At 47.5% G+C, this 72,089-nt stretch overlaps 1 protein-coding gene across 2 annotated transcripts; it reads left to right on the top strand.

Annotated features, from left to right (window-relative positions):
* Positions 1-12,417: 12,417 nt before the first annotated feature.
* On the top strand, positions 12,418-52,490 carry RNF208 (ring finger protein 208). 2 transcript variants are annotated; one of them, XM_086921236.1, is made up of 2 exons: positions 12,418-12,560; positions 45,428-52,490. In XM_086921236.1, exon 2 carries the CDS (start codon positions 46,354-46,356, stop codon positions 47,155-47,157), a length of 804 nt encoding a protein of 267 aa, XP_086777362.1. In that variant the 5' UTR covers positions 12,418-12,560; positions 45,428-46,353; the 3' UTR covers positions 47,158-52,490. The 2 variants fall into 2 exon arrangements, with proteins under 2 accessions (XP_086777362.1, XP_086777363.1); XM_086921237.1 differs by lacking the exon at positions 12,418-12,560 and adding an exon at positions 14,588-14,657.
* The last annotated feature ends 19,599 nt before the right edge of the window (positions 52,491-72,089 follow it).

The following is a 72,089-nucleotide window of genomic DNA, read 5'->3' as shown; positions in this document are numbered from 1 at the left end:
TCCTGCAGCAAATCTGCTAGGAGATGAATACCCTCCATTTTGAAATGGTTGTAGGTTAAGTATTGGTTGAAATCTCTGAGGTTGAGAACCAACCTGTTGCCGCCCCCTTTCTTTTGGACAAGGAAGACATTGCTGAGGAAAGACCGAGGACCCCTCTGAACCCGGGCGTTCGCCCCTTTCTTCAGCAATTCTTCCACCTCTTCATTTATAAAATTGTGATCTTGTAGGGAAAAATGGAGAGGTGGAGGGGGAGACCCCTGCGCTGGACGGGAGTAAAATTCCAGCTGAAATCCCTGAACGGTTTGCAGCACCAACGCATCCTGCGTCAAAGCTCGCCACTGCGCCAAGCAATGCTGTGTTCGTCCCCCCAACGGAAGAATGGAAAGATCTGTAACACTCACCGGAGTTCTGACTTGACTTGAAGGAAGCCCTGTTGTTCCCCGACTGGAAACGGCCCTTGGAGAATCTCCGCTTGGATGGAAGAAAGTTCCACCGCGGGTGGAGTCCCACTCTCCACGACCGCGACCAAAGTCTCCACGCTGGGAGCCTTGCTGAAATCCTCGGCCTGACGAGCGGCCCCCGCCTCGTCCGGCCCTGGTGAAAACCCCTTGGCTAAGGGCCCGCTTTATTCCGCTCTGGGCCTTGTCAATGGCAGTAAAGGTGCCGACGTACTTAGTAACGTCTTTTACAAATTTGTCGCCAAAAAGGAAACCCCCCGCCAGGGGTCCCGGTTCCGCTTCCGCAAGCTCCGCGAGGTTGCTGTCCATCCGAAGAAGCTGGGATTTTCGCCTCTCAGAAGAGATGGCGCAGTTAGTGTTGCCCACGAGGCAAATGGCGCGCTGGGCCCAGCACGCCAGAATGTCCGGGTCAACCGCTTTCGTACCTTCCTTGGCCTTCAGCGCCATTTCCAATATTTTTGCGAGGGGCCCCACGACGTCCAACATCTTGTCCTGGCAGCCCCGCCAAGCCCTATCCAACCCCCTCTTCGGGTCCTTGGAGAACTTTCGTAAGAACGTGAGCATGCTCGCGCCTATCTCCGGAGTGTCTGCTACGCCATCCGGAATCTCAGGCCGGGGACACTCCGACCTCAAACGATTACAAACCTCCCTGCTGAAAGACTTACGGAGGTTCTCATGCAGATATTCGGCGACCGCCGGGGGTGGAATCCAGTCCGAGGATTTTGTCTTCCGTCTGTTTCGGGTCGACTCTGGCCTTCTTAAAGGGAGGAGGATGCTCCTCCGAAGTGTCGGTGTCGGTACGTGTCCGTATTCATGGTAGCCGTGTCCGTATCTACAGGTATCGGGCGTTTAGATTTGGCCTTTCCGCCCACGTTGGGCTGGTCCGATGGCCCTTTCGCTGGCAGGGAAGCCAAAGACTGAGCATGCGGCCACTGCTGCCCGGCCGAGCCCGTCGCGGAAGAAGTGGCTGCTTGTTTCGGTTTCTGTTTCTTCTTCCCTCCATAGCCATGGCGTTTGGCAAAACCCTCGAGCTGTTTGCGAATAGGGCGCAGAGCCTCTGCAAGTGCCTGATGCACCGTCTGCGGGACTTGCGTCTCCATAGCCTTCGCCACCGAAGTCTGGACCGAGGCATCCAAGGCTTCCACGATATTATCTTCTAAAACAGCCTCCTGCTGTCCTTCTACGATCTCCTCCTCATCATGATGTTCCTCATCAGGGTAACGAACCCAACCCTCCATCATGAAGGAACGCAGACGATCCACCGGTACAAGGGGGTAATGGGGGGGGTCAGCCCAGGCACACTGATACACAAATTGCTGGCAACGTTTCCTAAACCCCCTCAGCAAAGCTGTAATCAAAAGGTCAAAGACCTGGGCCCTTCGATTTCGTGAGCCTGTGCACACTCTGGGCCACGTATCGACTTTCCAACCAACAAGCTCAAGAGCGCTGGCGATCACACACGGGGTCCTGCCGGTGTGTGGAACGCGTAGGCAATGCGTTCTCAGAAAGTCGAGGAATCAGACCGAGGCGCGCCGCCCAAACGCTACCAAAACCGCCGAATTAGCCCAATTTGGTAAGCGTTTAGGTAGCGCGCGTCTGCCGAGAGCCACCCGGAGGAAGTGTCAGGGCGTACGAGGGAAGCCTCTGCGCGCCTTGCGGCTGCCGGTAACAGGCTCCTATGCGGTGCGCGGCGGCCCCCTTGTCAGTCAGTCAGTCAGTCAAGTGATTTATATAGCGCGCTACATACCCAGAGGGTCTCAAGGCGCTTGAGGAAGGGTGGGGAATTACTTGTCGAATATCCAGGTTTTAAGTTGCTTTCTAAATGTAAGGTGGTTCTGAGTGAGGCGAAGGTGAGTGGGAAGTGAGTTCCAGGTTTTAGCTGCCAGGTAGGAAAAGGATCTGCCTCCCATGGTAGTTTTGTTGATACGAGGTACAGTTGCCAGGACTTGGTTGGAGGATCGTAGGTGGCGGGAGGGGGTGTAGAAGGAAAATCGTGAGTTGAGGCATTCGGGTCCAAGTTCATAGAGTGCTTTGTGTGCGTGGGTTAGGAGGCTGAAAGTAATCCTCTTGTTAACGGGGAGCCGTGGAGGTTTTTCAAGTGTCCAGAGATGTGGTCTTTACGCGGGATGTCTAGTATGAGTCTGGCTGAGGCGTTCTGGATGCGTTGGAGTTATTTCTGGAGTTTTGCGGTGGTACCGGCGTATAGGGTGTTACCGTAGTCCAGGCGGCTCGTGACCAGTGCGTGGGTGACCGTTTTTCTAGTTTCGGTGAGCATGCGAAGAATATTGAAGCAAGAAGATGTAAATGTAAATGTATAGGCATTTATATAGTGCACTACTTACCCGGAGGGTCCCAAGGCGCTTCGACCGCTGCGAAACCCTTCCTGGCTTCCCTGAGAGATGGTCCCTTAATGGGTCGGCGTAGACTTGTTTGTTCATAGAGAGTGAGGAGTCCAGGATGACACCTAAGTTTCGTGCGTGGTCCGTCGGGATGGGTGCTTTTCCAAAGGCCTCTGGCCACCAAGAGTCATCCCAGGTGGAGGGGGAGGTACCTAGGATAAGGACTTCAGTTTTGTCAGAGTTCAGTTTTAGACGGCTGTACTTCATCCACTCGGCTACTTCTTTCATTCCTTCATGTAGGTTGGTTTTGGCGGTGTTAGGGTCTTTGGTGAGTGATAGTATCAGTTGAGTGTCATCAGCGTAGGAGATGATGTTGAGGTTGTGTTGGCGTGCGATAGCCGCGAGGGGGCTCATGTATACGTTGAAGAGGGTGGGCTGAGTGAAGATCCTTGTGGCACGCCGCAGATGACTTCGGTGGCTTCTGATTTGAATGGAGGAAGGCGAACTCTCTGAGTTGTTCCGGCCAGGAACGAGGTGATCCATTCCAGTGCTTTTCCTTGGATTCCGATGTTACTGAGGCGTTGTATTAAGGTGCTATGACAAACTGTGTCAAAGGCTGCGGAGAGGTCGAGGAGGATGAGGGCGACTGTGTCTCCGTTGTCTAGCAGAGTTCGAATGTCGTCTGTTGCTGCGATGAGTGCGGTCTCAGTGCTGTGTTTGGCTCGGAAGCCGGACTGAGAGGAGTCGAGGGATTTGTTGGTTTCGAGGAAGGCGGCAAGCTGGTTGTTGACAGCTTTCTCGATGACTTTGGCCGGGAATGGAAGGAGCGAGATGGGGCGGTAGTTTTTGAGTTTGGTGGGGTCAGCTGTGGGTTTCTTCAGAAGGGCGCTGAGTTCGGCATGTTTCCAACTTTCCGGGAAGGTGGCGGCGTTGAGGGAGCAGTTGATGACGTCTCGGAGGTGCGGTGCTATAATAGAGTCTGCTTTGTTAAAGATGTGGTGAGGGCATGGGTCTGTGGGAGATCCTGAGTGGATAGAGTTCATCAGGCGGATTGTGTCCTCAGTGGAGATTGGGTTCCAGTCATTGAGGATGTTCAAGGGGGGTGGGGGTCCTGCAGAGGGTTGGGTGGGTTGGTCTTCGGGTTGGTTGTCGAAACTGTTGTGGATGTCTGCAATCTTGTTGTGGAAGAATGAGGCTAGGGAGTCGCAGAGGACTTGAGAGGGGGTGATGTCGTTGGAGTTGGCTGAGGGGTTGGTAAATTCCTTTACGATGTTGAATAATTCCTTGCTGTTGTGGGCGTTGCTATCTAGTCGGTCCTTGAAAGCGGCTTTCTTGGCATTCGGGATCAGTTGGTGGTGTATACGGGTGGCGTTTTTGAAGGCGTCCTTGGTGCTGGTGTTTGGGTCTTTTTTCCAGGCCTTCTCAAGGGAGCGACAGAGTTTCTTGGATTTCTTAAGATCATCGTTGAACCAGGAGGCCTTCTTGCTGCTTAGTTTGATTTGACGTTTTTTCAGTGGTGCTAGGATGTCGGCGCTGTTGGATAGCCATCGGGTGAGGTTAATGGCTGCTTGGTCGGGGTTTGAGGAGTGGCCGGGGGGGTTTTGAAGAAGCGATGAGGATATCTGGTGGATGGTGATTTTGTTCCAGTTTCTTCGCAGAGTGGGTTGAGGATGGTTGTTGGATGTGGTCTTGTTGTAGGTAAAGTGAACGCAGCTGTGGTCCGTCCAGAGGAGAGCTGTGGTGTGGCTGAAGGAGACATGTTTGCTGGAGGTGAAGATAGGGTCGAGTGTGTGACCTGCGATGTGGGTGGGGGTAGTGACAAGTTGTTTAAGTCCGAGGTTGGCGAGATTGTCCAGAAGGGTGGTGGCGTTGCGGTCGTTGTTCTTTTCAAGGTGAAAGTTGAGGTCTCCCAAAAGAATGTAATCCTTGGAGGGGAGGGCGTGTGGGGTGATGAAGTCCGTGATGTCCTCACTGAATTGTGCACGGGGTCCTGGTGGCCTGTAGAGGAGGGTGCCTCTGAGTGTGGTCTTGGGGTCGATGTGGATCTGGAAGTGAAGGTGTTCAGTGTTGGCGAGATTGACGTCTGAGCTGGTTGAGATGCGGATGGATTTCTTATGGACGATAGCGATGCCTCCTCCTGTTTGGTCGGTGCGGTCCTTACGGATGATCTTATAGCCTTCCGGGATGGCAATGGTGATGTCTGGGGCTGATGTGGCGTTCATCCATGTTTCTGTTAGGAAGGCGACGTCTGGAGAGATGGTGTCTAGTAGATTCCAGAGGTCGATGGCGTGCCTGTGGACTGAGCGGGTGTTGAGTAGGATACATTGTAGGTGGCTGGTGTCAGATATTTGTTTTGTGTTCGTGGATGAGAAGTCGTTCTTGGTGCCGGCGAACTTGCAGGAGTAGCAAGAGAAGGGTCCATGGATGTGTCCGGGAGCGGCTTGGACGCAGTTGGGGAGTCGGCCGGGGTTTAGGGCTAAGAGGGTGGAGGCGTCGTATGAGATGCGGGTGGGGTGGGGGGTACAGGGGCCAGGGGGTCTAGCGCTGGGCGCGGTCCAGGCGCGGACGGGCGTAGACGGGCTTACCTTTGGCGCACCTTCGGCGCAACTGGGGCGCGACCGCTGCGCGTGAACGCTGCACGAGAATGCATCTGACATAAGCGGAACGTATAGGGGGAGGGGCGAGGGAGGAGCAGCTCGGAGGCGGGAGCGGGGCGGAGATCAGGGCAGGGAGGCAAAAACAACAACAACAGGAAGACACAAAATGGCAGTCACCCCAAAATCGAAAAACAGGTTGGGGCACACTATGAGCATAAAAACGCTATCACAGACACAGTGGAACCGGCACAAGGCACAACCAGGCACAAAAATACAAAGCACAGGCAGCACAGATAATCAGAGCGTAGCAGCGCGTTAAGGCAGACTCGCGCCGCGATAATATGCTAATGAGCTCATCAAAACGGCAGAACAGCGTTAAACAGTGGAGCTGTTAATTAAGGCGATGTGGCACAACCAGCAATGCAGAATAGTCAATGCAGGCAACAAATTGGCACAACAAGCAATGCAGCAATAGTCACTGCAGGCAACAGACTGGCACTAGCGCCGCGATATTATGTAAATGAGCTTGTGAAATCGGCAAAGCGGCGCTAAGCAGTAGAGCTGCCAATTAAGGCGATCTAGCGCAATAAGCAATGCAGCAATAGTCAATGCAGGCAACAAACTGGCAGGCTTGTGGGCGCTACGATACCAAGTGCAATCTCGCAGGGCAGGCAGTAGCGTGGGGGAGCGACCGTATCCGATGGAATCAGGACGGTCACGGAGGTCGATTGGTAGGGTGCAGCCAGACCAACAGTGGGAGGGAGGAGCAGCTGGGAGGCGGGAGCGGGGCGGAGATCAGGGCAGGGAGGCAAAAACAACAACAACAGGAAGACACAAAATGGCAGTCAGCCCAAAAACGAAAAACGGGTTGGGGCACACTATGAGAATAAAAACGCTATCACAGACACAGTGTAACCGGAACAAGGCACAACCAGGCACAAAAATACAAAGCACAGGCAGCACAGATAATCAGAGCGTAGCAGCGCATTAAGGCAGACTCGCGCCGCGATAATATGCTAATGAGCTCGTCAAAACGGCAGAACAGCGGTAAACAGTGGAGCTGTTAATTAAGGCGATGTGGCACAACCAGCAATGCAGAATAGTCAATGCAGGCAACAAATTGGCACAACAAGCAATGCAGCAATAGTCACTGCAGGCAACAGACTGGCACTAGCGCCGCGATATTATGTAAATGAGCTCGTGAAATCGGCAAAGCAGCGCTAAGCAGTAGAGCTGCCAATTAAGGCGATCTAGCGCAATAAGCAATGCAGCAATAGTCAATGCAGGCAACAAACTGGCAGGCTTGTGGGCGCTACGATACCAAGTGCAATCTCGCAGGGCAGGGAGTAGCGTGGGGGAGCGACCGTATCCAATGGAATCAGGATGGTCACGGAGGTCGATTGGTAGGGTGCAGCCAGACCAACAGTGGGAGGGAGGAGCAGCTGGGAGGCGGGAGCGGGGCGGAGATCAGGGCAGGGAGGCAAAAACAACAACAACAGGAAGACACAAAATGGCAGTCAGCCCAAAATCAAAAAACGGTTTGGGGCACACTATGAGCATAAAAACGCTATCACAGACACCATGGTACCGGCACAAGGCACAACCAGGCACAAAAATACAAAGCACAGGCAGCACAGATAATCAGAGCGTAGCAGCGCGTTAAGGCAGACTCGCGCCGCGATAATATGCTAATGAGCTCGTCAAAACGGCAGAACAGCGTTAAACAGTGGAGCTGTTAATTAAGGCGATGTGGCACAACCAGCAATGCAGAATAGTCAATGCAGGCAACAAATTGGCACAACAAGCAATGCAGCAATAGTCACTGCAGGCAACAGACTGGCACTAGCGCCGCGATATTATGTAAATGAGCTCGTGAAATCGGCAAAGCGGCGCTAAGCAGTAGAGCTGCCAATTAAGGCGATCTAGCGCAATAAGCAATGCAGCAATAGTCAATGCAGGCAACAAACTGGCAGGCTTGTGGGCGCTACGATACCAAGTGCAATCTCGCAGGGCAGGGAGTAGCGTGGGGGAGCGACCGTATCCGATGGAATCAGGACGGTCACGGAGGTCGATTGGTAGGGTGCAGCCAGACCAACAGTGGGAGGGAGGAGCAGCTTGGAGGCGGGAGCGGGGCGGAGATCAGGGCAGGGAGGCAAAAACAACAACAACAGGAAGACACAAAATGGCAGTCAGCCCAAAAACGAAAAACGGGTTGGGGCACACTATGAGCATAAAAACGCTATCACAGACACAGTGGAACCGGAACAAGGCACAACCAGGCACAAAAATACAAAGCACAGGCAGCACAGATAATCAGAGCGTAGCAGCGCATTAAGGCAGACTCGCGCCGCGATAATATGCTAATGAGCTCGTCAAAACGGCAGAACAGCGTTAAACAGTGGAGCTGTTAATTAAGGCGATGTGGCACAACCAGCAATGCAGAATAGTCAATGCAGGCAACAAATTGGCACAACAAGCAATGCAGCAATAGTCACTGCAGGCAACAGACTGGCACTAGCGCCGCGATATTATGTAAATGAGCTCGTGAAATCGGCAAAGCAGCGCTAAGCAGTAGAGCTGCCAATTAAGGCGATCTAGCGCAATAAGCAATGCAGCAATAGTCAATGCAGGCAACAAACTGGCAGGCTTGTGGGCGCTACGATACCAAGTGCAATCTCGCAGGGCAGGGAGTAGCGTGGGGGAGCGACCGTATCCGATGGAATCAGGACGGTCACGGAGGTCGATTGGTAGGGTGCAGCCAGATCAACAGTGGGAGGGAGGAGCAGCTGGGAGGCGGGAGCGGGGCGGAGATCAGGGCAGGGAGGCAAAAACAACAACAACAGGAAGACACAAAATGGCAGTCAGCCCAAAATCAAAAAACGGGTTGGGGCACACTATGAGCATAAAAACGCTATCACAGACACAGTGGAACCGGCACAAGGCACAACCAGGCACAAAAATACAAAGCACAGGCAGCACAGATAATCAGAGCGTAGCAGCGCGTTAAGGCAGACTCGCGCCGCGATAATATGCTAATGAGCTCGTCAAAACGGCAGAACAGCGTTAAACAGTGGAGCTGTTAATTAAGGCGATGTGGCACAACCAGCAATGCAGAATAGTCAATGCAGGCAACAAATTGGCACAACAAGCAATGCAGCAATAGTCACTGCAGGCAACAGACTGGCGCTAGCACCGCGATATTATGTAAATGAGCTTGTGAAATCGGCAAAGCGGCGCTAAGCAGTAGAGCTGCTAATTAAGGCGATCTAGCGCAATAAGCAATGCAGCAGTAGTCAATGCAGGCAACAAACTGGCAGGCTTGTGGGCGCTACGATACCAAGTGCAATCTCGCAGGGCAGGGAGTAGCGTGGGGGAGCGACCGTATCCGATGGAATCAGGACGGTCAAAGACCGTTGTCCTGGACGCTCGTTAAGCGCGCGGTCCAGTGGACGGACGTCCAAAGTCTATGGCTCTGAAGTGGTTCGTGAACGGACAGAGAAAGTGCAACAATAATTCAAACACAAAGTAATAAAACAATTCAAATTCGGAGCTAATCGCTCAATCATACAAACTCATATCAAAATCAATTCACATTAACCCCAAAGGAACAACCCAAACACAAGCAGAGTGAGGGGACCAAGGGGAGGTGCACTTAACTCTGACTTGAGCAGCAAAGAAAGAGGATGTGTATCGCACGCAAAGGGTTCTTATGGACTATGGGGGCGTGCCTATAACCATGGTGTTCATGGGAAATGTAGTAATTTATTGTTTGTTGCGAAAATAATATATTTTCATTGGCTGCTGTGTTGATGCAGTAAAGTTTGAGAAGCATAATCAGAAGCCTCCGGTCCTGTAATAGAATCAGCTTTGATATCACTTCCAAGGCTAGACCTGAACCTAGATGTCGACAAACTCTCCTCCCAATGCCTCACAGTCCTTGCAGTCGAAATCAATAACGTCGCTCCTCTCCAAAGCAAAAAGAAAAGGCCCACTCCCTCAGCACCTTGGTTCAACAAATCCCTCTATGAAGAAAGGAAGCACCTTAGATTCCTGGAGAAACAATGGAGGCATGCACCCTCCATTGATGACTTGGCCAGGCTTCGTTCAGCAAAATCCAAGTACAACAAGCACATCTTCCTTGGGAAAGCGTCGCCCTTCAAAACCCTCCTTGACTCAGCCAAAAATAGACCCAAAAAGCTATTCGATCTCATCAAGGATCCCAACTGCTCTCCCCCAACATCCAAACTGGAGGATTCTACAAAGAAAGCAGCGGATTTCGCTATATTCTTTGACGAAAAAGTGAAGTCACTGGTGGTCCAGGTTGCTCATCCTACCCCTCCAGAGGAGCGCAAATCCTTAGCCATTTGGCCGAACTATGACCCCATCTCTGAAGATGCCCTACTCAACTGCATCTGTGAAACAAAGCCCTCCAACCATTTCCTGGACCCCATCCCTAGTGCCATTGCCTTTGACTTCTATACCTATTCTCTTTCCTATTGGACCACTCTGGTCAACCTCTTCCTCTGTCAAGGCTCCCTTCCTGTCTCCTTCAAAACTGGGCAAGTCACCCCTCTGCTTAAAAAACCCACTGCAGATGCAAATAACTTCAACAACTACCGCCCCATCACTAACCTACCCGTTCTTGCGAAGATCACAGAAAGATGTTTAGCGAAACAACTCTCTCGTCATATCAAGGACAATGATCTTCTTGATAATTTTCAGTCTGGCTTCATCCAAAACTGCAGCATTGAAACAGCCCTGCTGCAAGTGATTGATGACACGCTGCGGATACTCGACTCGGGGGGGTCTTGTCTTCTAATTCTCCTTGACCTTTTTGCAGCCTTTGACACTGTCAATCACAACACCCTCCTCAACACTCTCCAACAGAGAATGGGAATGGAAGGCACTGTGCTTAAAGAGTTTGCTTCCTTCCTCTCCGATAGATCCCAAATTATCAAAATAGCGAACAGTCTTTCATCTCCTTTGGCAGTAGGTCAAGGTGTTCCTCAAGGCGCTATACTTGCACCCACATTGTTCAATCTCTATTTAGAACCACTGCGAAATTTCCTTAGTAAATCCGGAATCCACTATCAACTCTATGCAGATGACACTAAAATCTACCTCAAGGTTGCCTCCACGCACGATCTCTCCATCCTAAGCTCTACGCTTGACTCCATTCAAAACTGGTTGTCAACTCATCAACTGATTCTGAATCCCTCCAAAATTGAATTCCTCCTCCTCTCCTCCCCTGGCTTAATCATGGATGGATCAGATGAATCTACTTAACAGTAAACCCATCATTGTCGACAGCGCAAAATCCCTTGGTGTCATACTCGACAAAAAAACTCAATCTAATCTCCCACATCAATTCCATTGCAAAGCCTGCTCAATACCAACTGCGCCCTCTTTGGGGAATTTGCCGCTTCTTCCCGGAGCAAGACTTTAAAACACTGGTCAAATCGCTGGTCCTCTCCAGACTTGACTACTGCAACTCTCTTCTTACTGGCCTCCCCAAATCCCATCTGTCCCCCCTTAAATCTGTTCTCAATTCAGCAGCTCGTTTCATTTTTGGAGCTAAAAGAAGCGACCACATCACACCCATGTTATCCACCTTCTGCTGGCTTCCCATCGAGGCAAGATCTATCTACAAGACTGCCTGTATCACCCACAAAGCCTTGCATTCCTCCTTTCCTCGCTACCTGGCGAATAAACTGAAACTCTCTGGAGGCTCTTGACCATCACGTAATGTGGAAAATGTACTGCTTGAACCTCCCACTTTCAAGAAGGAAAGATCGATGGCCCAATCCTTTTCAGGCAATGCGGTAAGAATCTGGAACTCACTTCCGCCTCAGCTCCGGACCACCACCTCCTCCCAGGCCTTCAAAACTGACCTCAAGGATCTCCTCCTTCAAAGACACTTCCAAATTTAATTTACGCCCTCTCTTTTACCTGAAGGAAGACCTTCCATTACAGAAAATGTTATTCTCCATGACTATGGAAGTGCCTTCCCAGTGTGTTCTTGTGGTCTGGGTGTCTGACAAGTATTGCAGCATTATCCTTCTACCTGTGTTTGATACTCTTTTGTAACATGCACACGTCACTTTTCTCTTGTAACATACTGTTTGCTACCTCTTACATTTTGTTTGCTTTAGATACTTGCACAAGTGCCACCATTGCCTACGTAACGATTGTTCTTGTGTTTGAGTGTCCTCCATTTATTGCATTATTATACCGCTACTTGTACTTTGTATACCTTTGTAACCTGCACACGTCACTTTTTCCTCATATAATGTACCGTTTGCTACCTCTTGTATATTGTTGCTCACATTTGTCACTTTTGCCTCATGTAACTTAATGTTTGCTTTTGTAATTTGTTCACTTGTAAGTTTCTCCTTATGTACCATTACTGTTCCTTTTGTGAAGGGCTCTGACACCTTCGGGTAAAGTCCGCGCTATATAAAAACGCTTAAATAAATAAAGGCAGTTTGGTGCATAAAATATCACACCCCTCGAAACGGTGGAGCTTGGTTTGGGCAAAGGGTCTCGGCGCTCGTTTAACACTCGCGAGGTTGTGCTGAGTATTTCATCATGGCTTCTGCGTATGTAAGAGCCCCTTCAGAAAAGCAAGGATGGGGAAGGATGCTGCTTCGCTGTGAGCTCCGGTCCAGAGCAACATCGGGAACACCCAGGAGCAGGTCCGGAGGAGGAAGGCGACCCCAACACCAGCTCCCGTCCGGTTTTCCCCTGAGGCAGAGGCCGGAGAAGAAACTTGTCTGGAGAGGAGCTGCGGCCGGTGTGGGCTTGGGGTACAATGAATGGGGTGGTACAAGCGAGGGAGGCTGTGCCTGGTGGAGGGGCTGAGGCCGGATGAGAGGAGAGCCCGTGGCACAGGAGGGGCAGTGCCCAGGGAGGGGCTCCAGAGAGGGCTCGGCTCCCACCATAGGCTGGGAAGCCTCGTTGAGGATGACACGTCACCGGGGGCGGGGCTTCCGTGCGCCAGCTGAGGAGGTGACAGCTCTCGGCAGACTGCAGAGGAGGCTGGGAGAAGGACACGCCGAGGGGCCGAAGCAGAGACTGCAGAGGAGGAGGAGGAGGCGAGGAGCCCCTGGCACAGACTGCAGATGAAGGCCCCAGGCTGGAGGTGACCGCAGACTGCACAGAGGGAGGTGAGTCCCACCAGAGACCGCTCTCCGGAGCTCTCGGCGCGGGCAGGAGGTGGACGGTCAGAGCTGGCACCAGAGCAGCAGTGGGGGAGCCAGGGAGCTGCAGTGGAGGTGATGGGATTGGGTGTGCATAGCAGACCCCACCACTCATGGAGAGGACCGTGTGCGCCCCAGAAAAGGCGCTTTATTGTGTGAAAACCCCTCCTTTCACAGCGCGATATACCAGAGAATTGGCATTGTGAAATGAGGTGCGGGACTGCTGAAGGCCGGAGCATCCTCGGTGCGGCCCTGAATCCGACAGGGTGGTATGCTCCAGAGGGAGGACGAGGCTTGTCTGTGGCCTTCCCACCGTGCTGGCAGGTGCGGGGGCAGCCAGGGGGGCTGACGCCATTTACCACTGCGGGAGTGTGGCATCCCTGGGTATTGTCTCGGGCCACATCTGCAGGAGCAACGGACCGAAAGCGGGGGGCCAAAGATGGGGGTGGGAAAGCCGCTGAACATCTGCAGTGAAGAGATGGGGGGGGGGGGGGGGGCGTTCTGGCATCCACTACCACTGCATGGCCTGAGGTTTGAATTATGGGCTTCTACCGTTCGCCATTTCAGGAGGCATGGATTCTGCCAGGGGGTGCATCTTCATTCACCTCTGCGGCAGCGAGGTATCTCCTTTGCGACTCCCACTTTCTATCTGCTGGAAAGTCTGGTGTGTAAAATGGTTTACCTCTAGCCATCCCTCCCTCCAGGGACAATGAGGTATGCAGTGGTCTGCTTCCATCCATCCTTACAGCAACAGTGAGGTATTTGAGAGAACCTGTCTGCGTCCATCCTTACAAAACCTTGCAGTAGGGAGGTCGACCAGCCGCCATCCCTGCAAGTACTACCTCTATCCAGTTTTACAGGAGCAGTGAGGTCTGCAGGTGGGCCTGCCTCCATCCAGTTTTACAGGAGCAGTGAGGTCTGCAGGTGGGCCTGCCTCCATTCTGCTCGTGCAGGAGCAGTGAGGTATGCAGGTGGGCCTGCCTCCATCCTCTTTTACAGGAGCAATGAGGTGTGCAGGTGGGCCTGCCTCCATCCAGTCAGTACAGGTGCACTGAGGTATGCAGGTGGGCCTGCCTCTAACCAGTTTTACAGGAGCACTGAGGTATGCAGGTGAACCTGTCTCCATTCTGCTCGTGCAGGAGCAGTGAGCTATGACGGTGGACCTGCCTCCATCCAGTCAGTACAGGAGCAGTGAGGTATGTAGGTGGGCCTGCCTCCATCCTCTTTTACAGGAGCAGTGAGGTAAGCAGGTGGACCTGCCTCCATCCAGTCAGTACAGGAGCAGTGAGGTATGCAGGTGGGCCTGCCTCTAACCAGTTTCACAGGAGCATTGAGGTCTGCAGGCGGCCCTGCCTCCATCCAACCCGTACAGGAGCACTGAGGTGTGCAGGCATCCTGCTCTCACTGAGAACTGAGGTATGCAGGTGGGCCCGCTTACATCCCGTCGTACAGAAGCACTGAGGTATGAAGGTGGGTCTGCCTCCATCAAGTTGTACAGGAGCATTGAGGTATGCAGGTGGGTCTGCCTCCATTCAGCCCGTGCAGTAGCATCCAGTTATGCTGGCGGTCCTGCCTCCTTTCTCCCATTATGCAAGGGAGACCTGCCCCCATCGACTCCCTCCTCCCCCAATGATCAGTTATATATGCAGCACTCTGCTTCCATCCATCCTTGCAGCAACAGTGAGGTGTCCTAAACCCGTCTCCATCCAGCTCTGAAGCAGCAGTGATATCTTCCCGTGGCTGTGATGCAGTGTAGCACCCGCGCGCATCCCTGATCCCTGCCTCTACACAGTGGGAGAGCCCCCGAGGCATCTAGCCCTTGATACTGGCCAAGCCTCAGGGAATCAGAAGAATGCCAGGGAAGCCGAGCCAGTCCCCTTCCGATCGCCAGCCATAGGGAAGGGACGGTGCCTGCTGCATCCGATTGCCTTTCACATAACCTCTGCCCGCCCTGGCCTCTCAATCCGGCTGGCGCCGTGCCCGAGCAGGCTTCCAGGAGGCGCAGCAGTGTGCAGCAACAGCATGCACGCGCAGGGTCTGGGCGCAGGAACCCGGGCACTGCAGGTAAACAACGCATGCATCCTCTTCATCTCTTGTTATTGTTTTACGGCTGAAGGGGGTGGGGCTAGGAATGCAGAGTACACGGTGGTTGGCAGGGAGAAGGGGCACGAGTTCCTTTGTATTAAATACAATTCGATTCGTCTCTATCGGGCTATTGTCTTTGATTCCACCATTTTGTTTAATTGCTCAGATGCTGTTGGCATTAAAGCATATCTCGTAATCCCTGCATTCGACCTCAGCCTTGACATATCCCCACGGTCCGCTCACCCGTCCTCTGTATTCAGAGACCTCCACTAAAACAGGAAATGACGGGCCAAGCTTAAAAGTCACACAGAAGGGCAGTGTGTGACGACGTGTTCAGGAATGTACACCTGACGTGAGCAGCCGTATTATATATTGCAACATAAAATGCACGGATGTGGTTAAATGAATCCGAGCAGCGGCGGTGACGGCGGGCTTACTGCATAGAAAATGGGTTTCTGTGTCTCAATATGTTCACCTGGGGCTAAAATGTGTCCTTCTGGGGACGTAGACGTCCACGCAGACGTCGTTCGGAGGCGTGTATACGTGTCTCCTCGATGGCACGAGAGCGTCCTCGTGCGCGGTCTCCTGCTGTTCGTCCTCTGTGCGCTTCCCACGGCCCTGCAGGTGCAGCGCTGTCTCCGCTCTTTGTCTGGACGGCGGTGGCGGTGCGCGAGGCCGCCGGACTAATCTCCTGGGGTAAATCCGGGCTGGGGCTGGAGGGGCACTGGGGCAGGAGGTAGACCCTGTGCTTTTTCCCTGAGCGAACCCCGTTCTTTGAGAGTGGCCCCTTGGCTGTCATGTCTGTCAGAGGGTTAACGTAGAACATTGCCCCCTCCTTCAGAATGAGACGAGGGGCCCTCAAGTCTATCGTATCTCACAGTTATTCATTAACCATGACCTGAATTAAAACCCCTAGAAGGGTTTGGGCCTGTTTGGTGCCCCCCCCCCCCCATCTCTTTACACTGCAAGAGCCTTCATTAAGTCCCCTGGAACTCGGCCACCTCTATTTTTAATTTAAAGGGGTCATCCTCTGGTGTAGAGACGAAACCTTGGCCCATATTAATAACCTTTTTCTGGGTGGAAGGGAGGGTCTTATTGCCTGTGTTGATTATGTTGTTGCTAATGTCCTGTTTGTCCGTGGTTGGGGTTCATTGGGTTCTTTTTGTCCTTTGTGGGGGTTCTGGTTCTCTCCAGGACACTCTGCAATCTCTGTTCCTCCATTTTCCTCTCCCTCTGCCTCTTTCTAAAAAAAGATATGGTATTGGTTGTCAAGGCATACATTTATGTGGTGTATACAATGGGAACCCGTAAGGGGGCCAACCCCATTGCTGTGTATAAAATATGCCTGAGTTATAGACATCTCGGGGTAGAGTTTTGACATACGAACACCACCCAAACAGGGGTGTTTTCAAATGAGATAAAAACCTGCTGCTTGCTTTGCATTTTCCTGCCAGACGGCTGTACTGGGGGAGAGTTAGGAATGGGGAGGGAGAATCTCCTTAAAGAAGTGAAAACGCGCAGTTTAAATAGAAAACTAGTATCCTGACTTAGTGAGACTCAATTCTTAGATACTCACAAAGAACCAAATGTAGTCATTTTTTGTACTCCTATAACATAATGCTTTTTTAACAAAAAAAGAGCAGTCTTGTTATGTGGAACCTGTGCTAAGAAGCACAAAAATATGCTAAGTACTAGAGTGCATTTACGGCTTCCTCACTATGTTGAGTGTGCATCCCACTAGAATTACCAATCTTTCTCTGTACTATGGAATATATCTAATTTATATATTCCTTACAGTGTGACAATTGGAGTCGCCTACCCCTGAACAGATCATGGGACACAGGACTCTTAATTAGGTGAAGTAGCAGGTTTAGCTCTGTATAGTAGCATGGTGTGATCCTCACATGTGCTATTTCACCCGTCCAAGCATGCAGAGTGTGTGAGTGCAGTGCCATATGTGTCACAGTTGTGTGTTAGGATTTTGAAGATGTTTAGAGTTGACCACTGGAGACTAATGTGGTCGCCTGTTTTATAAAAATGTGTTTGCATATTCTATTGTTACTATTGTTTTTTCACTCTATGTCCGTTAAATCACCTTTATGCTCACAAGGGGAGATAGGTCCTTTCCTTTACATGATCATGTAGACTATTTCAGGGATCCTAAAATAAGCCCTGATGAATGCCCAAGACCTAGTTAGGCTATCCAATGGGGAGACACATGCTGGCACCACAGGGGTACGCAAGGGCCATGATACCCAATAACGTCCGCTGAATATACTTTCTTAGTATTTTTTATATATATCAAGTGTACTATACAATAAAGGAATTCCAGTTGTTTACACTAGGATATTTTTACCTAAAACAACTGGATCCCACGGAAATTATCCAGATTAAGTAATTTTAAAGAACTCTCTCTAGATGGTTGCAGTTGAGGTAGAGTCTGCCCTGGTAGTGCCATCTTAACAGGGTGGGAGGAGGTGGCCTATGATGAAGCATATCATATTACATGTGTGAGCCCACTCATCCAATTCTTGGAATTGTTCAGATCTAGAGTTGAAAAGTAGGAGCGGTAGACGGAATCTATGGAAAGGCACAAAAAGCATGGTTGTGCCTTACCAACGGACTATCCTGCCAATGTGTGATGTGATGAGCAGAGGCAGACGCAAGGTCTATTGCAGCCTCTTTTTCTCTCTTGGTGATGAGGACCATAAACAACAGTGTCAGACTGCAGAGCAGGCTTTTTTCATTCTCACCAAAAGAATAGCACAAAAACACCAATGTTAAGTGGTGTCATAGTAAAGGCTATTATATACAGTGCTTAGAAAAGGCACAAGTGTAAAGGCAGGGAGCTGACCCTGAATATTCCACTGGCTTAAGCAAGACTTTGATTCATAAAGTTTCAAGCCAAGAGCTGAAAGAGATTGGTTGAAAAAAGCCAATGGTTAAAAAGGGCTGAACCACAGCCCACTCTATGTATAGTGTAAGCAACAGATCTGATTGATACCGAACTGTAAAAACCCAGAACTAATAAATGAAAACACTGGTACACAATGCTTTTATGTGCATCTGTTACACTTCTAAATATAAAATACAGGAGCATTTGAAAACCAGTGTTTTTTTGAAACTGAATAGCATAGGAGCAGCATTTATGCCTATAGATGTATAACATTTCTGACTGTCAATAGAATTTGGGCTCCATCCTATAATGTGCAGTAACTCTCAGATGGTAAATAGCATCAGAGAAGCACATTTCTATCTTTAATAGTTATCTTTCTGATATTAAAGAGCGCATGAGCATCCTGCCTTTACAGAAAGACGTCAAGAGTCTGATATAAGATAGCCTAGGAGAAGCAAACTTTCATAAAGACCTTTTCGCTTTCAGAAGTAAGCAGCGCCAAGACAGCACGCCTTTCTGTATAACAACTGTATCACATGTCGGATATTGAACAGCGGAGGGTGTCAGGTGTCTAGTATCAAAAGACGCAGGCGCACTGCTCATAAGTGAACAATTAGGTGCCTGATATTGCATAACGCAGGAGAACAATGACTAAATGGATCTATTATCTTTGTGATGTAAAACTGCACAAGGGCATTGTGCTGTGCAAATGTCTTAGTTGCGTGAGTCTCGCTGCACAAAAGATGCACACGTCGCCAGATCACCGCTGTCAGCATGTCTTCTTAGAAGATGGCCGCAGCATTCTGTTCACATAATGCATCTACACTCCACACCTACACAATGGCGGCAGTCCTGCTTGTGCTTGGGAAGGGTCCAACCCAGGAATAACATTGTGCACCGTGCTAGAATGCTTCTGTTCGGATCCTGGGAATTTTATTACCATTTATTGAGATCAGTGCGGTTCTCTGGTTCACTCTGGGTGGAATAACCAGAAGTGACCAAAACAAGGACATTGTTTTCATTGATCAAGAACACAGTTATTGAGGGGGTCCAGATTATTCGTAAATTGGAATTTTAATGTGCTGTACTTTGTGCTAACTCTGTGAAGTGCTCTGATACCTTCAGGATAGGTTCACGCAATCGTCCACATATCCTACTATCGTGTACTACTTTTACATGCTGTTCCTACGTATTTTTGTTTGCTCCATATGTAACTCATGTAGTTGCTGCTGTGATAACTCTGCAAAACACTCTGATACCTCCGGGTCAAGTTTGCGCTCTAGAAAACTTGATAAATAAATAAATACATGGTCCAGAACAGTTCTGGCTCAGTTTTGTTTTTGTGGTGGGTGTTTCAAAGTGGTGATGTGTATCTCCTGTGAACATAAAACCCTTGAGACCAAGAGTAAAGAGCCTAGCTTTTCAGTGACTAGTATTCACAACACTCACTGGAGTTGGAATCACTATGTTTTTAGAAGAAAGAAAAGGATTTTTCTTTCTTGTGTCCCCTCACTCACCAGGGTTTCCCCACAGTGACATGCTTCATCATTGGGGCCCTCCCAGCCCTCTACAGACTGAGGCGTGCTGCGACTTGCGAACTACGTAGGAGCACTTGAGTGATGGACTATGGGTGGTGCAAAAGGTGTTGTGAAGTGGAGTGGAATTATTTTAAGTGGGTTAAAACTACCTACCTAGTGAGCTACAAATGATTTATTCTGGCTCCTGGGGGGTACATTAAAACGGGGTAGAGAGCTATGGTTCCTAATGGCAATGAGGTAGGTGTACCTAGCAGTTTCTGTCAACATGTTTCGAGCTCCCCCAAGCTCTTCTCCAGGACTACACAGGGACCAGCCCTTTGTTCACCCCATGGATGGGGAGTGTTGATCGTATCCCTTCCAATTTGAAGTTTGGGATAATCAGGCTGAATCACCTACGTTGCAACCTCCGGACCGCATAATATGCGGTCCGGAGGTTGAAACGTAGGTGGGGCAAAGTTAGGTCCCTTTACATATACTACGTGACCATTATTTTGCGTATGTACTAATGCATGCCTTATTATTGCAGCATTTAATATACATTCTTTTAAAAACCTCACTTGAGCACGTTTAGGAGTGGCGAACACAGGGCTGGTCCCTGTGTAGTCCTGAAGAAGAGCTTGGGGAAGCTCAAAACATGTTAACAAACAGATTAAATAAGAGAGTCCCTTTTTCCCTCTTGGGGGTTTGATGGAGGTTTGCCCTTTTTCCCCTCCAAAAATAGAAACAAGTAGAAATTGTCTATTTTACAGGGCACATTTCAACAAAATCGGTTTATAATCCATGTGTGTTTCAGGCCATTGTGAAGGAGAAATCATGAAACATTCCAATTCTTCTAACCAAACCGTCGTCAAGAATGTATTAGGGAGTCCTCCCCAAAGAAACACTTGAAAATATGACACATATTTGTGCTTATTAGAACAAATGTGGTAAAAGTCCATAGACTTCACATGCTGTAAAAAACCACAGCAAAGTATAAAGAATAACAGATAACTTATTCCCACCTTCCACTTGCTTTCTTTTCCTATCAAAATATTAATGGTTATGCAAAGCTCACTGGTCCTTGGCTTAAATGCAGAGCTATACTTAATGTTAGACATCAGAACTATTCCCATTGTTATACGAAACCTACAAACCTAGGCATCCATCCATCCATGTGTTATACGCATCGATGCTTGAATTATGGGAAATATTTCATGGTTCGATATGAATATTCCAGGGTTCACTGTGAAATAATGATTTCTTCATCATTTTGACAACTCCCAAACCAGTCAGCCTCCAGGATGATTTGGCAAGGTTTTCTAAATTATGCAGCAAGTTTATCCAAAGTATGTAGCAAAAAGGCAAATTATGTGCAGTATTAGATCCATCCATTTGAGCTAGAAACAATTTTTTTGTTTGTAAACGCTGTACATTATGCAAATTATGCAGAAAATATGGTAAATCCATAATTATGTGGCTAACACCATAGCCCAAGCAAGAAACGTATAAATCCACTGTCACTCACCAATGTCCAATTTAATAGCACTTTATTCACAAAAGGATAGCCTAAACATTCCAGGTCCAATCAGTGCCCTTTGCTAGCTACACTTTGGAAAAATCAGCGTCTTCAACGTAATTACTGTGGTGAACAGATGAAGGTCTAGGATTGCCTTCCTTGTGGGCGTTGGTTGGAGTTGACTGTGTTTTTAAGTCACTCGTGTCTACCACTTTTGTGTGGCCGGTTGGTGAAGTTTGCTTCGTCTGTAGCTTTGCGTTTTCACTGAGCATTTTCTGTGTGTTTGTCCTCTATTTCCTCCCTTTACGCTCTGGCGTTTTTGGCCTGGTTGAGTTTGTGAGTCTTGTGGTGTGCTTTCTTCTGCACCGTTGTGGTTTGTTCCCTGGTGTCCACATTCATTTTCGGCCTGGCTAGCTGATATGTTTGTGTCTCAGGGGAAGGTTGGCTGTGCGTGGTGTAGCAGTTTGTAGGTTTGTTTGGTTTTGTGTGGTAATGTGGGAGTTTTGTGTGGAAAGGGAGTGGATGTGTGTAAAGGTTGTCTTTCTGCCTAAAGTTTGTTTTTCTTCTTTGTAGGTACGTTGGTGGGCATTGACGTTTTACTGTTGCTTTGCCTTTTGTTGACATTCATGCAAATTTCTTTTTTTCCTGTGCTTTTTTGCATTTTTGGATGTTAACTTGCTAGCCCACTGTACTGTGTTTTCCTTACTTTCCATTCTTTCTGGTTTGCCCTCAACCATTCTCAGACCTTTGCAATGGTACCTTTTCAGATTTATGTGTATGTTTTTTTCTCTTTGATGTGCTTTTCACTTGTAACATTGCATTGTATTTTTGTTTAACCCCTTGTGCGCTGATGACGGAACCGCTCCGTCATCAGCGGCGGTGGCGCTGTGCTGATGACGGAGCGGTTCCGTCATAAGCACAGCGCAACCGACGCTGGTGACGGAGCGGTTCCGTCACCAGCATTCGCCCGCCGCTCTTCCGCCCCGCTCCCTTAGCACTGCGGCGGAATAGCCGCCGCAGTGAAGGGGTTAATACGAGGAAGGGAGAAGTGTTGTACCTGCTGCTCAGCCAGTGTGAGTGTGGTTTGGAATGTTGGGGTGGATGATGCTGTGGAATGTTGGTTGAGTGTCTTTTTTTCAGTTGGGAGAATGGGCTGAGCAGCAGAAGGCTGCTCCTGATGGGCCTCTCTATGTACTTTTTAGGTCTCGCTATTCGATGCGCATGCGCATCGAGCTTGCGAGCATATAGGGCTTTACCAGAGTTAAACTAACTGGGCGATTTGGTGCTGTGCCCGTGGCTTTTAGGTCAATGCGCAAGCGCATTGACCTAAAATGCGCGTGCACATCACCAAATCGCCGTCTGTTCCCTCTCCCCGCTCCGCCCCTCCCCTGCCCGCCGTGTCGCATTTCTCCTCCCCCCTCCCCTTCTCTCTCTTCCCTCCGTCTTGTTTATTTATTTTTTTTACCCGCTCCGCCCCCTCCCCTGCCCGCCGTGTCGCATTTCTCCTCCCCCCTCCCCTCCCCTTCTCTCTCTTCCCTCGTTTATCAACATTTTGATATTGCGCTCACATTAGTAATAAAGTAACAAAGGTTAATAAGTCTTATCATTGAGTCAAACGTTCTATAACTGTTCACTTGTGTTAAGGACAGGCCCTCTTACAACATTTTGTAACTCATTGACACCAGCTACATCCTAAACGGTGATGGGAAGTGACAGGCAGTGGCTTCGGTTTTGCTTTTCGCGGTGTAACGAATTATAACTTGGAGAATTAATTTTAATAGTGTGGGTTTTCATTACCTGAAGCGATCCGCGTAAACTTTAGTTTCGTTGTGTGCATTCTTTTAATTTGGTTCGTTTTTTTTTTATACCATGCCACCGGGAGCCCAGAAACGGATATTTGCGTTTGGGATGTAATGTTTTTTTTTAAGTGTTTGCTGTTATTGAATAGGCACTCACTGTCTGTCCGTTTGGTTCTGTATAGCAGTGTAATAGCAAATCGCCGTCTGTTCCCTCTCCCCGCTCCGCCCCCTCCCCTGCCCGCCGTGTCGCATTTCTCCTCCCCCTCCCCTTCTCTCTCTTCCCTCCGTCTTGTTTATTTATTTTTTTACCCGCTCCGCCCCCTCCCCTGCCCGCCGTGTCGCATTTCTCCTCCCCCCTCCCCTCCCCTTCTCTCTCTTCCCTCGTTTATCAACATTTTGATATTGCGCTCACATTAGTAATAAAGTAACAAAGGTTAATAAGTCTTATCATTGAGTCAAACGTTCTATAACTGTTCACTTGTGTTAAGGACAGGCCCTCTTACAACATTTTGTAACTCATTGACACCAGCTACATCCTAAACGGTGATGGGAAGTGACAGGCAGTGGCTTCGGTTTTGCTTTTCGCGGTGTAACGAATTATCACTTGGAGAATTAATTTTAATAGTGTGGGTTTTCATTATCTGAAGCGATCCGCGTAAACTTTAGTTTCGTTGTGTGCATTCTTTTAATTTGGTTCGGTTTTTTTTTATACCATGCCACCGGGAGCCCAGAAACGGGTATTTGCGTTTGGGATGTAATGTTTTTTTTAAGTGTTTGCTGTTATTGAATAGGCACTCACTGTCTGTCCGTTTGGTTCTGTATAGCAGTGTAATAGTAAAGTAACTATGTTAATGTTGTGCATGCGTCAAGGAAGTAATGTTTATTAATGCCCATAATTGCGTGAATGGGTGATGACTGACTTTTAGTGAGTGGACACCTGTTAGCGAGGTATGGACTTTAGAGTTCGGAAGTGGCTGTATTGTTCGAGGTGCTATTTGTGGAACGTACATCGAATACTGAACCACATGGCCTAATTGTGTACAGCCATGGTCTGTCTGCATCGACCGACCTAGAGCAGGATTAGGGAATCATTGATCTGTTGTGGACGTGAATGTTCTTGCATGGCATGTGACTTGTGTCTGTTGTATACTTCTAAAGTAAGTTTTTTTTGTTTGTTTTTTGTTTTTGGGCACTAAGTTGGAAGGCTGAGCACTTCCCTCAACTGATATTGCCCATGACCGCAGTCAATGCTAAATGGGTCTTGCACACCCATGTGCACAGATTTTTCAGGGAAATGCCTAGTTTTCCTTCAGATTCCTCGTCTAGGTCTGGCTTGGCTGCACAGCTGTGTTTTCCGTATTGCTACCAATTCTCTAATCTACATAGTTGACTTTAGCTCCACCCAGAGAAGTATACTATTTTTCACTTAATGTTATGTGGCTATTTGGTGTCCTTGTCCTGCCATTGGAATGCATGAGGTAATATTTTACATCTGCACAGTTTCACTTAAGTTCTCTACTGAAAGCAATTCGTTTCTTTTAATTGTTTGAAAGGTCTCTAAGACCCGTTTATAATACATTACATACACATTGTAGGATTTGGGTTAGTCATTTGCTCATAGTTGAGGCTCCGTTTTTACCAACTTTTACATATTAATACAGAACCATTTGTTCTATTTATTTTTAAATCTGGGAAAAACGGAAGTTGGTTTTTTTGAGTGGTTCTAAATGCTATCAATCATGACTACCAGGGCAATTTAGCTGTGGGGATTTGCAGTCGAGGGGGTTAAATGTAGGGATTTTAGTAAAGAGCCTTAAACAGCAGACTTTCACCACCTTGGTACTGAAATTTGCATGTTTTCTTACGAGGGTATATTTTACCACCAGTGGGTATATATCACCGAAACCTGTCGTGTTCAGGTAGGAGTGCATGGGAACTGGTTAAATGCAGAAATATACACATTTCAGCTTTTCACAAAACCCAAAATAAATACGGGTAAATTCAGGTAAAACTTGCAAAACATAAATATGGCTAAAAACATTCGGAAATGACAATTATAAATACCATAAAACCGTGAGTCCTAGTCCTATTTGAATACTTTTTTCGATCTTGTTTCACTGCTCCTAATTTAGTGGCTTCCCCTAGATTTGGGTTTGTCCCATCTAGAAACATTAAGGTTTAGGTATCTTGATTGTTGGACTTCTATACCCACTGCAGAGGATGCTTGCATGCAGAGAATTACTTTGTCTTCTGATGCGGAGTGGAAGTGCATACAATAACTTTTATTTAAGTATTATTTATTTACAAAATTAAAAGCCATTGTTATTTGTAATATCAATACATCTAAGTCACGTAAATACAACACACATTGCATTACAAATGCTATAGGTGTCACATTTGCAAAAGTTAAAACTATTGACATTGTAACTGACAAAGCTATTAATTTTGCTACTTTCAAAACCAACACATAAATAAAAAGTGTCATTTAGAATACCAATAGCTCAAACTTTCAAGACCTATTGCATTTCCAATGCTTGTTTCTTGAACCTTTTATCTTAATAAATACCATCTAAAGTTAACTAGGGAACAGGATCTTCATTTTTATTACAACAATTACCTCAAAATAAATACGTAAAATGTAAAGAATACATAACAGCTAACCTGTGTAATACGGTCCTACGTTACCATCTTGGGTTTCTGCTGACATTTACGAACCCCCGGTCTTCGGTCTCGTGTTTAATTTGATACCACCAGAACCTCTTCATGGCAATATTGGATCACATTACTCATATATGCTAATAATCGTGTCATGAAAGCTGCCTCCAGATATTGGGAAAAGATCTCCACATGAGTCATTAAATATTCCCCACACTATTAAGCACCCACTAGCACAATACATTTATGCAATAACTTCAGCAGTACATGCTCGCATAGCATGATTCAACTCTCACAAATCAGAAGTAAGTACATATATTTTCGAAATGCACTCGTTTTGTTCCCAAACCAGATCTACCAATTTTTAGGAAACAACACGGATTTTTCCCCCCAATACCAGTTTATAATTTTTTAGTGAATTTACTAATCTGCCCAGAACGCCTCTTTGTTATTTATGGAAAATACACATATTTTGCTCTTGTGGTCACCTGCCTATCATATTCCATCATATGCACCAGACAACAGAAATTGCCACAAGGTGTGAATGCCTTTTATTACAGGAGTGAATTTATTGCACCATTTGCTCGGTTTACACTACCTACAGAAGATACCTTGTTAGTACTGCCAATGACTTGCCATGGATGTGCACCATATGCTAAAGATGGCGTTCACCAGGGATGCCCAACAGGTGCTAGAGAGCTCCACCACGTGACCTGCCTAAGTATGCAGAAAATGTTTTCAAGGTGCTTTACAGCGCTGCATTCCTGGGAGGCCAGGTCCCAGTGGTATGGCTTATAACCAGCATTCAACAGTAAGCATCTCTGAATGACTTTCATTCCTCAGGTCGCAGCTCCCGGGGGCATTTGTCATGCAGAGCTCTGCAGTGGTCTGGTGCAGACAGGAAGGTGAAGTGCAGTTGAAATCATCTGTGTTTTTGGTGGAATATTGTATGTCTAAGAGATGGTACACCTGTGCCTGCTTTCTATTTATGGAAACTCATACTGTTTTGTTAACTTTGATAAAGAGTAGAAAAGGCACAATAAAGACAGATGGACCTTTATTTCAAATGGTGCTGCGGGTATTGGACTGTTCAGCTTCGGGAGCTAAAGTTTAAATGTATGCATTGTATATTTGCCAGGTTCATCAACATTTCCAGTACATAGAGCTAGACTTCATAATTCAGTCACACCATCTTCAGAATCAGCAGCAGTGCTTAATTTGTGCCGGTGGTTGCAGATGGTGGGCACTGGCACTTATCTTTGGGCACTGGAACTTATTCTTCATGCTCAGACTTTGACCCAAACGCAGGGACAAAGGCAGTAAAGGAAGAAGAAAGGAGGAATAGAACGATAAAACAGTGACAGACTGAAAACAGGGATGAAAAAAATCCTCAAGACTGAGGAAAAGAGACAGGAAGTATAGGGTGGTGTTAAAAAGAGGCTTGAGTTGGAATCAAGACTAGGTACCCCTAGTTTACAGCAACCCCGGTATTCTGCAGCGGTGCCCTAACAAAAATGGTGCCTCTGCACTTATGTACTTTACAAATTAAATCCTGAACAGCTGATGAAGGTATGGATACCTGTCACAGAAAAAAGCAGCGTCACAGAAAAAAATCTTAAATCTCAACATGCAATAAAATAGTATTGGACTGAAAAAAGGTAATCTCTGGTGGTAATCTGCAGAGGCACACCAAGCCATGTATTTATATCTATTTACCGTCGCATGATAAACAGGACAGGAGCAGCATACTGCTATCAAACTCCATCAAATTTACGTAAAGAAATAGTACTGACTTTGACTCCTCACTACTCCCCATGATATTATGAGAAGTAACGTCTTAGAATCTCTGACACTAGTGATACGTTTTATTACTTTTGTAGACCAGCCATCACTGACTTCTCTAGTACGAGCCAGTGAATCCTTTCTGATTGATTTGAGGTACAATTTCATTTATGTGTAAGATTTGGATAGCAGGACCCTAGCTATAAAGCACAGGGAGCTAGGTTCCCAAATAACAGCTAACCTGCCACCAAGACACATTTTAAAGGTACAACTTACTTTTAAAAGATACCAGTCAAGATTATTTCAATTATTGGAGTTTTAAAGAAATCCTGAATGGGTGCAAACAACACAAACAAACTCAAATTGATGCTCCTGGTAAAAAGCATGGAAACATAAGGCTTTATACATTGTGCAAGGCCAGGAGAAAACCATTGAAGCTGTAGATTTCAAGAATTAGCCTACACACCAGGAAGTAGCCGGCTCCATCACGTATTCTTGCTTTGGTAAAGGAGTGTTTCCGTTGCAATGCATGGATAGTGACGTACCCATTGATGGTAATTGTGGTGAATTGATCCTCGTTATGGAAGTGCGGTTTTGCCACCTTTCCAGTCAGTCATTGCTAATAACAAATGCTTTAACTGATGTGGATTATAGTCCTTTCATGTCAATACCCTTGAGTATGTGGCGAGAAGTGGAACACAGCTGGTGCTGCAGCTGGCCAGCTCGCTGTTGCTTTGGCCAAGAACCCTAGTGGCACACGGGCTATGGCTACTCCTCAGGCCGCTCTGGGATGCCTGAGCTTGCAGTGAGCCTGTATGTCAAGGCACATCTTTTAGCTGCTGTGGGTGACTATCTTACCTACACTTACAAGGATCAGGCTCCTGTGAACAGAAGGGTGCAACTCTTTATTGGGTGGACTGCCTGCCCAACTCAATGGGCCGGCGCATTGGACTGAGGTGACCCCACTAACGAGACTCGTGATGGTTATCAGAGTCATTGCAAAGGTGGGCTCAGTCTGGACGCTCAGCAGCAGATTCAGTGGCACACAATCCCCCATCGAGAGCCACCATGCTGGTACCTACAGCACAAACATGTAACATGTAACCCCCTCAATGCCTACCTGTCTCTGCTGAAGCTCCAGTTCTCCAGTCTGCGCCTAGGTCATGACCTCTGCCACCTCTGCAAAGCACACAATGGTGTGCACTGGGTTCTGGTCGCCTTCCATGGCTCCCAACTGGAGAGTGCATACTCTACTACTATAATTCTATGCCAGGTCAGTGTTACCTGTTCTCTGGGGGCGGAAAGGTTGGATTAATGCGTGATAGCTATTTTCAAAACTGCTCTCTTGCACCCCATGTGATCTGAGGCAATGTCAGAGATCGCTCCCAGACTTGGGAACACCACACCAGAGATAGCCTGCAGAACTGCAAAAATACAAAAGGCGATGGGAGGAGTGCGTTCAATAAATTTAACGGTTTGAAGTCACTCGGGGGAGCATTCTTTTCCTCACCATGTCACCTCAATTTGGACCCATCCATATGCAAATTAGTCTTGACTCTGCTCTAGTAGGAACCCTCCAACACAAACTGACAGGCCAGATCTTCCCTGAAGCAGAAGACAAGCAACCCAAGATCGGGTTCACCCAGATTGGGGTTCATCAATCAGGTGTAGCCTGGTTCCAGTGGCACAGTGAACACGGGACCCACATCTCGGTATACCCTTGCCACTTACCGTGGTACATCAAACAGACAAATGGTGATGGGAGGAATGTTTGCAATAAGTTTAACCACTGTCAATTGCTTGGGATAGCATTCAAACTCATTTTTCAATTGACCACCAGGTCACCTTAGTACGGACCCAGCCATATGCAAATCAATTTTGACCCTGCTCCAATAGGAACAGTCAATTTTGAACTACCAGACACGGTCCTCCGTGAACTGGAATACAAACAGCCAAAACGGATTTCACCTGGATTGAGGCTCGTCATTTGGGTGTAGCCTGGTCCCAGTGATTAAAGGGACCCATGTCTGTACATGCCCTTTCCCCTTAAGGCAGTACATCAAACACACAAAGTGATGGGAAAAATGCTTGAAATAAGTCTTTACACTGGCAGTCTCTCAGGGTAGAATTTTAACCAACCACTCTTTTACTCACCATGCCACCTCAGTTTTGGCCCAGCCATATATAAATCGGTCCAAACTGCCAGGCCTGGTCCTCCCTGAACACAAGCAATCCAAGATCGGTTTCACCCTGAATAGGGCTCGTCTGTCTCTGTAGCCTGAATTCAGTGCACAGTGAGCACAGGACTCATGTCCGGGCATATCCTTGCCACTTAAGACAGTACAGCAAAGAAACAAAAGGTGATGGGAGGATGCTTGCAAAATGTCTAGCCGTAGGCAATCGCTTGAGTAAGCATCCCAAACCATTGTTCTTTTGCACACCATGCTACCTCAGTTTGGACTTTGCAATGTGGAAATCCGTCTGGTTCTTGGTCCAATAGGAACAGTCCAGCCCAAACTGCCATATCCTCCCTGTCAGTTCCTCCCTGACCTGGACAGAGTATGCCAGAGTTGACCAGTAGTGCTGGTCACAAAGCTACAGACGAGGGCTGCAGAACAATACACAGCACCTCAAAGGAGGGATCCTGAAATGAACACTACACCGTAGTAGTAGCCTTTATAGAAGAGTCATAACAGCCTCTGCTAGTTATATATCTCCTTTGGGACCCAACATTCCTTTTGCCCTGCATGCGGCCTTGCTGCTTAGGATCGTTGAGCTTGCTTTCTGGTAATGAGAACTGAGAGATGCTCAAGGACAAAAGTAGAATGCACTGATGGTGCCCCTGCTGAACATGTTCAGTGCAGGCGAGGGAAGCTTGCCCTGCTGCTGGTGGGGCTGTACCTGTTCTGATCCGATGAGGGATCTTGCATATATCCTTCCTATGCTGTAAGTGTGTAGTTGTTGTGCGTGAAGCTTGCCCTGTTACCAACAGTGTGTTCTGCGTTAGGGTAGCTTGCATTCTAATTCGCTCTGTGCTTCGCCTTGTCTGAGCGGGTTGAGGAGGATCTTGTACTATGATGTCTTTCTTGTAATTGTTTACTGTATGTGAGTGAAACTTAATCCACGGGCTGCGATGTGTTCAGGATGCTTGCATTGCTTGTGTTTGTGCATGGATTGAAGCATGCATTGCTGATTCCAATGTGTTCCCGTTCTGTATGTATGTGTTTGTGTGTGTTCAGTGCTTATTGCTTACAGCTCTATGACCCTACTGCTCCTGTCTGGGTGGAATTGAGGCTTGGCGGCTGGGTTGGGCCTACTGGCAGACTAGTGAGGCTGCATTCAGTACCCTTCTGCACCAGTGGTCCATAAAGGAAATGTTGCTTTGCAGAACATGGCATACAAGCCTGGCATGTTCAATGCATAGGAAGTCAGGAACCATTTCCTGCGTGCAGGCCTGTGCCTATGAGGTATTCATGGTCGCACTTGTCCTCAGATGGGACTCAGGGATGAATATCATAGCAGATGACGCAACGGTCGCGCCCCATGCGCGCCGAAGGTGCGCCAAAGGTAAGCCCGTCTACGCCTGTCCGCGCCTGGACCGCGCCCAGGTCCATACCCCCTGGCCCCCGCATACCCCTCTCCACCCGCATTACGTACGACGCCGCAACACTCCATGCCCTAAACCCCCGTCGCGCACCACAATGCTACAAAGCCACCCTAGGACTCACTCATGGACCTTTCGCCTGCCACCCCTGCAAGTTCATCTGCATCAAGAACTACACCAAATCCACTTCCCCCAAAATCAAATCCGACCCTAACCACCTAAAGTGCATCCTGCTGAACACCCGCTCGGTCCACAGACACGCCACTGAACTTTGGGACCTACTCGACACAGCATCGCCAGACATCGCCTTCCTTACAGAAACCTGGATGAACGCATCATCAGCGCCCGACATCGCCATAGCCATCCCGGATACTTACAAGATCATCCGAAAAGACCGCACCAACCAAACAGGAGGAGGCATCGCCATCGTCCATAAGAACACCATCCGAATCACAACCAGCTCCGACGATAACCTCGCTACCGCCGAACACCTCCATTTCCAGATCCACACCGACCCCAGGACCACACTTAGAGGCACCCTCATCTATAGACCTCCAGGAACGCGCACACAATTCAATGGAGACATCACTGACTTCATCAGCCCACATGCCCTCAACTCGGAAAACTACATCCTACTGGGAGACCTCAACTTCCACCTGGAAAAGAAAAACGACAGTAACACCGCCACCCTTCTGGACAACCTGGCCAATCTCGGACTCAAACAACTCGTTGACACCCCCACCCACATTGCCGGACACACGCTCGACCCCATCTTCACCTCCAGCAAGCATATCTCCTTCAATCACACCACAGCTCTCCATTGGACGGACCACAGCTGCGTTCACTTCAACTACAAAAAGACCTTGACCCACAACCCCCCACAACCTGCTCCTCGAAGAAATTGGAACAAAATCACCACCGACCAGCTCCTCACATCGCTTAACCAAAACCCTCCTGCCATATCATCGGACCCAAACCAAGCTGCCACCAAACTCACACAATGGATCACCCACAGCGCTGACGAACTAGCACCCTTGAAAAACCACCAAATCAAACGAGATAGCAAAAAGGCCCCCTGGTTCAACGATGACCTTAAGAAATCCAAGAAGTTATGTCGTACTCTCGAGAAAACCTGGAGAAAAAATCCAACCACTAACAACTTGACCACCTTCAAGGCCGCCACCCGTAAACACCACCAATTGATCCGATCCACCAAGAAATCAGCATTCAAGGACCGACTCGACAACAACGCCCACAACAGCAAGGAACTATTCAACATCGTCAAAGAATTTACCAACCCCACCGCCGGCACGAACGACATCACTCCCTCCCAAGACCTCTGCGACTCCTTATCCGCTTTCTTCCACAACAAAATCGCCGACATACATAACAGCTTTGAAAACCAGTCTGAAGAACAGCCCTCTTCACCTACCCCCGAACCAAAACAGAACTCCCACAACCTTCACGCCTGGAACCCAATCACTACTGAAGACACCATCCGCCTGATGAACTCCATCCACTCAGGATCGCCAACCGACCCTTGTCCCCACTACATTTTCAACAAAGCAGACTCCATCATCGCACCCCATCTCCGCGATGTCATCAACTGCTCCTTCAACTCCGCTACCTTCCCAGAAAGCTGGAAACATGCCGAACTCAGCGCCCTCCTGAAGAAACCCACAGCAGACCCCTCCGAACTTAAGAACTACCGCCCCATCTCACTCCTCCCATTCCCTGCCAAAGTCATTGAGAAAGCGGTCAACAGTCAGCTCGCCGCCTTCCTTGAATCCAACAATTCCCTCGACTCCTCACAGTCCGGCTTCCGAGCTAAACACAGCACCGAAACCGCCCTAATCGCAGCTACAGACGACATCCGAACGCTACTGGACAACGTAGAAACAGTTGCCCTCATCCTACTAGACCTCTCCGCTGCATTCGCACAGTCTGTCACAGCACCCTCATACAACGCCTCAGCAACGTCGGAATACAGATGAAGAACAGCCGCCTAAAACTAAACTCGGACGAAACGGAAGTTCTCATCTTAGGATCATCCCCCTCGGCCTGGGACGACTCATGGTGGCCACCTGCCCTGGACACAGCACCTACACCTACAGACCACGCACGTAACCTGGGCTTCGTCCTAGATTCCTCCCTCTCGATGACCAAACAAGTCAACGCCGTCTCATCCTCATGCTTCAACGTACTTCGCATGCTCAAAAAAATCTTCCGTTGGATCCCCACCGAAACAAGAAAGACTGTCACCCACGCACTGGTCACTAGCCGACTGGACTATGGAAACACCCTCTACGCCGGAACCACAGCCAAACTACAGAAAAAACTCCAACGCATCCAAAACGCCTCAGCCAGACTCATATTGGACATCCCCCGTCAAGCTCACATTACCGATCACCTAAAAGACCTACACTGGCTCCCCGTCAACAAGAGAATAACGTTCCGTCTCCTCACCCACGCTCACAAGGCCCTCTACAACCTAGGACCCAAATGCCTCAACACACGTCTGTCCTTCTACACACCCACCCGCCAACTACGATCATCCAATCAAGCCCTCGCCGCAATTCCGCGGATCCACAGAGCCACCATGGGAGGAAGATCCTTCTCCTACTTAGCAGCCAAAACCTGGAATTCCCTCCCCACTCACCTCCGCCTTACACAGAACCACCTTTCCTTCAGAAAGCAACTTAAAACCTGGCTATTTGACAAGTAATACACAACCCTCCTCCAAGCGCCTTGAGACCCTCTGGGTGAGTAGTGCGCTATACAAATTCCTGAACTTGAACTTGAACATGACAGTTTAAGTGTCAAGAGAGGTCTGAAATTACAAACCTTTCCTACCACCTGGCCAGTTGTCATATTGGTCGAATTGTGTCATACATAGGAACACACACAATTATCGGATATGCTATAACTTAATTCTTCACTCCCTTCTATCGACAGGATGGAGCAAAGTGGAGTATTAATCTGGGGGTTCTGGTCAAGCACTTAAGTGGACTCACTCTTTTTGTCAGAGCGAGCCCTGTATCACTTTATCTCTTCGTTTCAAATGTGAAGGGAGGTGTCCCGCAAGTATCTACCCCTTCTCCTTTGCTGTTTAACCTGTTCTTGCCTCTCTCTCCGCAGGGGGTCTGCTTTTATATGTATGATACGCAGACTATCGCCAACATCTCCTCTGCTTTTATATGTATGATACGCAGACTATCGCCAACATCTCCTGCGCCCAAAAATCCCAGGCTGTGTCTGTCAATCATGTTAAGTTGACCCATATGTGCTACATCTATAATGGCTTTTTAAACAGTAATTCTCTGTGCAGAGCTTTGCGCGTTTTAGGAGTTTTCTGTGTATCTTATGTGTACGAATTCTCATGACAAAACAATAAAGCCCACCTTCTTGGCTCTCCAGGGCTCCCAGCATGTTATACCTGCTGGGTGTACCCTCCACTAGCAGCAGACTTCATGCAAGTCTTGAACCTCTCTCACCCTACTCCCTGACGGGCATGCCGTCCATCTCTTTCGCCCTGCCCCTTAGTTGTAGCTCTTCTGGCCAAAACAAGGCACGTCTCGTCTACCTAATGCACTTACATGAACAGTATTAATCTTCTGGGCACCACTGCTAGCTGACATAGAAAGCACGCAGCAATCCATTAATATTCATTTCCTTTTTTTCGTGATTGCTTCTGCTTAAACATAATACAAAACAGGCATCATCAAACATAATAGGTTTACATTTTGTATAGTGCATGCTTTTAGTGGCACACTATGTGGCTTTTAGTGTTATGTACACACAGAGCAGGAACACATGCACGCAGATCAACACACACCTACGTACACCCGTTTTCACAAATTTCAAGGTGTATTATTCACTTCATGGTCAAAGGCATGTGATCATCTTTGGGGCAGATGAAGGGGCAGTGGTGATGTTCAATCTACAGCATAGGGCAGTGAGCAGTAGATGGGTCAGGCAGATGTCAGAGAAGTCTTAAATTATGCCATGTTAGGAACCAGCAGGACCCGGTAAGGTACATTGTGGAAAACAAAGAAGGACATTTTCATTTAAGAGGACAGGAAGCTATTTGTGCATAGATAATACGGCAAACCCACTCAGGTAAATTTGCTAGCAAACATGATTTCCTTGCAGGCATAAATGCATTTAAGTGTTTATTTCTCCGCCAAGAGTGTGGAGAAAACGCCTTTATTAATCCCACTCGAGTGGTCGAAAGGGGCGTTCCAAAGCACTGAAGACCTGGAGAATTCAGAAATGCCCACAAACATGTTTATGGACGATCCCAAATTGACACCACACCCCCCTTCACCCTGGAAATGCCGGGCATTTAACTCCCTGTCCAAGATTGGAAGGAGATGGATCACTCACACATTTGGAGAGGGATATAGGAAGGGCTTTATCCACAGGGATACATGGCTCCGGTGCATGGGGAGAGTAGCATGTGCTTGTAAAGGGGGCTCCATACAGCGGGGATAGACGACCATGCGAATTGTCTCGTGATATCGCCAGAAGTACCCCTGAATACCTGGGCCTGAGGAAGCTTTCTAGGCATACACCTGGGAATGTTTGTGAGTTCTAAAAAGTAGTAAATCTGCAGCTATGCGTAACTTTAATCTACAGGTCTAGTAATGCCACTTTTTTTGAGAATTGCACGACCTTTGTGTTTTAAACAGCCGGACACACGCACTCTGCAATGCTCGAATGGCGTATTGCAGCCAGCAAGACAATGAACACTTTGGTATGTCACATGCTTAGTGTAAGGGGGGGGGGCTGTGAGCAAATTGCTCTATGTGAATTATGTGCACAGAGTGGGCGGGTGCACACGTACTGTAAACACTGGTCTTTTTGTTGTGCTTAGCACAGCTAGACACATGGCCGACTCTCAAACAATGCTTTGTGAATGCTGATTGTGGACTCTGACACATGGGGACTGCGCTATGTGTATAATATGGTTCAGTGCTGTTAGTCACTATTTGATATGTAATGCCGCAGCCAGGTACGCAGAAACTGTGTACACCCAACTACTCCTATTATGTGGAGAGGAGTTGGCCTAACGGCTAGGGCGGTCGACCTCAAATCTGGGGAACTGGGTTCGAGTCTCGGCAATGACGCTGAACATCCTGTGATTATGCGCAAATCACGTAATCTTCCCGTGCCTAACCAAAAATGAATGTCGCCTCATGTAACATAACTGGTGCTATGTAAAGCGCTCTGATATCCGATTCGGGTCAAGTTCCTGCTATCTATAAAACTCTACAAAAAAATAAAAATGTGCACAGGGTAGTATCATCAGCTTAACACCGACAAACTGTAAAGAAAGGTCAATTTGAATTAAATGCGTAGTGCAGACAGACACACAGACAGTCCTGCTCTACATCAGATTGTTGAACGATCGTTCATTGGCTGTTCTCATAGAACTGTAAACGAAGGGGTGGGGCTCTATCCAGAATCTTTTTAAACATATTTCCCTAAGAAAAGGCAAGGTTAAGATGGAATCAGGCTCACAGAAGTCCCCAACTTTACTGAATCAGTCAATAAGTAGGGTAATTAGTGGTTTCCTGGTTTAAACCTTTCTTGGGGATGGGGCTGGCACAAAGAATATTTATCAAGATTGGTTTGTAAGGCTGCATAGCTGCTCTCTAATACAGCTACTGCAGAACTTTTTCGTCTTCTGGCATTATTTTTGTGACCATCGTCCATAGGCCCTAACCCATTCCCAGTATGTAAGTGCGAGCCTGGGCAGAGGTTTGGGGCACAGGGTTAGCCAGTCCTATTGTCTTAGAGAATAAGTTCAAATTCATTATGCGTGATTCAAAATGGGTTTCCTTTTGCTCTGATTGGCTGCAATAAGGGCAAAGGTTTCAAAGTAGGGCTGCCTAGGCTCCATTGTAGCTCAAAAGCAAAACCAGCCTACCAACCAGAAAGTAACCTACAATCATTGTCCTCATTTGTGAAGAATGTTAATCTTAAACATGATTCAGGAATCCACTTTAGACTTCAGGTATGGGTTTGGTCTTACAATGAGATCTGTACAAGACATCTATCATGCCACCAGGACCACCAGAGTTTTGTTATACACATTCCAGGTATGGCTATAGCAGCTTACATAAAGACCAGTCATACAAGCCTACTTAAAAACAAGCTTACATAAAGACATATTGCTTTTCTTGGCAGCTTCCGGCTAACAGCACATGTCTAGATTACATTTCAAAGGTTGCCCGCATGATATGTGTGTGTGTGGAATAAAAGATGTGCTCCAATTGAGTGGTCTTATTGCATAACTACATGCTCACCGTCAGTCTAGTTTGATCAATAGCAACAAAAATTCCAGTGACCCAAAGTGAACGCAGTCAGTTTGTCTCTTTCCATGGGTATTTATAGTGCATATGAGATAACCCTATCGCCCTGTGAGGTTAATGGAAGCAGCCAGGTGCTCTGTGCTGTCTATTAGCCTATGTGGTCGGGTGGATTTCTTGTCTAAGCAGGGATCACGCTCCAGCGTTTTGCCTTGACCCTTGACCAAGAAGGTTGGTACCTCTATTCTGGGTCTGTTATACTCTGAGATTTGATTCTGATGTGTGTCTTTGATTTCAGACTTAGGCTGGGGTGGTGATATTATTATTGAACTTTTCTCTCATCCTATTCCATGTAAATTGCAGTGGGTGATGTAGATGGCTATGAAGGAAATTCTCCTTGCAGCTAACAGCCAGTGCATCACATGCAGGCTTGGCCTGACGTCATCTTGTATTTGCACACATAGGAGGAGTCTCGCAACCGAGTTTGAGTCCATTGTAATCTGTGAAGCAGGTATTCGGATACACCGAGGTGGGTACATTTACGTATTCAAGGCAGGATTGCATGAGAGGGATGATCCTCTTATCAAAGCCTGGAAAGCAAATTTCTCTTTAGGGTTTTAAGCTGATTACAGGAAGTCTTGGTAAATGTGTTGGTATGGGGTCTGGGCCTGAATTCTGTGTTCAAAGTCCCTCTAAACTTTTAACTGTGGGCACTTGAGACTGTGGTATGGGAAGAGCCATCAGCCACTAAATTGGCCTCATTGTATGAGTCAATGATCTGAAAGTGAGGACTTCTGTCATTCCAAAGTTTAGCTCAGGTGGTTTCTGGTCTTCCAAAAATGGGTGGCAAAGAGGCAGGATTTGGATACAGTTCTCATTGGGTTAAATTTTAGCAAGATTTGGATGTCATCTGCACAGCTGTAACAGTTTGGGCCAAAGAATCTCTTAAAATATAGCAGGAGCAGAAGGCAGACGTTGAGTTGTGATATCAGTGCTGGTTGCCAGATGCAGCAGAGCGTAGGATAAGCAGCTCCATTGGGGCAATCTCACAATGACTAGTTTATCAGATCTCTTTCTCTTGAACTCTTTTTTGAGCATTCATAATCCTAATCTCTTTTATCGTAGTATGTGCGTTACAGGAGTTCAGAATATTTGTGTGATACTATTGAAAACCATAATACTAGCTTACAATATGCCCCTTAAAATATGTTTGACTCAAATTAGAACTGAGAAGTTGGCGTGATCACATTTTTCATATTTATTTTCTATATTTGCAACCAGAAGAGTTTATGCAATAGAAGGCAGGAGATGGAGTGTTGAAAGGGGATGGGTTAGGGAACGTTATGATGATGTGACTGTGCATAATACGGAAAAAATGACTCCAAGAGTATGTTAAATGGATATTGCAAGTCACCCCAGAACTTACATGACCTTATAAAGGAACTTAGCTACTGACCTTGTTCCTCTTTATCTCAGTGAAGCTCTTCCATTGCTCACTTACCCTCATTGTACACATTGCTCTTTTGCAATTGCGTTATGCATGGCACAAAGGATACAAGGCACGGTAACAAATAATATATTACTCATTTAATAAAAATGGGACAGCAAGCAATATTTTTTTTTAAAAGAGTGGCTAAAAAGTAGAAATCAGATGAGCTGTCAGTTGAATAGCAAAAAAAACGCATAGGACCGTCCTAGAATGGAGACGAGAGGGGGGGAGGGAGAGGTAGAGAGAGCGAGAGCACACAAGTATTTAGAAGCTTAAAAGAAAAACAGCAGCAATAAGAAATAGCTCAACAAGGAAGAAGGCTGGAGCAGCAATTAAGAAGTATAGAGTCTGTTGACACAAAATATATGGATATATGTTAAATAACCCTAGCACTCCCTGGAACCAATTTTTAACATTCTGCCTGGATGCACTAGAGGCTCAAGACATATGGACAAGCTTGCAGTCGATAGGGCCAATCACAAAAATCTTGACCAAACAAGCAAAGGTCTTGTCACTCAAACATGATGCCCTAACCGTGAAGAATCTCTCCCATGGCAAAACTATATGGCCCTAAAACTCCACCACACTATTACTGGTCATCCATGAAGCCACAAGTGAAATATCATCTAATGAGATTACGTTTTGGCCTAATCCCGCTGAGGGCATATAAGTATGGCCGGAGATTCATTGAAGATGTGTCCACACAGTGCCGTTTCTGTAAGAGCGGGGAAGAAAACTTAATCCACGTCACATAACTTTTTTGTTGCGTTCAATTTGGCTGACCCTGAACGTCCGGACATGCCAAGAAGCTCTTGAGGAGTGTATGAGGGGCAACTCAGCTCAGATGGCCGCCCGCTTTGTAAATTTCATGACTGAGAATATTTTCCTGTTAACAGAAGACGATCACTAAGAACCTTTGCCCTACCAGCTATGAACCACCATGCTCTCATAAATACAATTTTTAGAAAAAAGCATAATATGGACAGCGTTTTTAACCATGTTTTGTATGAATTGCAACGATTTTAATTAATTGTGCAAATTAACAAAATACGTACATACTTGGAGAAAAAGCAAGAATGTCTTTAAAGTAAGTGGGAAGGAAGACAAAGTTGGGGCTGGTGGCTCGGTGGATTATTTTATCCAGTGCAGGAATCTATATTTGATCACCTGGTCACAGGTTCGAATCCATGTAGATTCACTTAGCCCTTTGTTTGCTTGAAGCTCAGAAAATGACTAACAGTGAGTTTAATAAGAACCAGCAACCTTTCTCTGTCGTCAAATCCCCACCACTCAATACCGTACATCTCTAACATGATGTAAAGAGAAGGGTTAAAAGTAGACCTGCTGATGATACATTGTAGGCTGGATGATCATGAAGAACAGAAGAATAAAAGTGTACATAGGGAGAAACAAGAGTCAGGGTTGCCAGGTTATAAAAATGTGGATTTGGCAAATGATTGCACGTTGATAAAAGCACATGTGATAAAAAGCAGAGTAAAACAAGTTAAAAGAGGGTTTGACGTGCACACCTTAATAAAGGAAGGAAGAAGATGGATAAAGTGTCAGAGGAAGAAGGAATGCAACGGGCATAGAAGACGATCAGGCCCTGGAGAGAAAGATGGAAATAACAGAAATTTCAGTTTTGTTTAAAATCTATGTAGAGAGAAGGTGGGTTCATCAAAGTCTGAACGAGAGAGAGATAGTAGGAATCGTGGTGTTAATCAGATGAGTAACAGAAGAAAAGGGAATTGGGTTAATCAGCAAAATAATGCTAGAACGTAGGATAGTAGTTCGAAAAATTAGGTCTCATGATAGAAGTCAGGGGTACATCATTCAAGTGGGTCAATATAGGAATGCTCATAAGCTTGTCCTTGGTAGTAAACTTGCTAACATGTAAACTAGTCTACACTGGCAGAATTACCATGTGAGCAAATTCCATTTGTAATTGCACAGTCCCACGATTCCTGTATCTGGAAATCATGGAAGGAAGTTTCTCTTTGTAAATACTTTGATGTGCAAACCTTAATTGAACTTAAGTGCACAAACAGCTTTCTGATTCGAGCCCTAAATTGGGCTCTTAAGGTCACACCTCTCTTAGTCATGCTACTGGCAAGAATGAACAGTGTCACGTTCTATCTTCATTGTAAGAGAGAAGTAAGTGACTTTTCAAAAGAGACTCACAGATTTGCTTATTCCCCAAGATGAATGGAACTCACAGCCATTCCCTGTGATACAGCTCCTGTGTGGTCATGGTAGTACATAAACAAAATCAGATACAAGGCCATGTTGCCACTGTAAACCCCCTTCATATATAACCCAAACTTCACTAAAATCAGACAGGAGACATATATTCATTTCAGAGGAGCGAGCTATGATGCCTTGTGCAGGTCCAGGGTCGTAATGCAAGCCCCAGCAGCCCCTGCGTTGGAGCAGGGCCTCCATCCTTTAGTGGGGGGCATTTGAGCCCAAGGCCTATGAATATCTCTGAGATATAGAAGTCTGAGGGGCCTCTCACTGCCTTCACAGGGGGGCATCATTTTGTGTTAGGTGAAATTACTAGGGCGACCGGGGCATGATTTCTCTGCAGCCTTGCACACTGTGGACATGAGCTGCGCCAAAGTGCCTGTGGGTGGCAGCATTTGTTTACATGGTGAGTGGGTGGGAGGAGCTTCAGCATTGAAGGTATAAAGCACAAAACAGCTTTGGACACCCGTTGACCATTAATAAGGAGGAATGTGATCCCATGAAGAGATATGACTTACACCAGCCCTAAAGCTACTAATGCTGCAGCCAGCTGGACATTATCCCACTGAGGTTAATGGCCAGCCTGCCCCTGTGGCTGCCTGCACAACCTTTCTGCCTCTGTCTAAACTCTTGCTAGTAGGGTGCCAGCAGTCAAGGTCAGGTGTCAAGGTCTCATCTACAAACCCATATCCGCCAACTCACACGGTTTAACTTGTGTCGCAGGATATCAGCTCTCTATCCCCGTCACCCAATGAAGAGCTGACATTACACGGTGAGCACCAAGCGAGCTGGAAACCCCTACCCAGAGTGGGTTTCCAGCTCGTGTGAGAAGGCTTTGCACTTTCAAAATCCATGACTTTTTTTCTGAACTTAACTGGGGCACAAACCGAAGGTGGCTTCAGAAGCCCTTTGAGCTTTTGGTCAGGGTTGGAGTGCCCATTCAGTCTCTAGGCCCCGCCCTCTCCAGTGTCGCTCTGTGGCATCTGAGGCTGTGGCTGCCTGAAACCCTAGCCCCGTCTAAAACCCCTGCCCCTTGGATGCCCTGCCACCCCTCTCACACCGGCTAAACTTTCTCAAGTTGACAGGTCTGAAACCCCTGTCAGTAACTCCTCTTCTACAGGAGAGGCATTCAACAAGTAAGGAAGCACACAGGATAAATATAAAATGGGTAGGGTACTGGTGAAGTGATAACTTTCTCTCAGGATCTCTTTTTTTCTCACTTGGGCTGGAGGGTGTATTAAAATAAGCCTATCTTGCCCTGATGCAGGCTAAAGGGAGTGTTATAATAGACTTAACGTTACTTTTATGTGGTTATTGTAGAGTGTTCTAGAAGGACAGATATTACCCTGATGCAGGCAGAGGGAGGTGTTTTAATAGGCCTAGCTTATCCTAGTGCAGGCTGTTTTAAAATGGGCTCGAACATCCCTTGAGTAAGCAGGGTATTAAAATAACCCTGGCCGCACTCCAAAGAAGGCAGAACACGATATTGTGATAGGTATTTGCCTTAGTCTGCACGTCATAAGGCTGTTCCCAAGTAGGCATTATTAATACACTCTTATAACAGCATAAGACATTTTTTGGGGAGCTACAAGCATTTCTTTATTCATTTATATGTAACTGAGTGTTTGCAAAGTTCTGGCATTTTACTTTATGGCCACCTCAGAACACTAGGCAACACATTCCATTGTCAAAACATAACTAAAAGTGTTTTTACATTCGGTCTTGCATACTTTGTGTTGGCGGATGTAAATTAACCACTTTTTTGTGCTTCTTATGAATTTCTGAAGTTGTGTGTACAACGAGAAAACTTAGGTGGATTAATTAAGAGTTCAGAGCAAACTTTTGTCACATCCTCTGATTGCCTGTCTTCAGTTGCTCTGTGTTATATGTTTTAATAGCATAACTACTGTACCCCGCTGTGATTGGTCACCGGTCATGCGTGGTGCTATCGAATCGGCTTTCTTTTCTTAATAGCAAATGCTGACTTTTATTGGATGTCAACAGTTGGGCTGGACTTGTGAATGTTAACTTTCCATTGGATTCAAGGGACAGCCATGTAGTGTGGCTTCATTATCTCCAAGGGACGCCATTTTTAGTTGGTCAAAGGCATCCCGACGTCTTCTGCTTCAGGCGTGTTTTGAGTTGAACATGGTTCTGTTTTCAGTTGGGGCTCAAAAGGTTCCACAGTCTTGGACGTTGCTTTCCAAGAAATCTGTTCCCCTGTTTCAACTGCCTGAATTGTGATTGGTTGACTGAGGTGGAGTTTTCTGATCTGTGGAGTCTGTTTAGTCTATAGTGTAGCTCCCGTTTCTGAACACAATTTAGGCCTCCAGTCAGTCCTGTAGACTTCTAGATGGTGCACAGAATTTTGAATTTTATCCTGGCCTTCTCTGGGAGCCAGTGAAGTGCTTTAAGAGAAGCTTCAATGGAGTCTCGCTGTTGTAAACTGACGTCTAATCTGGCTGTTTTGTTTTGATCAGGTGGAAATGTGTTTATGCTTTTAAAAACAGAAAATGCATACCATCATTAATGTTTGTATTGGTGCCACCCAGCGAGATGTTTGAAGAAACAAATGCATCTTTTTAAGTATGAAGAGATATTAGGGAATGGGCACTTCGATAAAGCGAGGTAATATCAGGCGCCTTATGATACCACCTACTGCTGCTGCCAAATTACTGCAAAATACCTGAAAATGGCCTCTTTTTCAGAATATGGGGAGCGCTCCAGCAGGCAAAATTCTATTTAGCATTGTAGACCACTTCATTATAGGTGACACAAAGGTGTGGATTATGTAAGAAGCCAGTAGAAAGAATTCATACCTTCTCCAGTATCAGAGTGCAAAATGCATATTTAGTTTCAGATCTTGATGTACACTTTCTGTTAATTATATAATATGCAGCAATGACATAGTGCACACAGTAAACCAAAATTTCTGTTGAACTTTAAAGGTATTTCTGTTTTCCGAGGACCCATACTTTATAAACCTATTATGGTCAAACACGTAGGTTACACTCATTTATTTATATTAAGGGCACTAATCCTATGAGTTTATTGCTTTGGCCTGCATTACAATTGCCCTGGAAATGGGTCGTTACTTCCCCACCCCTAGAGTTACCAGTACCAGGAGTACCAGTAACTACGGGGATGCAGAAAGTTCACTCTATTACCAGTTGCACTCTGAGGGTCCACTAAGCAATGAAGAATTATAGGTGACCAATAACTCCAGGACTGATTCCATTTTAGCCGGACTTTCACTTCGAGTTTTAAACTGCTGAAAGCAGTGGAAAAAAAACTCTGGGTGAAAGTAAACAATCCCATAATTCCGATGTTGCCACAGCCCTATTGGAATTAAGTGGCAACTCATAATGAGGGTCTTAGACTTCAGCTGTGGAGTAATTTGTTTGATTGTAGGCAATTTCCGTTCGGCTTTGAACTGTGCTGGATTAGATACAAAGATTATGTTTGCTTTTAGTTTCCTTCCGAATGCACCGCCAGTGCCTTTAGACTGTGTGCATGTCTGGGTCAGCGGATATCTGCCCTGGGAAACATGCCCTCCCAGCCAGCCATCGCTAGGTAGAACTGCTTGTGCTCAAGCGAGAAGACCCTCTAAGCCTTAGGCAGCAACAGGGGTACCGATAGGTGGATGGATTTTGGGAGGCAAAGGATAGGTACTGGCAAAGCTCAGACCAGGAAATCTTCAAATGCACTCTGTTTTACAAAGAAACTGCAGGTACAGACCAGACTGCACTATCCCCATTAACACCATTCAAGGAGCACCTAGGGATAGTACCTGCCATCCATGGTTTGCCCTTTGTTACAGCTGGCACTTGCTTTATTACCCCTGCCTCATGGGTCATGAGCCAATGGCTGGAATAAAAAGTGTGTTGGACTCTAAACGTAAAGCTATAACACGGTTTCATGTCACCAGGAACACCACCATATTCATGTAAAGTCTTTCCTTCTGAAAATGCTGTCCAGTTGGTTCATTTGAGGTGAATCTGGACTATGATTCCCAGAATGGATTGGGCTGTTTAATAAAGGCCCAAGAACTAGAAAATACTTGCACCTTCATCATAAAATAGGAAGCTGTTTCAGGGCGAAGGGTGAGTGGGACAGGGTTGACCAACCCTGTAAAGTCATCGGTGGTCAAGGCGTGCGACATGTCACTTTTGCCAACTGTGATATTTCAGTGCATAGACTCGTCAACTCTTCCAGGAAAGGAAAGGGAAGTTGACGAAGAACAGTCCTTTTGACATCAACTCATTTGGAAATCCTTGCTACTTTTATATAGACCTATGATAAAGTTGGGGTCTGCAAACAAACAAAATTTCAAAAGACCTGTGAAGCACAAAACGCAGTCAGAGAACTGGGAATAGCCAAGAAAAAACTTAGTGCATGACTACTATAGGCACCTTGCAGCAGCTGGTTGTCTTTGGCAGTGTGCAAGCAGCTCTTGGGACACAAGGCTCAACTTCAGAGTCAGACAGAGCTAGACTGCCTCTATTTAACCATCCACTCTCTGACTCCTTCTCTGCTCTTCCATCCCGCTCTCATTTCTCTCTCCGTCCTCTCTCTCCCTTAACTTCCACTCTCTTACCCTCACTTCTCTCTTTTGCCCCTCCCTGAGAATCCCGAGCACCCCCACTTCCCCTCTGAGTCTACTAGAATAATTCCCAAGGTGCCCTTGATAGTGGCAGTGCCTCGCCCCTTCTAAAACCGGCCTCCAATGGCTCGGGCCCCCACCTCCACCCAAGCCCCTCGGGCACCCAAAACCCCTATGAGAGTAATGCAGATCTAGTCCTAATTCCGGGTGTTTTGGTTTTTGTTAGGTTAGGTTATAACATTATCTTTAAAATTTAAAATAAAAACGTGTGTTCGTATGTGTAAGAAAACACAATAACACTTTTGTTTTTTTCTATTTTTTTTGTTGCAGACTTTTCATCTAATGTTGGAACTCTCGAAGAAACGGCAGCGACCGCAGGACACAGACTGAACGTTTTGTGACTTCAAACCGCCAACTTGTCTGACCGGAAGCTCTCCCCCCTGTCGAGCCAAGAACGCCTGAGTGGATTCATGAGGCGCGCGGGAGCCGCCGCCGCCGCGCGCCAGAGCATCACCTCACGGGATCGGAAGGCCCGGCTGCGGGTGTGCCCTGGCTGCTGGGTTTTCAGGCTCGCTGGTATCCGACCGGCTGGTGGGAGTGCGGGCGAAGTCAGCAGGAAGGAATGTGCACCCGGGTTCTTCTTCCGCGTTGGGATCTGCTCATAACATAAACCACAGGTCCAAGCCCCGAGAGGAGCGCGCGCACCTGCACGGAGGTGTTCACAGACCTTGAAGTCCTGCCCTGTCTGTCTTCGGTATCAGTCGGACTGCATTGGTTGCATTCCGTCCTTGCACCATGTTGGCAAGCATAACCCATTACTCAGTGCCGCCTCCCACCTAGCGCGAGGCATTGTGGAAGCCAGGTGGCGTCGACTTTCATACCCTAAATCATATCAAGGCGAGTGGCCTAGAAAATGCAAGGATCGTGATATTACTGTTTACTGCCGTACCATTAAAAAACAACCATCTGATGACTTATCAGTAAGTCTGGCATCTGATTTGTAAGGGGAAATCTACGGATTTGTTTGCAAGGCATTAATTACCAACAGCGATTTCATTCGTGAGCAAGGCTTGATCGAGTAAGTAGCGGACTCATTAGGGTGGATTCAGGAATTTTTAGCAGTAGCTTTGAATTCTTTAAACTGAGACTTGTAAACTTTTGAAATATGGGTATCTACTTTTATTCGAACTTCCAACATTCCTTTCCTGTCCATAATCAATTTCAGACTGGCTGTGGGGTGACACTGCTGTAGCCTCATGCAGGCGACCCTTGGAGAAAACAGAGTCGCGGACAGTAACAGTAATGTAAAAACAATCCTTATGTCGTGTCTGAAGGGGCAGCAGGTCATCATCAAAATGGAGGCCATGAAGATCATCCAGGCGGAGAAGTTCTCCGAGTGCCAGAGCTCCCAGACGCGGTATGCACCGCCTCCACGAAGGGAGCCGCCACTGGTCGCCAAGCGCGCCTGGCCATCTGAATCAGAGATTATTGTCAACCAAGCTTGCGGGGACATCCCCGTTCTAGAAAACAGCCAGAGCTCCCTTGGCCTCACCAGAACACCACCTCCACCACGCCGGGAGAAAATCTACCCAGGCCATCGGAAAACCAGCTCAGAGATCTGCTTCCATCGCAAGACCCCGTCAGATGAAGTCATAGTCAACCAGTACGTTCTACATCCTTCGACTCCTTGTGAGCCTTTGGAGTGCCCAACATGTGGGCACATGTACAACTTCACCAACAAGCGACCAAGGATTCTGTCTTGCCTCCACTCAGTCTGCGAGGAGTGCCTGCAGATCCTGTATGAGTCTTGCCCCAAATACAAGTTCATCTCATGCCCAACCTGTAAGAGGGAGACGGTCTTGTTCACGGATTATGGCTTGGCTGCCTTGGCTGTGAACACAAGTATACTCAACAGACTGCCGACAGACTCCCTGTCAGCCAACCCTGTCCAGTGGAGCAGTGACACCGACCGGAGTTGCTACCAGACCTTCCGCCAGTATTGTGGAGCAGCATGCACCTGCCATGTCCGAAATCCACTCTCTTCCTGCAACATTATGTAACCCACCCCATAATAGAAGCCCCACTGGACTGGGCTGATCCGTCATATCCCTCTCTCCAGCAGAACAGAGTGGAACTGGAAGCCAATAAGTATCTTAGGGCTGGCTTGGCAAGTCAGTCTTGCTCTTCACGTCAAGACCTTTCATCAGACCACCGTTCCAAGTCCATCCTGTCAAGCAAATGCCGTTCGGCTTCAGTGTGTGTGTGGCTGTTACCTGTTTCCTAGCTGCTTTGCTCAGCGTGCTAGTCCTGTTTGTCTTCTGGTGCCATGCTGCTATGTGCTATTTGTCTTCTCGATGATGTTTGTGAAGTCCACAAACTTCTACATTTGTTTTTTTTATTCCTCCTCCCCACTGAGCGATGTATGAATGAAACAGCTTGCTTGGAACAGCCTGAACAATGAATGTGACATGGCAGGGGCTTTTCCTTATACTGGAAGATCCCTCCACGCCACCACCGGCCATCACCAAGCCCAGCCTGGACAGGTGTGGGACTGATATTGGGTGCAGGTTGGAGCTTGGTGGTTTTGCTTTGGTCTAACGGGGCTGCACGTATGTGAAAGTGAATCTGCAAGACCTCCACATTCGCCGCTAAGTCCATCATCCAAATTTTATTGCCAAAGCTTTCTTTCAGTAAGTAACTGGAATGCATAAGAAAGGAAAAAGTAGACTTATTTAAATTATTATCATCTGCCACATGGATATTAAAAGGACAATATATCCCCTTTTTTGGAAGTCCGCCCAGGCCCGTAATGGGAAGCCAGACTTATTTCCTCATTCTCGAGGAGCTGTTTTGCATCCAATGTGCCTGAGCTTCTGAATTTATTTTTGTAATTAATTTAATATCTCAGTGGATCTTATTTCACTGTGCACATGTCTGTTTATTTGCCAGCGGTTGGCTTTTATGTCACTGAAGTGGCTTTGTAAGGTCTTTTTATTAGAGACTTTTGTGTTAGTTTGCTGCTTAAAAGTATCATGTTCATATCAAGGCAGGCCATGGCGAGTTTTGCAATTCTTTCTACTCCGGGCCCTGAACGACTCTGAGAAAGGGGATTTACAAAATTGGGTGGAATTCTGATCTTTTCTGTGGGCCATCGTATGTGGCCATCCGATATTTTCAACATCTTCACATTCGTACAAAGAGCACTCAGGAATCAGCCCATGGCGTTTTAAATTACAAATTAATAATTCCCTTCCCCATTGGTCCATCTCTGGGGTTCCAGACTATCCTACATTTTAGCCAGGAACCTATTTCCCATGAACCCATTTCTTGGCTTACAGACCTTCCTACATTTTAGCTTGCACCCTGTTTAGGATAACCAAAAACTGGGTTATTTTCTATTTATTTTTTAATTTAAAAGATGATTCTACAATGTTGCGAGATCATTGTGGTTGTGCCCAGTGCGTGGAGAGCTGCTGATTTTTGACATCACGATGTACAAAACGTGGGCATGCTGTGCTCTCTGTCGTCTGGTGAAGATGTTGAACAACAATTGCCTAAATGAATCCAGGGTAGAGGTGTCCAATGTTGTTCTTCAATGGCATGAAGCCATACCAGCTTTTAAGGATAACTATTGACTATGTAAATGCTTTCCATTTAGATTAATTATGTGTACATTTATCTTGTGGATAGCCTGAAAAATCGACATGGCTTCTTGTGGATCAATGTTGGATGCCCTCAAGTTGGTGCTCAGTTTCCTTTCCTTCAAATGGGCACATGCCTAGTACACTGGAAGAGATATTTACATTGAAGGACAAAGCATCAAATATAGCGTGTTGATCGGAGTTACAATTCCACTTTCGTGCAAGGGTGGTCAAGCCCACTTGCTATAATAACAACAATGACTGGCCACATATCATAATCAATGACTCTCAACCAGCGATTGATCCATCAGAGAGGATCCTAAGCTAATAGAAGTACCTGACATTTTATTTTTTTATTTCCAGAGAAAGTATGCCATCTTCCTCCCCATGGAGTCATGATTCAATGAGTAAGAATGAATGGAAATAGGAAGCTCTGTTGTCGAAGGTGTCTTTGTGGTTGGCATTGGCTGGTGCCATCACTCATGTTCTGATTGGCTCTCCCCTGTGTGCAAGGTAATAATGCTCAATTGACTTGGAGCTTTTTAAGAAGAATACTAATCTCTTATCTACCTGCAACTCACTCCATGCAAGAGGCAGTGTGGGACGTTACACTGGGTTCCTCCTCTTAGTCTTCATTCACCTTGAAAAAGAGTACCATTAGGTGTTATTAGCTCCATACATTATTAAATCATGCATGTCAACATTTTAGAAGAGGAATGTGGGAGATTTTCAAAATAAAATTGGGGGAATGCATTTTCCCCATTTATATCAATCGAATCAGAGGCAATTTCAAGAAGGCGACAACTATAATAAAGCTGTTTTTTGCTTCAGAAATCGCTAGTTTCCCACCTGAATACGTCTGTTGGCATGTATTTTATATCTATAGTATTACGGTAGATAAGCAAGATCACCCCATTATAAGGCAACAGTGGCATTCCTTATCACCGACCTGTGCTGCCTCTGCAAGGTCTTTACTTTTTTTTTTAGTGTTGGGGAAAGATGAAGAAGAGTCTGAATATCATGTTGTGCGGTTCTGTTTACTGCCCGGATCTTGCAGAATGGCATCTTCATGCCTTGTAAAACACAGAGAGGCTGCTACCTCTTACAGCGGAATGTGGTTTGAGCTATGAAAATGTAGGCAATGCCCAGAAGCAACAGAGGGTCACTATTGCACAATATATTTTCTATGAAATGATAAGATGAACCAGGGTTTTCAGACCTTGTACACATAGTACTGGAAATCTTTGGCATGACGTCGCCCAATTGGGAGTACTGTGGATGCTGATATTCAGTTTCAATCTTCCAAGGTTGGAAATAAAATCCAACTGGCAGTTCTGGTAGCTGTTGTCATGTAAAAGAAATAGCTTTTGCAGTCTATGATTTTGAGAGTTTTGGATAGATAATGCCACCTGGAAGCTTGTTTCAACCATAACCCTTTTTTATTGCCATGCAGTATATTTTTAAATAGGTAAAATCTAGCCATGCATGTTTTTAAATGCCTAGAGGTCCACTCCCACAGCCACTTCAAAAAAAGCAACTGGCCTTTTTAGAAGCATTGCCCATGATACTTTGTGTCTCCTTGTTTAAGGATGGCTTTTATAAAATGACATATCGGACCATCTCTTTTAGTCTTCCTGTCCCCTTTCATAAATTGACTTTCACTTGTGGAGAGTGCTAAGTATTAACAGCAGTGACTGTACTGGTCATACTAAGAGCACCATCCCCTATTATGAGGGTCATCTTCAGCTCCTAGCACTCTACAACCTCGGGATTGCAGGCCCGTTCTTTGACTTGGTAAAGCCAAATACCCATTGCAGAACTTTGAACAGCATGTTCATCCCTGGCATCGCTCAGGAGGTCTAAGTCCATCTGAATGAGACTCACCCCTTGGTTGGTGCTATGCTGGTAGCGGCAGCAGTGTGCCATGACTGGGTCTTCTCAGAGTTGTGTTACTTGGAACTGCTGCCTAAAGTGGATGGAAAACTCCATATAAGGTTAAAAAGCTGCACAATATCAGTAGCTAACAACTACTAGAAGGGAAAGTTGAGAAGAACTTTGAACAATCTTACATGGTGTTGCCTAAAAAGCCACCATATGTTGAAGCTTATTTTTGTGGCAAGAAGCCAGTTTGCAGCTATGGAAAGATCTCACTTAACCATGGATATCCTCCCTTAATGGGCATGCCTACAGATTCAATTGCATAACTTTAAAAATAAGTGTATACCTCTGTTTTAAGAGAACAGAAGAGGTGGCAAATGTCCATGTACTGAAAAATAATATGGATTCATTGTTCTCTTTAATTCCTCTTCGAGGTCACAGCTATCAAAATAATGAACGTGAATGCCAAAGTTGTTTAAAGAAAACTGTTACATTCCTCTTGTGATGTCATTAACTTTGCCATTGAGAAGTATTTTTTCATCATGTGGCTGGCTGCTTGACTTAAATATTTCCACACTTCTTTGTTCAAGACAGAAATTTGCTGTACAGAATGAAAACATGCCCTGTTGAGCTGAACACAGCCAGATTACATAAACGAAGGCAAGGTTTCGATTTGAGCATGCTCTAACTGAACCTTTTACCATGGTGTGCAAACGGTACCCCATATCAAGGTGCAGGGTGGGCATCAACAATTGCGTCACCATAGATTTTCTGAATGCACCCCCAGCCGTACCTTGGAAAGGGAGATCCCCGAGAGTCTTTGGACCACCAGTATACCCTTTAAAAAGTTGAATGCACCTCGCTGCCCACCCATCACGATGAATCGTTAAATTTCCCGTACCTTGTGGTAGCTGACATTCATACCCCTTCTGCTTAGATATCCTTAATTTCAAATAGTGAACACTTCCTTGCAAATGTTCAGGTGCACACTGCACACCTGTTTGTTCAGTATTACAGAAGGAACTGTGCATCCGGCTGCATCTTTTATTGTAGTATACGATTGTAGCCTGAAATCTGTTGATCTTCCACCACAATTTATGTAATATGACCCTCTCTATCTGGGTGCATTTAACTCCAAACATGATAGAATTTTGCACATTCTCAAATAAATATCTATGTTGTACATATTATTTTCTGTTGATATCAATGATCACTTCCCCAAAAGATCTGCGCAGCATGGTCTGTATGCACCACTTTATGATGGCACTTTAGTTCTTAAATAAGCCATAACATTTGAGCAAACTCATGCCAGTATTCAGAAACAATGCATATTCCATAGGAGGTGCATGCCAGCTCCCATCCCTACCTGCACATGATCACTGTATGGAAAAAAAACATTTTCGTATGCCCCCTCTCCAGAAAAAAACATGGGCAAGAGCTTGTTGGACCTTAATCTCTCCCCTCTCCATTAGTCCTATCCCAAACCTCAGACAGACACCAATGCAGTCAGGTCTTTTGTAGGAATTGCTATACACTGTTGCAGTACATCTCTAAAAATCTGTAATGGCTGGGACAGAGTCAGATACATATTAGTCTGATGGAAAATATGCCCCTGCCGCAGCCTGCTGCGATAGTTTCCTCTACACTTGTAGGTAAGGCCGCCTCACGGTAGAACTGATGCCGGTGGCACAGTAGAACTTACACAAGACCAGACTTGCACATGGGGAAGGAGGACAGAAGACATCCTTGGAGGACAGAGCCTTCTATTTCCAGGCAGCTCTGCTGATTCTTTGTGAAAACGGGTTGTGAAAATACCAATGTTTTATACCTGGCCTTGTTCGGTTTCCCAAATAAAGATTATATTGGAACTATGAGTGTCTGGTGTTCTCCAAGTCATTTTGAGTGATAATTCATCAAAAGGTCTATTATCGGTGGAGGAAAGATACCTTAGGACGTGCAACCCAATGAAAAGTGCGCTCATAACATAGTTATACCGTGGGCATTAAGCAGTAACCAAAGTGTTTCCTTGTGAATAAAAACAGTGTAAGTGCCACACTAGTGATAGCTCATTGGTTAAGTGAACTTACACACTTACCTCTTAGTGTGGCCTCCAAGACATTGTTGGCTTTTATTGGTATGTTTATTAAGTTTTTGATTTTCATTAAAAAAAATATATATCTTTTCTCAGCCGTTGTACAGTGCCCTGGTTTTATAGGATGAGATTCTTTCTCCCTTTCAAGAGGGGTCAACTCCACCTCACTGAAAAGTCTGAAAAAACGACACAAGCGCTTGTGATTGTGTAATATGAGGGCGGTAAGTAAACTTACTGAAGAAATTGGTCCACTTCTTAGTGTTAATGCCTTTGAATAAATGCTAATCAGCCCTACTGCTTTAGGTGGTAGGCTACTGCTTTTTCAGCAACACTGTATGCAGCCTATAGAGTTATTGGGGTCATCCTACTGCAGAAAGAAAACTGTGGACTGAACTTTTTTAAAAGTCCCAAAGCAGGATGACACTTACCAGTGACCCTTTGAAAGCTGTGTAATACCTTTAAATTCAGCCTTACAGCAGCTACTGCACCTTTATGTTGTCTGGTATAGAGATGTGTTGGCATGGTACAGGTTGACCACAGTGCTCAATGATCATGCATTTATATTGTCTCATTTATGTTTCATCAATGGCAAAAGCCAAAGGGACATTTGCTTTGATCTGGGCCCATGCCATTTGTTCCCATTTCCATTGATGTTATCATTAGGCCAGTGTTCTATGATGTTATGTTATGTTATGTTAAAAGAGCTTATATAGCGCTCGGCTGCCCCAGCAAAGGGGCGTCCCGGCGCTCTTAAAGACAAAAGGTGTAGCTGCAGATGGAACTAGCAATGAACATTACAATACCAGCTTAGCAGAAGAGGTGGGTTTTCAATGCCTTTCTAAAAGATAGAAGATCATTCAGGCCACGGATCAGGGGAGGTAAGGCATTCCAAAGCTTGGCCGCAAGATATCGGAAGGAGCGACCACCCATCCGGGCTAGCTTATTGCGGGGGACATTTGCCAAGTTCTGGCCTTCTGAGCGGAGGGTGCGTCTGGGTAAGTAAAGTGATAGAAGGGGAGTTAGCATGGGCGGTGATGCAGTTTTCAAGATTTTAAACACCATGCACAAGGTCTTGAAGTGGATCCTCTTCTCCACCGGGAGCCAGTGCAGTTTAATTAAGGTGCTTGCCACTGACTGGTGCCGGGGAATACCGGTCAGCGCTCTGGCTGCCGCATTTTGGACGCGTTGCAGCCTTGTTTTCTCCGCCAGATTTGCTCCTAGGAGCAGGGAGCTCGCGTAGTCCAGCCGAGAAAGGATGGCAGACTGACCCACTATCTGCCGGGTTTTTGGGTCAAAGAACTTTAGGATTGGCCTGAGATTTCGCAAAATCCCAAAGCAGGTGGCCGTGACCTTTTTTGTCTGTTGGGTATAATTCAAGGCAGAATCAATCCAACCTCCGAGGTTTTTTACGTGGTTTTTGGGATCTGGTAGATTGCCAAGAGCCTCAGGCCACCATTTGGCGTCCCAAGGACTTACTTCTTTGCCTACCAACAGTACCTCTGTTTTACCAACATTAAGCTGTAGATAGTTAGAGGTCATCCAAGTGGTGATGTCAAGGAGGCATTGTTTGAAGTTCTTTGCGCTCATCCCATTTACATCCCTCAAGGCCACCACCAGCTGGGTGTCGTCGGTGTAAGATACAAGCGACAGCCCCCCTCTCCTGGCGACCTCAGCTAATGGTCGAACATAAATGTTAAATAGTGTGGGGCTGAGCGCCGACCCCTGGGGGAACCCCTGTCTGAAGGGACACTCTTTGGAGATAAATGGAGGGGTAGATACTCTGAATGTCCTTCCTGATAGAAAAGAGTTGAACCAGTTCAGGGCCTGACCTGTAACTTCAATCTCCTGCAGTCTGAACAACAGCACCTCGTGTGGAACCGTGTCGAAGGCAGCACTGAGATCTAAAAGAATCAGTGCTGCCGTATCACCGGAGTCCAGGATAGTCCTGAGATTTTCCGTCACACTTAAGAGGGCCGTTTCCGTACTGTGGCCCGCCCGGAAGCCATGTTGAGAATTATCCAGGATGGAGTTGGCTGTCAAGAATTTAGTCAGGATAGAGTTGACATATGACTCTGCCACCTTGGCAGGCCAAGGAAGTAATGAAATTGGACTAAAATTCTCAGGTAGCGTAGGATCTAATGTGGGCTTTTTTATAATGGGAGTGATCCAAGCTTGTTTCCATCTGGCGGGAATGATGGCAGTGGAAAAGGATGAGTTGATAATATCCCTAAGGGGCCCAAGCAGTGTCCTATCCGCGGTTCTAAAGTAGTCTGGTTTTAGGGGATCTGCTGGTGAACCTGATTTGACTTGGTTACATAGATGAAGGAACTGCTCCTGACTGAGTGCCGGTATATCAGCTAGTATGGAGGTCGCCAAAGTATCTGAGGGAACATAGGAGGGCAGTGTGGGAAAAGCTTTGTAGATTTTTTCTATTTTCTCCATGAAAAAAGATGCGAGGTTCTCGCATAAGGAGGGTGACAAAATAAGTTTTTGGACCGTTTGTTTAGTGCTGAGTTCTTTTAGTATTTTGAAAATGGTTTTAGAGGTGTTCTGACTACACCTAATTTCGTTTGCATAATAGGTGGCACGAACTCTACGAATAGTGCGATGGTAGTTTTTTTGTGCTTTCATATAAATGATTTTGAGTTCGGCATCATACTCTTTTCTCCAATTCCGTTCCGCAAGTTTACATTCTTTTTTCAGGGAGACAAGCTCCTCATTGTACCATGGGCTAGATTGCTGTAAGCGTGCCTTGGTCCATTTGGCTGGAATCAGTTTATCCAGAGCCTGGTTAACCCAGTTCCAGAAGCTCTCATAATCCTGATCGGGATTCCCAATTACTGCAGGAGGAGCAACTGTAAGAAGTGCATGGAGGTCCTCCAGATGGAGCTTCCTCCACGATCTTTTTAACACCCGTTGCCCATCTACACTGTTGTGGGTCCCCTCAATCACTACTGTCATGATCCCTAAAAAGTGATCCGTCCAGGTCATGGGAAATGGGCTTTCTGCGGTCGCATTAGCCAGGGTCGTAAAAATGGGGTCTAAGAGGTGCCCACCTCTATGTGTAGGGCTGCTAATCAGTTGTCGTAGCTGAAAAGCATTCATATCCGCTATCAGTGTGTTTATCTTGCTATCGGCGACCAGATCAAAGTGGATATTTAGATCCCCCTTGATATTGAAGTTAGCAGTGCCCGTGATCAAAGAGCATATATTTTCAAGAAGAGATTTTATAAAATTGCCCACAGATCCCGGGGGCCTGTAGATCAGCATGCCTACAAAAGTAAACTGTGCGTTTATCTTGATGTTATAGCGGGCACATTCACAGCCTTCAATGTCCCACTTAGTAAAAAGGCATGTAAAATGTGACCTGGCAATCATTGCTATCCCTCCTCCTCTCGCATGCCCATTTAGAGTGTATGTGGAATACCCTACAGGAGTGGCTAAATTAATGACAGAGATCATATAATCTTGTAGCCAAGTTTCTGTGAGGAAAAGGATATCTAAAGCATGGTTGCAGATAATCTCATTGACTTCCAGGTGATGTTTCTGTAAAGACCTCACATTAAGCTGCGCGACCTTAATTTGCTGAGAGGCGACGCCTAGGGGTAGGGGAACGTTCTTGAGGTTGGGCATGGAGAACCCACAAGGGCAATGAAAGGTGCCTGATTTGCGTGAAGCAGTAAATAACTTACAATTTAATTTGGTGCATTCCAATTTAAGCAGATCATCCCTTGAGTAGCGTATATAGTCTTTCCCAAGTTGATCAGGGTCTCTGGCGGGAGGCACGGAACTGGCGTGGACGGGCGCTGATGGGCTTGTCTTTGGCGCGTCTTCGGCGCGCGCCCGCTGCGCAAGTCCGCTGCGCATCCTAGCAAGTGACGAGCTAAATAGGCTCTTGCCCGGATGTCAGGAATTGCTAGAGCGCGTCCCCAGCAGTCCCCACCAGGCCTAAGATGGCGGCTGGATCGAGTGGGCGGCCCGAAAGTACCCTTGTTTCCCTCCGCTACAAACGGGACTTCCCGCGGCGGGTAGGGAGTAGGGGTGAGGGTAAACACAGGAAAACAGAGTGCATTGGCAAATACAAAATAGTACAAGCAAAAGTTTAAAAAAACGTTGTAATCAGCTTTCTATTTTAGAAATATCCTTGCAATTCTATGAGGCTAGACACATTTCCTCAGCGCTTCGCTGGATCGTACTTGCGCTAATCGCTCACCAAGCTATCAATCAATGATGTCATGTCTAGTGGTATCATTGTTATTCTAATTTGTGGTTTTGAAATTTGAAATATTTTATGTCTTTGGTTGCAGAATATTGACAAGTATGTGAGTGGGATGTCACCTTATCAAGCAGCTTGGGAATGAATGCAAGTGCTATCCCAGGGACTAGTGGTCTACACAGAGCCTCTATCTGGTACTGAATTTCAAAGAGGGATGGGCTTCCTCTGTATTTCAATTAAGCCCCCTTGAACATTCTAAATCCATGAATAACTTAAGAATCTACAATCATCTGAGCCAGAAAATAGGTTCCTTCCATTGATCTCACTGAGTTAAAAAAATTATTACTGCTAGATTTGGGACTTCAAATGTATATTTACATGTAAGATGCCCACGTTTTTCTTCTTCGACTTCTCCAAGAGTACCTTCCTTCATGGCCAGTTCACAGATTTTAACTTCTACAAATCTGATTTGCTGATATACTTTCGATTTTAAAGGAAATACTGCCCAGCACCTCCCCCAAATATAGAATCCCATTTCTTTATTTCGTGGGAGTCAGTTACTCCCAGAAAGGTATGGATGGGAGTGTTTGGCCTCCAAAGTGACATCTGAAATGCGAAGGAGGGTATTTTATGAGGTACTCTCCAGTAATGTTTATAAAAGCTCTGACTTCCTCTGCATGTCTGCTCTGCGCAGAAGGAAGAGGCTACTGAGTGGGTGCAGGAAGGGTTTACATGACAATGAATTATTGTTCTGGAAGTTCAAAACATTTGACCTGTTTGGCAAGTTTTCAGATGTTTTCTATCAAAGACATTATCACAAGTGGATATCTCCAAATACACCGACGTGCATACATTGTCAAATCATGCGTTTCTGATGAGATCCATGATTATTAGCACTGCCTCTGATTCACCAAGCTGATAAAGACAAATAATCGATAGAAACCAGCTGGGACATAGAAGTGCTGCACAAATGACATACTGTCCCACTGCAGGCCGCCATGTATTGCAGGGAAAAACACTTCAGCTACACGAAGGCCAAACAATGGTCAGCCCATGGCTTGTTATTAGCCATGATACCAATGAACACTTAGCCCTAATTGGTAGCCTGTGATATGCGTGTATTGTGGCCCTTAACTTAAAGAGAACCTGATGGTGTGAAGGGCACATACTTTCAGCAGGAAAGAGTATTTCTGTAGAGTGCCAAAAGCAAAACCTTGCAACTGGACAAAACCCCTCGAATGTTTTCGAAGGCAAATGTGAAACTGGACCTAGACCACATAAAATAGGCAAGAGTAAACCTTCCAACCCCCAGCAAGAAACATCCCTGCAGCATTGCAAAGAATGAGGACTGACCCACGCCGCTGCACATACATATGCACAAAACAGACTTAAACACAAACAATAAGCACGAACATGAACAATAGGTGCTCACAGCCAGAGTGGGAGGCAAAGCCCACCTTATTGACTTCAGCTGGTGCTTCTAGCTCTTCATAGAATGGCCTCCACAGGATGAGGGGAATTGAGAGATGTCCTTTCAGTTACGATTTGGGAAACATTTTGGAACTGCTCCTAAAATTTGTCTGAAGGTGTTTGCGCTGGTGCAATGCCAAGGTATTCAGCAAAGGGGGTTCTTCTTTTTCATTTTTTTCATGCTGGAACTTTGATTTGGTCGAGGCCAGTTTCTCCTGACTCCCCTTTCTGCTCTTTTTTAAAAAGATCTCTGGGATCACAAAAGATCTCTGGGATCACAAAAAGAAGTCAGCGGAGTCCTAATTACGTTTTTCTTTCTTTACAAAGGCTTTCTTTGGTTTTTTTTTCCTTCACCCTTTATCAATGTCTCATCACAAAATTCAGGCTCACCGTCCATGCAATATCTCATAGTAGTATTTGTTGGGTACGCAACCTCTTCAGCTTTCCACTCCCTTCTTTCTCAGTGAATGCTGTTGGCTTCTGGATCTAGATGTCCTCATCGTCCATTTTGCTGCTGACAAAACCATCCAATGGGAACTTTTGGTTAGAGAACAGCGGGACCAAGTGTGTCATATAGCCTTGGTGACTACAGGGTTTCCTTCAACCAAGAAGAAGTATTTCCTTGGTGCACTTTCATTTTTTTGTGTGAAATCCGTTATTTCATTTTTTTCTGCACTCTTACTGGACAACATTTCAGTGAATTCCCTTTTATTGGGCCAGTAGGCAGGTTTGCAACTATGACCATTGAAGTAGCCAGACCTGTTCCATGTTGTGTGTGCTCCTTTTTTATACCACCTTTAGACTTCTTATAGAGTGGAGTCGTCCTCTTAAGCCATAAGTGTTTTCAGAGAGACGAGTTACGCTCTGCGTCAATGTACTGTGGATTACACTGGAAAATAGAATCTGTTTAAGCTTACTTGAAATCTCCTTATGCAATGAACCAGTGATAGCGGGTGGATTGTTGCTCTTCTGTTACCTACTTGAGATGCATATGTACTTTCCCACTCTCACTCCTCCTGTGTCTGTTTGTCTGTCTGTCTGTCTGTCTGTCTGTCGGTCTATCTGTCTGCCTGCCTGCCTGTCTGTGTCTGTCCGTCTGTCTCATACATAAAGCACCATCCCTAGCCCCCTTCTCCTTACCATCACAGTCCCAGGAATTATCAAGAGCTGCTGGTGATAGATTAATGGTCGCTAGTGGTAGTTGAGACTCCACTTGTAACAATCTGTGTACTACACACCTTCCGGTATGAGGGGGCATATTGACCCTTTGCAAATGCCTTTTCTGAGCCAATCCATGTGTGCTTCATTTGCTTCCTCCCTTCACCTGCTCAGTCAATATCCCCCTCCCAGCCTCCACCTTTACTCATCCTGGTTTTGAGGTATTGAGGCATCAACAGTGTTATGGGTATCCAGCAGGCCGGATATCTCTGGATCCATGGACTAGGAACCACTGTGCATTTTAATAAAATGCCTTTTTAGGTTTTGACTGGCCATGCGCTTTGCGCATGTGCCAAAAAAACCTCTTGAGTTGTGTGTGTGGCTTTGGGTCGGCCCTCGTCATTGATTGGCTGGCTCCGTAAACGGAGCCTTGCCATTGGACGAGGGGCCTGTCCGTCAATGCCGGACCAGACACGGGGGCGTTCCCGACATTCTTTGGCTTTTGCCAACGTCACACGACGCCGGGAACGCCCCCGAGTCTGTCCCGGCATTGAGCCGGCACCCTTTCCTGCTTGCGTGAGTGCTTTCCCGTCCGTGTCCCCTCCCGCCCCCCCCCGTGTCCCCTCCCGCCCCCCGTGTCCTCTGCTTTCCCGTCCGTGTCCCCTCCTGCCCCCCCCCCGTGTCCCCTCCCGCCCCCCGTGTCCTCTCCCGTTGCAGGCTGCAGGAACACGGAGCACGGAGCTTCCCCCGCCGCCGAATACACGCAGGCAGGCAGCAGGAGTCTGGAGGCTAAAGGCTGGATGCTGAGTCGCTTCTCACTAAAAGCGAAGGTGAGTGAGATGGTGTCCTCCTCTCCCCACCTCTCCTCGGCTCCTCAGCTCCTTGTTTTAATGTATTATTTATTTGGTATTTTTGGAATTGCGAACAATTGTCACATTTCAAAGTTGCATTCATCCCACAATAATTACATCAGCGATGTGCAGAATTATACACCCCGTTCCCGCCCCCCTACCGCTGCCTCGCTCTCCGTGTCTCCCCGGCCCCATTCCCGCCCCCCTACCGCTGCCTCGGCTCCCAGTTCCCGCCCCCCTACCGCTGCCTCGCTCTCCGTGTCTCCCCGGCCCCGTTCCCGCCCCCCTACCTGCACAACCAGTCCTTGGCCTCTCTGCTGCGTGCACAGAACCGGGAGCCGAACCGTACGACCAGAACACATCACTAATGAGGCAGAATCACATCCTAAAAGCCGCTCTGGATGCACAATGACAACCGAGCAAAAGTCGCCAGAAGGCTCGTATGAGGCAGTTCGAGTAGATGCAGAATCCGAGCGGGATAAGTCAGCAGAGCACCAGCGCAGTGTGTTTGCAGTGCGTGCTTTTAAAGGGAACTCATTCTAACAAGGACATTTTAATAAGGTAATGGGAGTTTTATTGCAGCGTGGTTTTTCTTGGGCTTCTTTGAAATGATCCAGCCTGCGCGTGATTCCCCTCCCATTTCCTTTTCCCCTGCCGTGTGGGCTTCACGAGGCTTCCCATATATCTGCCTTTGACAGCCGGCTCGTTTACACACTCTGTGGAGCCCCAGCTATCATGAAACAGCCCGGCATCATGTGCTGTGCAGATGCTCGTGTAATGTGCCCCAAGTGTGTCAGCCGGTGCCATCTGCAGCGCCCGCAGCAGCGTCTGGTGGTCCTGCGACAGCCCAGTCTCGGGCCAGACGATGTGTAAAGCGTCGGGTAATTGCAATCAGCTCCGCGCGGGGCTTCCCGGGTCAGCCCGCCGGCAGCCGCCTTCAAGGCGGCCCGGCCGCATCTGCGAGGCCTCCCTCCGTCTAATCAAGCTTGTGGCTAATAAATTGAGGGTGTGTAAGCCTTTTGTGGAGCTCCTTTCCGTCCTCGTCCAATAACCTTTAATCAAGCCACTCAGTGTCATTTTATATACCCGATTTCTGGCAGTGAGGCACATGGAGGGGGAATTGAAACAACAAAAACGTGCCTGGTAGTAATCTCTTCTGCATGTAAAAACCCTCCGTGAAGGAGCCCTCCTGGCAGGGTCTGTGCCATCCCTGTGCCAAAAAAAAAATACCAGCTGCCCAGAAAAATACGCAAAAACAAGCACTAGGACGTGTTGCTCTTCAGCAGTGGGGAGTGTTTGCCGAGTGTGTGGCCAGATTGTGTTTACAGGGCACTGTACTGTGTGCGTGTGGCTGTAATGCTTGGAGGCTGTGGTGTGTGCGTGTCGCTGTAATGCTTGGAGGCTGTGGTGTGTGCGTGTGGCTGTAATGTTTGGAGGCTTGGTGTGTGCGTGTGGCTGTAATGCTTGGATGCTGTGGTGTGTGCGTGTGGCTGTAATGCTTGGAGGCTGTGGTGTGTGCGTGTGGCTGGGTTGCACACAGTAATGGTGGTGGCACAATTGCGCGTAGTCGTGCTCCTCCATCAGCTCCACGTGAAACCCACCTCTAACTTATGTGTTTGGTGTGATTGTTAAAGTGGATGTTCTGGCGAGGACGCGGCCCGCCCTGGTGCCGGCTGACGGGGGGGAGAACCTGCCCAGACAGGGGTTGATAAGTGGGCCTCGGCTGTCCTCGTTTGCCCCTGAGTCTTGTTTGGAAGCTGTTTGCCTGAGAGCAGGACGTTGTGTCCCTAGCCTAGTGTGCGAGTAACGGGGTGTTGCGTATCACACCATTTCTGCGTGGAAAGACCTCTGGTGTTCTATGTTTGGGGGGAGACCTGCGTGTATGCAGTGTGCTGGTGTCTCTCGTGCACAACGTATGGTGGTTGTTTGTGATTTGCACACCAGGCCTGGTTCTGCATCTTGTGGGGGGCAGGGCACTATAAGGCATTTCAATATCTGTGTTCAGCGTCATATTTGGAAATCGTTGCACAACCTGGGATGCAATCTATTGACGTGTACCCTGTGAGGGGCCTGTGTGCACTCACTTACTGTGTTGCGCGCCATGGGTTGCACTCTCCACGCCCACCTGCTGCCACAGGGCCCTGTCGCCACTTCCTATTTCACACTTGCACACAGCAGCACTTGTGAGGGTGGCTCAGGCCACTAGGGTGTGTGTGTTTGTGCTCTGTGTGTCCCGGCACCTTGTACCGCGTCCCGTTCGGTTGTTTAGCGGTTGTGCTGAAGCTTTCTTAACATTTGAAGAGCTTTTGTATTTTGTTGGCTCACGATTGTCATTTGTGCTTCATTTAATGTAACGTTTGCTTTTATATTTTGTTCACTTGTAATGTTCTCATGTATCAGTTCTGTTCCTATTGTGAAGCGCTCTGACACCTTCGGGTAAAGTCCGCGCTATATAAAAACGCACAAATAAAAATAAAAAAATAAAACGGATCTTTCCATCCCACGTAGCAGTACTATGTCGATAGGAATCCTTCATGGGGGTGGGTGTGTGTGAGGGGGGAGGGCGGGGGCTGGAAGCGCTGCTTGCCAGAGGTTTCAACCTCAGCCGCTGACCTTGAGCGGTGTCTTTTCTTCCTGGGCCTCGGCTACACGGGACCAGTAACATGCAGAGACCCTGGGGCTGCCCCGGAGCAAGCACGGGAGCCCTTTTCATGGACTGGGAAGGAGGGGACGATATATATATATACACACCCACACACACCCTTATTACTTATAATGTGATTATTATTTACACATCTGTGTACATAGGCTGGCGTCATACCATCATATATGTGCTGGGGTCTGGCACAAGCGAGCTGCACTGCCTCGCAAAGCGTCAAGATATTGCAATTGGGGAGGGGCAGAAGTTAAGCCCATCAGTGCTGAAGCGGAGTCCACAGCTCGAATGATTGACTGGTCAGGTGTGGTTGTCAGTGAGATGATTGGAGGGGGAAGCAGATGTCTAGATATGCAGAGAGAGGACTTTGAATTCTTATTTCAGAAGATGTGGCTCTGCAACCCAGGGGGAAACGCGTGCTTTCTCACTAAAGTCGCCCCCTTTCATACTTTTTCTTACTATGTGAATCCTGTAGCATGGTGAACATGAGGTGTAGGCTTTTAATTGGCCAACAGGGAGTGCAGATAGACATGGAAAAAGAAACCAATTTAAAACAGGATGCACTTAGCGTAGTGACTGTTACATCAAACGGGGCCTGTGGTTGAAAACGGAAGTATCCTTGGGGTAGCCGTGTTTCATGGTCTTATAATGGCATCGAGGTTTCCCGAAGTCTGACTGATTTCACAAGAAAACCGAAATGCCGTTTCCCAGCCTGTCCACTTCCAGCCTGCCCTTTCCCAGCCTGTCCCCTCCATGCCCTTTCCCAGCCTTTCCTCTCCCATCCTGTCCACTTCCAGCCTGCCCTCTCCCAACCTGCCCTCTCCCAGCCTGTCCCCTCCCTGCCCTCTCCCAGCCTGCCCTCTCCCAGCCTGTCCCCTCCCTGCCCTCTCCCAGCCTGCCCTCTCCCAGCCTGTCCCCTCCCAGCCTGTCCCCTCCCAGCCTGTCCCCTCCCAGCCTGTCCCCTCCCTGCCCTCTCCCAGCCTGTCCTCTCCCTGCCTGTTGTCGTGTCTCGGCGGCAGCAGGCAGGAGCGTGCACTGCGTCCTCGAAGTAACAGCCCTAAAGCAAGCAAGAAGTACGCCCCCCTCCCACCAATCCCTGTTAGGTAGTGGAAACTGTCCAAACTGGGGTGCAGACAGCCCCTCTCACCTTTCGGCCTGGTACCACTGCACCAGCCGCACTACTTCCCTACTGACCGTTCTCCACTTAAGCCCCGTCTAAATTACAATTCCTGCTTGTGACCCTTTTGCCTGCTTGTACTTGTTTTCATGACCCTGTTGCCTGCTTGTGCCTCGGTGTGCCCCTGTTGCCTGCTTGTGCCTCGGTGTGCCCCTGTTGCCTGCTTGTGCCTCCGTTTTTGTGCCCCTGTCGCCTGCTTGTGCCTCAGTTTTCGTGCCCCTGTTGCCTGCTTGTGCCTCAGTTTTCGTGACCCTGTTGCCTGCTTGTGCCTCCGTAAGTGCCCCTGTTGCCTGCTTGTGCCTCCGTGTGCCCCTGTTGCCTGCTTGTGCCTCCGTGTGTCCCTGTTGCCTGCTTGTGCCGCTGTTGCCTGCTTGTGCCTCTGTGTGCCCCTGTTGCCTGCTTGTGCCTCCGTGTGCCCCTGTTGCCTGCTTGTGCCTCCGTGTGCCCCTGTTGCCTGCTTGTGCCTCTGTGTGCCCCTGTTGCCTGCTTGTGCCTCTGTGTGCCCCTGTTGCCTGCTTGTGCCTCTGTGTGCCCCTGTTGCCTGCTTGTGCCTCCGTGTGCCCCTGTTGCCTGCTTGTGCCTCCGTGTGCCCCTGTTGCCTGCTTGTGCCCCTGTTGCCTGCTTGTGCTGTGTGGGTGTGTGTGGAAGGCTCTGTGTGGGTGTGTGTGGAGGGCTCTGTGTGGCTGTGTGTGTGGGAAGCTTTGTGTGGCTGTGTGTGGGAAGCTTTGTGTGGCTGTGTGTGTGGGAAGCTTTGTGTGGCTGTTGTGGGAAGCTTTGTGTGGCTGTGTGTGTGGGAAGCTTTGTGTGGCTGTGTGTGGGGGGGGCTCTGTGTGGCTGTGTGTGTGGGGCTCTGTGTGGGTGTGTGTGGGGGGGGCTCTGTGTGTGTTTGTGTGTCATTTGCGAGAGATAAAGCTAGTGGCATTGTAAATGACAATGCCATTTATTTATGTTAAAAAAAAACATAAATGAAAATGTCAAGAGCAATGCCAATAGCTCTAACTTTAACAAAGGCAAAACCATTGCATTGTAAATGCTTGTTTTGAATTTTACTCTCAAAGAGTTAGTGAGGTCAAACAGCCAGACTTCACTCTCGGTGAAACACTAGAACAAAATCCAACAGTTAGTAGGTAAAAATATCTTTGACTTGTGTATTTATTTTATTTTGAAGGTTTTATATAGCGCTGACGAGACCCTTGTGGGTATCAGAGCGCTTTACAACATATACAGGAAAAAGGGGAAATAGACAGAGACGACATATACATACGAAAATAATATTGCGTATAATCAGCCGCGGCCCGTGGAGGGAGCTCGGTGGGGCAGGGTGGCAGTGCGGGGGAGGGGCAGGGTGGGGGTGGTAAACAACGGAATATGGATTATTGGAGGTAAGTAAACAATTTAATAAATAAAACGAATTTCGTAGCTCACCCTGCATTGCAAAATGCGATGCAGCGCGCGCTACGAAATTCGTTTTATTTATTAAATTAACCCAGGGGCTGTGATCCTGAAGCCGGAGCCAGCTAGTAAATTTAGGGATAGAAGGATGCCTAAACGCACACATGGAGACCTACCACCCTATGCCAAGCCAACCACCCTTCCAAACAGCAGCCCCCAGTAGAGAGCCATTGGTTCCACTCAGGGGTGTGGTTCTTTCCAATAGGGTGATGGGGGGCGGTGGGGGGGGGGGGGGGTCTCGGGGAGTCAGTTCCTGCGTTGCAACTTTTGCTTTCAAGGACCCTGTGAAGGCCTCAGCTTGGAAGGCATGGGTGCATCGAGTTGGAGAGTTCGAGGTGTGTACTTAATTCTAAATCTCTTAAGGGCGTTTGAGCCGTGTTTACACTAAATATCTTTGGAGCTCTTGTGCTGTGTTTACGCTAAATAAAACTGAACGTTAATACATTGTTTGCAGCCAGGGTGTCTTAAAGGCATTATATCCCCGGGGCAACACAGTGCACTGGGCTCTGCCTACACAACCACTCACAGGAGTAAAAATGTTTGACTGACAATTAGTGTTAAATTCTGACCTGCAAGGGGCCCTATTCTCTTGGGCCCCCTCGGGCAACTGCCCAGCGTGCCCATGCATTAAAAAGATACTGTTGGCAGCCTTGGTGAGGTAGTGTGAGGTACGGTGGAGGCTCTGGGTTGATGGAGTCACCGATTTTAGATATTTCGAAGTCGAGTTTCACCAGGAAGAAGTTATAAATTACTTGAAAACGTTGTGGCTGTTGTTGCACATCAGTGGTGGAGGTGTGGTTTTCTGTAATGTAATTTTATTGGGCGCGGCACTGTTGACGTCATGCGCAACGGTTTCCAGCCTCGCCTTTAATATGATGATATTTTGAAGCATGTGACAGATGCTAGCTTATGAAATCCTACCATAGCATGTGCATGGCGTTGATGATGTGGAAGTCGATGCCGTCTGGTATGACACTAATGACGTAATTGGTATTTGTCGAGCGGATCCTGAGGTACGTGACGCCCACGTCACATTTTCTATTTAATGTGCACTTTCACGCCGGTTTCCGCTGTGATGGCGGCCTGCTTGTGAATTCTGCCCCAGGGGCCCCTCGTACTCGTGCTTGAGCTTTCCTTGTTTAGGGTGTGAGGATCCTGTTTTGCAGCGTGCTCCAGAAGCCACAGCCTCGCGGCGGTTATTGTTTTTGTTTGGTGGCATAGCCGAAATGACTGCTTTCTTACATAATGTCTGGGAAGGCCATTGCGGCCTTCCTTCCTGCCTTTTGTTTTTGAGGCTGTGTTGGTGTGATTAGGGGCTCCTTCTCGTTTGCTGCCAACCCAGCTGCATTCTCAGGTAGGGTGACCAGGTGTCCCGGATTTGCCAGGGCAGTCCCAGTTTTTCACCACCTGTCCCTGCAGATTTCAGCAAATGAGGCTGATGTCCCAGTTTCCCGAGAGGAGCAGCTGAAAACAGTAGGAGGGACTTTTTATTTGTTCCAAAGCAGGACTAGGAAGCAATTCTTACCAGAAAGCAAATTCAATTAGCAGGTAAGATACTATGTCTTAAAAATTGCATTTTATTTCCTTAGTACCTACTTGTCTGTGTTTATGTGTTAATCAGCGCTGTCATTCTGTGCCCTATGGCTGATGTAAATTTATAGTCTTTTTTTCAATTTTTGCGAAATGTCCTGGTTTTTGGTTTTCAGAATTTGGTCACCCTATTCTTTGATGCCAGGCGACCTTTCACTTAAGAATACAGCTAGGCCCCTGCAGCACTGATGTCTCCTAAGAATGCAGCTACGCCAGTGCAGCGCTGATGTCTCCTAAGAATGCAGCTAGGCCAGTGCAGCGCTGATGTCTTCTAAGGATGCAGCTAGGCCAGTGCAGCGCTGATGTCTCCTAAGAATGTTGCTAGGCCAATGCAGCGCTGTTGTCTCCTCAGAATGCAGCTAGACCAGTGCAGCGCTGATGTCTCCTAAGAATACAGCTAGACCAGTGCAGTGCTGATGTCTCCTAAGAATGCAGCAAGGCCAGTGCAGCACTGATGTCTCCTAAGAATACAGCTAGACCAGTGCAGTGCTGATGTCTCCTAAGAATGCAGCAAGGCCAGTGCAGCACTGATGTCTCCTAAGAATGCAGCTAGGCCCCTGCAACGCTGATGTCTCCTAAGGATGCAGCTAGGCCAGTGCAGCGCTGATGTCTCCTCAGAATGCAGCTAGGCCAGTGCAGCGCTGATGTCTCCTCAGAATGCAGCTAGGCCAGTGCAGCGCTGATGTCTCCTAAGAATGCAGCCAGGCCCCTGCAACGCTGATGTCTCCTAAGGATGCAGCTAGGCCAGTGTAGCGCTGATGTCTTCTCAGAATGCAGCTAGGCCAGTGCAGCGCTGATGTCTCCTAAGAATGCAGCCAGGCCCCTGCAACGCTGATGTCTCCTAAGGATGCAGCTAGGCCAGTGTAGCGCTGATGTCTTCTCAGAATGCAGCTAGGCCAGTGCAGCGTGATGTCTCCTAAGAATGCAGCTAGGCCAGTGCAGCGCTGATGTCTCCTAAGAATGCAGCCAGGCCCCTGCAACACTGATGTCTCCAAAGGATGCAGCTAGGCCAGTGCAGCGCTGATGTCTCCTAAGAATGCAGCTAGGCCAGTGCAGCGCTGATGTCTTCTAAGGATGCAGCTAGGCCAGTGCAGCGCTGATGTCTCCTAAGAATGTTGCTAGGCCAATGCAGCGCTGATGTCTCATCAGACTGCAGCTAGGCCAGTGCAACGCTGATGTCTCCTAAGGATGCAGCTAGACCAGTGCAGCGCTGATGTCTCCTAAGAATGCAGCTAGGCCAGTGCAGCACTGATGTCTCCTAAGAATGCAGCTAGGCCCCTGCAACGCTGATGTCTCCTAAGGATGCAGCTAGGCCAGTGCAGCGCTGATGTCTCCTAAGAATGCAGCTAGGCCAGTGCAGCGCTGATGTCTCCTAAGAATGCAGCAAGGCCAGTGCAGCGCTGATGTCTCCTAAGAATGCAGCTAGGCCAGTGCAGCGCTGATGTCTCCTCAGAATGCAGCTAGTCCAGTGCAGCGCTGATGTCTCCTAAGAATGCAGCCAGGCCCCTGCAACGCTGATGTCTCCTAAGGATGCAGCTAGGCCAGTGCAGCGCTGATGTCTCCTAAGAATGCAGCTAGGCCAGTGCAGCGCTGATGTCTCCTAAGAATGCAGCAAGGCCAGTGCAGCGCTGATGTCTCCTAAGAATGCAGCTAGGCCAGTGCAGCGCTGATGTCTCCTCAGAATGCAGCTAGGCCAGTGCAGCGCTGATGTCTCCTAAGAATGCAGCCAGGCCCCTGCAACGCTGATGTCTCCTAAGGATGCAGCTAGGCCAGTGTAGCGCTGATGTCTTCTCAGAATGCAGCTAGGCCAGTGCAGCGTGATGTCTCCTAAGAATGCAGCTAGGCCAGTGCAGCGCTGATGTCTCCTAAGAATGCAGCCAGGCCCCTGCAACACTGATGTCTCCAAAGGATGCAGCTAGGCCAGTGCAGCGCTGATGTCTCATCAGACTGCAGCTAGGCCAGTGCAGCGCTGATGTCTCCTAAGAATGCAGCTAGGCCAGCGCAGCGCTGATGTCTCCTCAGAATTCAGCTAGGCCAGTGCAGCGCTGATGTCTCCTAAGAATGCAGCTAGGCCAGTGCAGCACTGATGTCTCCTGAGAATGCAGCTAGGCCAGTGCAGCGCTGATGTCTCCTCAGAATGCAGCTAGGCCAGTGCAGCGCTGATGTCTCCTAAGAATGCAGCCAGGCCCCTGCAACGCTGATGTCTCCTAAGGATGCAGCTAGGCCAGTGCAGCGCTGATGTCTCATCAGACTGCAGCTAGGCCAGTGCAGCGCTGATGTCTCCTAAGAATGCAGCTAGGCCCCTGCAGCACTGATGTCTCCTAAGAATGTTGCTAGGCCAGTGCAGCGCTGATGTATCCTCAGAATGCAGCAAGGCCCCTGCAGCGCTGATGTCTCCTAAGAATGCAGCTAGGCCCCTGCAACGTGGATGTCTCCTAAGAATGTTGCTAGGCCAGTGCAGCGCTGATGTCTCCTCAGATTGCAGCTAGGCCAGTGCAGCGCTGATGTCTCCTAAGAATGTTGCTAGGCCAGTGCAGCACTGATGTCTCCTTAGAATGCAGCGAGGCCAGAGCAGCGCTGATGTCTCCTAAGAATACAGCTAGGCCAGTGCAGCGCTGATGTCTCCTAAGAATGCAGCTAGGCCAGTGCAGCGCTGATGTCTCCTCAGAATGCAGCTAGGCCCCTGCAGCGCTGATGTCTCCTAAGAATACAGCTAGGCCAGTGCAGCGCTGATGTCTCCTAAGAATGCAGCTAGGCCAGTGCATTGCTGATGTCTCCTAAGAATGCAGCTAGGCCAGTGCAGCGCTGATGTCTCCTCAGAATGCAGCGAGGCCAGAGCAGCGCTGATGTCTCCTAAGAATACAGCTAGGCCAGTGCAGCGCTGATGTCTCCTAAGAATGCAGCTAGGCCAGTGCAACACTGATGTCTCCTAAGAATGCAGCTAGGCCCCTGCAACGCTGATGTCTCCTAAGGATGCAGCTAGGCCAGTGCATTGCTGATGTCTCCTAAGAATGCTGCTAGGCCAGTGCAGGGCTGATATCTCATCAGAATGCAGCTAGGCCAGTGCAGCACTGATGTCTCCTAAGAATGCAGCTAGGCCAGTGCAGGGCTGATGTCTCATCAGAATGCAGCTAGTCCAGTGCAGCACTGATGTCTCCTAAGAATGCAGCTATGCCCCTGCAACGCTCATGTCTCCTAAGGATGCAGCTAGGCCAGTGCAGTGCTGATGTCTCCTCAGAATGCAGCTAGGCCAGTGCAGCGCTGATGTCTCCTAAGAATGCAGCTAGGCCAGTGCAGCGCGGATGTCTCATCAGAATGCAGCTAGGCCACTGCAGCGCTGATGTCTCCTCAGAAAGCAGCTAGGCACCTGCAGCGCTGATGTCTCCTAAGAATGTTGCTAGGCCAATGCAGCGCTGTTGTCTCCTCAGAATGCAGCTAGACCAGTGCAGCGCTGATGTCTCCTAAGAATACAGCTAGACCAGTGCAGTGGTGATGTCTCCTAAGAATGCAGCTAGGCCAGTGCAGCACTGATGTCTCCTAAGAATGCAGCTAGGCCAGTGCAGCGCTGATGTCTCTTACGAATACAGCTAGGTCAGTGCAGCGCTGATGTCTCCTAAGAATGCAGCTAGGCCAGTGCAGCGCTGATGTCTATTAAGAATGCAGCTAAGCCAGTGCAGCGCTGATGTCTCCTAAGAATGCAGCTAAGCCAGTGCAGTGCTTTTGTCTACTAAGAATACAGCTAGGCCAGTGCAGCGCTGATGTCTACTAAGAATGCAGCTAAGCCAGTGCAGCGCTGATGTCTCCTAAGAATGCAGCTAAGCCAGTGCAGTGCTTTTGTCTCCTAAAAATGCAACTAAACCAGTGCAGTGCTTTTGTCTACTAAGAATGCAGCTAAGCCAGTGCAGTGCTTTTGTCTACTAAGAATGCAGCTAAGCCAGTGCAGCGCTGATGTCTACTAAGAATGCAGCTAGACCAGTGCAGCGCTGATGAAGAATTTTATCAGACCCTTCACTTGCGACAACACCTAAGAATGCTGCTTTGCCAGTGTGCCTGCGATGCTGCTAGGCCTGAGGTCAGGTGGCATCAAACTAAAGCTGGTCAGTAAAAGTAATAGAGATGTCTCAAGAAGGCCTTTAATCCTAAAAGGCCGGCAGAACTGGGACTGGGTCACTCACGTGTTAGAGTACCTTTGATGGGCATTAGGTTTGGGTTCCAGTCCACTACATTGTAGGATTTGTATAGCACCTACTATCTTTATGTAGGATACTGAAGCACTTATCCACACGGATAGCATGCTACACCATGTGGGTGTGTTTTGTTGGAAATGTGTTCTCTTTGCTTTGTGCTTATGTGGGAGGGTTTCCATGACGTTCATCATGACCACCGAGGTGTGGGTAGCGTGCAGTGGGATGCCACGCATGATGGTGTGAAGAATGAGGAAATGTAGAGATAGGCGTGCATTTTTAGGTGTGAAGATAGCCAAGACCTTTTGATTTTACTAAATAGTATATATAATATACTTATAAAGGCTGTCAGTAACCCCTTTTCAGTGCTCAATTTGCAAAGGATTGAGTGCCGGTTGATAAGCGTGGCTCAAATCCACCCGAGTGACTTACCGCACTCACCTATAGTCGCTATATAGGAAGTCTGCCGGACAGTGGAGAAGAATAAACAAAAGTCTTTATTAGGCCAAACAACACTCATATGAGAGGGCCCTGTCCGACCTCACTCCTAGGAGTGCGAACGAGAGGACTGACTCTCTGCATCACAGCAATACATTATAATGCAATACAGTAGCGAGGGGTACGCCC

Source organism: Lissotriton vulgaris, chromosome 5 (genome assembly GCF_964263255.1).
Source record: "Lissotriton vulgaris chromosome 5, aLisVul1.2, whole genome shotgun sequence".
Lineage (NCBI taxonomy): Eukaryota > Metazoa > Chordata > Amphibia > Caudata > Salamandridae > Lissotriton > Lissotriton vulgaris.
This window is presented reverse-complemented; position numbering and strand designations above follow the sequence as displayed.

Excerpts from the sequence above, each read along its gene's own strand:
- RNF208 (XM_086921236.1), top strand. The coding sequence starts at position 46,354 with ATGCAGGCGACCCTTGGAGAAAACAGAGTCGCGGACAGTAACAGTAAT.